The sequence below is a fragment of the Ailuropoda melanoleuca genome, chromosome 14 (assembly GCF_002007445.2).
Source record: "Ailuropoda melanoleuca isolate Jingjing chromosome 14, ASM200744v2, whole genome shotgun sequence".
NCBI lineage: Eukaryota > Metazoa > Chordata > Mammalia > Carnivora > Ursidae > Ailuropoda > Ailuropoda melanoleuca.
In genome coordinates this window covers 41266769-41334330 of record NC_048231.1, presented here as the reverse complement: position 1 = coordinate 41334330, position 67562 = coordinate 41266769, and the positions used below count along the sequence as shown (strand labels likewise).

Genomic DNA, 67562 nt, shown 5'->3' with positions numbered 1-67562 from the left:
AGTGCCAAGAGGACAGTCGAGGTTCTGCAAGGAGTGGCCGGGGACAGGACCTTGTGGGGTCCTTGTCTGGGCTTCACCTCCTGGTGGAAGGGCTGCCCTGGCACTGGTATTGGGGGGGGTGGGGGCCGGGGGCTCAGCCCCATTTGGCCAGGTCATGTCTCCTTTGTTTGGGGCCCCAGCCCCCGGCAGGGCTGCTGTGCTGAGTGGGGGTCAGACCACGGGCAGCCTGCATCAGGCTCTGCCCCGCCCCCCACCCCTGCACCTGTGTCTCCCGCCAAGGCCCTGCTGGACCCCCCCCAAAGTGGGGATGAGGACGGCCTCCCACAGGGCACTTGGCTGGGGGCCGCTGGAGGGGCAGCTCCCTCTCAGGCAGGCCTTACTCCCGGGCGGCTCCAGCCCCCAAGGGCTCCTCTGTGACACATCTCCTGAGAACGCCGTGCTTGGCCCTGGCCACCTCCCCAGCTGATTCACTATCAGCTGCCCTCGGCTCTGCCCAGCCCCGGCTGGCAGCTGCGCTCCCAGGCTGACTCTGAGGAGGAGCCCGGGGTGCCGGGGGCATCGGCGGGCACATGCTGGACGGCCTGGGGCTCAGGATCGTGGTGTGGCGGGTCAGCGGACACCCATCAGCTGGCCCAGCACCTGCCTGCCCACCCTGCCTGGCCACGTGGGGTCCTTGGGAACTGAGGCAAGTGGGCAAGGCCTTGCACCGGGGCCCTTACCTGCTGGAGAGCCGTGTATGACCCCTGGGGGACTGGACACCAGCTCAGGGCAAGGTATGAAAGGCGGCCCCCTGACTCTCACCCCTACAAGCTCACAGTGGTCTGGACCCAGAGCCCTGTGCCTCCAGCCTGACTCTCTGCCCAGTGCTCCTGGATGGCCTGCATGTCCGCCGGTCCTGCTAGCCCCCATCTCCCATCGGCAGGGGAGCCAGGGGTGCGCAGGGCTTGCCAAGGGCTCGGGCGCTAACTGCCATGGGGACACAGGGTCCGAGGTGGGAATGCACCCCACTGAGAGTCTGGAGGGGGTCTGTGTGGGCTGCAGAGCAGAGCAGGGTGTGGGCCAGGGCGGGGCCGGAGGACAGGCCCCAGCCTGCAGGCGGCACAGCGTGGGGAGCGCCTGGCTGCACCTCCCTCTTGCTACGTGAGCTGGGGGCCCAGCCCAGGCTACTGCAGTGCTCCAGGGCCACAGGGCCAGTGACAAGGGAGCTGGGGGTAGTGGGGTCCTGGAAGATGGGAAGGAGGGGTGGCCCAGCTCTGGACCAACAGCAGCCTCCCTTCCAGCTGGGCTCAGCCCTGCCCTGGGGGCGATGACAGACCTGTTGAGTGTCAGGCAGTAAACAGAGTTCCCAGGTGAGAACCATCTGGGGCTGTGGGAGGGGGTGAGGTCACTGGCCAGCAGGCCTGGCCAGCTTTCCTGTCTCACTGTAAATAGAGTCATTTGTGACCGTTAAATTTTTAGAGCGGGGGAGGCTGGGAGAGGCCTGGGTACCGTCCCTCCTTCCTGGACTGAGGACCCACCCTGGGGCCTCCGCCCCCGCTGGGCCAACAGCGCCCTCTGGCCCCGGGCTGGGCAGAGCCTTCTCCCTACCTGGGATCCCTCTGAGCGGCCAGGTGACTTCCCTTACTGTCCCCCCACCCCAGGCCGCTCCTGGCTTCTTGTGTCCTGGTGTGGGGCCTGCTGCCCTCAGAGGTCCCCAGAGCCCCCAGCCTGCGGCTGCCTCGCTGACCCTGGCCTGGTGTGGCAGGCAGGGCTGGGGGTGCAGCCGTCTCACCACCACCTCCCCAGGGCTGGGCCTGACCCATCACTGCCTGGAACCCCAGGCTGGGTTCCTCCGCTGTGTGGGCCTGCTCCAACCTGCTTGTGCGGTGCAGGTGCCAGCAGCCCCTGAGCCCCACCCCACGGGGAGCTTCGGAACCCAGCGAGAGATTGCTGATGGCGCAGCCTGTAGGGTCCTGCCCAGGCCTGCCGGGGCTCCTGGAGCTGGGAGGGGCCCAGGAGCCAGCACCTGCATCCTCCCCGCACCCCCCACCCCGTCTCCTTGGACCCAGGGTGGGGGCTGAGTCCTGGGGGTCAGCGGGGTGAGTGACAGGTGGTGATGGGCCAGGCAGGCGGCTCTGGGGAGTGGGTGGCTTGGGGTCTCAGCCAGCACTTATATCGGATGACCGGGGACGGGGTTAATAATGCAGGTTCCAGGGCCCCCCACACCCGGCTCATTGGAGGCCCTGGTGCTTTGGGAGGTGGTGGCTGCTGAGTTTGGGCTGAGGGGCTGGAAGGGCGGCTGGGGTCAGGCTGCCCCTGAGGAAGATGGGTGGACGAGCGGGGCTCCCCTGAGGTCATTCACTGGCCCAGGCCATGGGCAGCTCGGGCCGGCCCTGCTCTGGCCTTGGTGGTCTGTGCTGCGGCGGGGGCTGGCTGTGCCCTGGGAAGGGGTCTCCACACAGTCTGAGGGGCCCTGTCACCCTCAGGTCCCAGATGGAGCCGGCATTATTGCCCATCACAGGACTGTCTCGGAAGGGCCTGTCTACCCCTCGGGCTGTGCTTCCCTTTCCCTGCTCCCCCAGCCTGGCCAGCTCCGAGCCTCTGTTCCCGCATGTACAGGGAAACTGAGGCGCAGGGCCCATGAGCAGCCTGGCTGGGAGTGAGGGGGTCCTGTCTGACATCTGGGCCTGCCTACCTGTCTACACAGCTGGACTGGACTGGACTACACTGGCGGGTGATGGTGACTCAGACATCCCCAGGCGGGCGTTTCCTTTCCCAGTCAGCTGCTTGGGCCGGGTTGNACGGGTAAGCCACTGCGGCTATCCTCTGTACCTGCTCCTGCCTGCAGCCCCCTGCCCCCTGCCTCCAGCCCCCTGTGCCCTGCTCCCAGCCCCCTGCCCCCAGCCCCCAGCCGCCAGCCCCCTTCCCGGGTTCAGCCCTTGGGTGCCTGCCCACCTCACCACCCAGTAGGCCTGTGGGGGCCAGGTGGGGGGCTCAGGCTGGGGGTCAAGCAGGGCTGTCATCTCCCCGACCCTCTGCCCTGCCTCTGCCCGAGCCCGTGTTGGAGGGACAGGCCTTTCAGTTCATGGTGGTCAAGGCCACCAGCTCAGCCATTGCAGTCCCAGGGCAGGCAGATCCCTGAGGTTGGATTGTGTGGCTGGGCAGGTTTCCTCAGGGGATGCCCATGGTCCTTGTTTGGTGCATTGAGGGCCCTGGGAGTTTGGGGACGGCGCTTCCAGCAAGCCCAGGCTCACTGCAGGTGGCAGGTGACAGGTGACAGTTGGGCAGGACGTCTATGGTGCTGGCTTTTCAGTTCAGAGAAACAGGCTCAGGCCCCCTGGTGCCTCTGGGATGGGCGGGAGTGTGGGGACTTTCCTTTTGGCTGCTAGGCCCTCTGGAGTTGGTAGGCTGGCATGCCTGCCTCAGTTTCTCCAGGTACAGAAGGAGATGTGCTGGGTCCCCCACTGCCCTCCCGGTCCCACAGCTCGGTGGCACCCTCAGGCTGGGTGTGGCTTGCCCCTTTCCAGGAGATCTGCCCTGCTCCTTTGCTTCCTTTCCCTCTCTGCTCTCTGCACTAGCACTTACTATGCACCTACTGTGTGCCAGGCTCTGAGTGCTTGGGGCCAGAGAGGAAGCAACGGCAGGGTGGCCATGCTGGGTCTGTGAGTCAGCAAGGGAAGGTGCAGGTGAGAAGTGCCAGGGCTGGGGGGGGGCAGGAGCCTGGGCCCAGGCAGCTGTGGGCCAGCTGGGCATCTGGGAGTGATGCAGGGTGATGTGAACGTGTTCTGGTTGCAGGGAGTGGGTGTGTGTGTGGGGGTGACAACGCTCCCTCCAGGCCTAGGCAGCCAGGCTAGGGCCTCCAGGGCAGAGCAGGAGCCGCGCTGGCCTCCCCAGGCAGCAGAGTTACCTTGAGAAGCTGGGAAGAGGAGCGGGGAGGGGGGCAGGCCCTTGCTGCCTGTGGTTGTTGCTAAGTCTGAAGGTCTCATGATCCGTCACCAGAGCCCAGCGCTTTCCTCGTGAGGTTCCAGGATGGGGCGAGGTCTGAGCGTGCTGTGTGCCTGTGTGGGCACTGGGGGGCCTGCCTCAGGGGCTCCCATCCCCACAGCTCCCTGGGCGGCGGGGTGGGGGGGGCTCGCCCCGCACTGTGCGCTGGCGCTCCAGGGAGGGGCCCGGGCCCCCGTTTGCAGCTGTCTTCCCTGCCACCTCATAGTCCGCCAGGCCCACCATTGCCCTGGTGACATGCAAACGCGCCCACCATACCTGGCCCCCTTGGAGGGCAGCCTGTGTCCGTGCAAACTTGGGTTTTGTTTAAACAAACTTGCCCCACCCGCGGGTGGCCCTACTCTGGCCAGGGCCTGGTAGGTGAGTCCCCAGCTCGGTCTGGAGCCCCATAGGCGAGCTGAGTGTGGGGAAGGCATCCTGGGCAAGTGCCCCACTTTCTGCACCCCCCTCTACCTGGTTCCCCAGTCAGCATACCACCTTGCCTTGGCTCTGGCCTCTCTCCAGACACACCTCCTTGAGACCCTGCCCCAGAATATTCCAGTATTCTCGGGAGTGAAGCTGTTCCGCTGCCTGTGGAGCATGGACCCACACCCCTCACCCAAAGGGCTTGGGTGCGCCTCCCTGGAGTGTGTAGGGCCCGAGCCCTGGTGCCAGCCCTGGTGGAAGGCGGGTGCTGCCATGGTGTCTGCGGCCATGAGGGTTAGGGTTAGGGCTGACCCAGGGCGAGGAGTGGGAAGGGCATCTGTGGAGGCACAGGACCAGCAGCCAGAACCGTTGGGCCCGGCTCAACCTGTCACCTCCTTGCCCTCCCCTGTGAAGGGGGCCTTTGGTGACCTTATTGTTATCGGTCATTATTCTGCATGACTGCTGAGCTGGACTGCCTGGAGCCTGCCTGTGGGGCCGCAGTGGGCAGGGGGCCCGGTCGCCCCTGCACTCACGGCTGGGGGCCCTTGGGTCCTGGGGGCTGGTAGGACGATGCTCTGGGGGATGCCGGCGTGCAGGTCCGAGGCTGGCAGGCAGGCAGGATTTCCTCCTTCCTGTTTGCGCGTCCTGGGGCCAGGCGCTGGCCCTCCGGCGGTTCGGCCTGAGGGGGCGCAGAGGCACTGAGAGCTTAAAACCACAGCCTGGCACCGTCCTAGCGGTGCGGCCTCGGGGAACAGACAGTGGGGAGCAAGCCCGTGCCTCTGATTCGGCCCCCTCCTGGAGCCTGCTCTTGGCCCCGAGGTGGGTGTGGGCCCTGTAGCCACGCGTGGGGGCCGTGGTGGGGCTGGCCGGCTGGAGCAGGGCCCGCTGGGCTCGGCGGCTCAGGTTCCCAGCGCAGGGTGTGTCCCCGCCTCCACGCTGTCGACACCTTCGCTGTGGCCCTCGACGCCCACGAGACGCCCCTGGAGTAGACTTGGGGGTGCAGCTTCCCAGGGCCGGCGGTCCCTGTCCCGCTCCGGGAGCCTTCCACTGCGGTGCGCCCCCTCCCCAGCACGGGGCGCCCGGCTGGAGGCCCTGCCTGGGGTCCCCTTCCCCGGCCTGTCGGCTCCGCCCCGCAGCCTCTCCGGGGACACGCCTGCCTGCCGGGAGAGGGCGGTCACCGCTCTTGTTTTCTTGTCTGACTCACTGGAATGGCTGCGGCTGGCCGCGAGGCCAGGGCGGCTGGGTTTCTGGGCGGGCCGGGGGAGCTTGGCAGCCCTCCCCAAGCCCCTCTGCTGGGTGGGGCTCCTGAGCCCTCAGCCCCACCCCAGACCAGACCCTCCTCTGAGCCACCCCCACTGCTGTTCCTGGTGCAGGGCGGTCTGGGCACCACCTCTTTTGGACTCAGCCCATCCCCACACCCTGCCCCCCAAGGCGAGCCATCTTGGGCAAGTGGCTTCCCCTCCTCCAGCCCGGGCTCTCACTTCTCACTGCTGACACACAGCATACCCACCTTGGGCTGGCGGTATGGGCCTGGGCAGACTTGGAGGGAAACTGAGGAAGAGTGCAGTCAGCTGTCATTGCCTTTAGCTGCTATGCCGGGGAGCTGGCTCCGTGGAGAAGAGGTGAGGCCCGGAATCAGAGGCAGGGACTTGCTCCCCACTCTCTGGTTCCCACCTTGGCAATCTCCCTGCTTCCAGGGGGACACAACAGCCCTCAGACGTCCACGAGGAAATGGAGGCCCAGGAAGGGACGGGCTTGCTTGGGGTCACACAGCAACTTGGCCAGAGAGCAGCCGCCAAAGCCACACTAATGCAGGGACTGGGCCTCCCCCATCTGCTCCGCAGGGACAGGAACCTGCCCCATCCCCTGGGCTGGGTGCCCAGCCCGTGGGGCAGGGACTCACCCCTCCCACGCGGCACCCTGCTGGCTGTGGTGGGCGGGGCTTGTGTCCCCTCCTCACCAGCAGTGCGGGCCTCTGCAGAGAACTTGTCCCCAAGCTGGGCCTGCATGCCGGAGCTGGTGTCCATCCCTGCCGTGTCTTTGTGGAATGCATGGCTCCGTTCCAGGGGGTCGGGCTGGAGTCATGTTTGCGGAAAGGCGGTGAATGAGGATTTGGTTGTTAGATCAGGACAGAGCTATGGAGAGAGTCTGCTGCTCCTCGGACGGCCTTGGCCCCGTGCTTCCCTACAGGTCCGACCAGTCTGTCTGAATGCTCAGACTTACTGGCATGAAGTTTATCATTTCCTCATTTCTGTTCCATGGAGAATTTTTAAAAACTTTTTCTTGAAAAAGAGTATAAATTGCACAAATTTGACAGAGAGGGAGAGAGAGCGAGCAAGAGAGCACAAGCAGGGGAGCCGCAGAGGGAGAAGCAGGCTCCCCGCTGAGCAGGGAGCCCACTGTGGGGCTCGGTCCCAGGACCCCGGGATCATGACCGGAGCCGAAGGCAGACGCTTCACGACTGGGCCACCCAGGCCCCCCAAGGTGGGCATTTCTGCATGTGAATTTTGGGGAGTGCATTTTTGTGGGGCACACCTTGGACTCAGAGCTGCGGGCCGTAGAGTTAAGCACTTAGACTAGTAGATGCTGCCAGGCTCTTTTGCAAAGTGATCGTGCCAGGTCACCCCATACCTGTCTCAGGACGGCTGTTCCAGTCGCTGCCCAAGCTGGACAGCACGCCGGGAGGTCACTCCGTTCGTTTCTGCCATTCCTGTGGGAGTGGAGCGGTCTCTGCATGGGCTTCTCACTGGCCTTGTCCCGGTGACATTCGGACGTTAATGGACCGCTACGTGCCTTCTTTTGTGAGTTGCCTTTCCAAGGTTTTCTTGCCCATTTTTCTTTTCTTTTTAAAGATTTATTTATGAGAGAGCGAGAGCAAGAGAGAGCGTGCGAGTGGGGGGAAGGGCAGGGAGAGAGAGAGAGAGATCTTAAGCAGATTCCACACTGTTTTGCAGCCTGACACAGGGCTCGATCCCAGGACCCTGAGCCTAAAGAGCGCGACCTGAGCCTAAAGAAGTCGGAGGCTCCACCAACCTCCGCAGGCCCCTGTCTTGCCCATTTTTTTCTATTGGGTGGTTTGTCTTTTCCTTTTGGTTTGTAAGAATTCTTCGTACATTCCGGGTAGGAGATTTTGGTTTGGTAAGTGGGTTGCAAATCCCTGCCCAGCCCACGGCCTGACTGCTTGTCCCTCAACCCTGTCTTGATGGACGGAAGCACTTCATGAGCAAGTAGACCAGTTCTCCGCCATACCCTGTAGGCCCAGCACCTTCGGTTTGGGGCTGGGAATTGCTGCCCCACCCCAAAGTCATTTCTGTTTATCTTCGGGAAGCTTTGTTGTTAAACCTACAATCCACTTGAAGTTAATACTTTCTGTGGCTGGCATACGGTTGAGATCGATATTTTTCACATGGAAAGCCAACGGACCCACACAAGTAACTGAAAAGACCATCTATTTCCCGGCGAGAGTTTGGTTCTGGGATCTTTGTTCTGTTCTGTTGGTTTCGTCTGCATTTTCTGATGGCTGAGGAAGTTGTCCGTCTCTCCTTGTGGGCATCAGTGTATCTTCTGGACAGATATTCTTTCAAATCTTTTGCCCATATTTAATTAAGGTGGGTTTTGTTTTGTTTGGTTTGGTTTGGTTTGGTCTTTATCTTTTGTTTTTGTTTTTGTTTTTTTTGTTTTTTTGTTTTTTTAAAGATTTTATTTATTTATTGGACAGAGATAGAGACAGCCAGCGAGAGAGGGAACACAAGCAGGGGGAGTGGGAGAGGAAGAAGCAGGCTCATAGCGGAAGAGCCTGATGCGGGGCTCGATCCCATAACGCCGGGATCACGCCCTGAGCAGAAGGCAGACGCTTAAACGCTGTGCCACCCAGGCGCCCCATGGTCTTTATCTTTTGATTGTCAGAGTTGATCTGGATACAAACCCTTTGTCAGATCTATGCATTGCTTTTTCATTGTCTTAAGAATGCCTTTCAAGACCAGAAGTATTTAATTATGATGAAATGTAATTTATCGCATTTTCTTTTCTGAGTCAAACCTTTGGTGTCCTGTATGAGAAAACGTAGCTTCCCCAGGGTGGTACAGAATGTCCCGAGTGTTTCCTTCTGGAAGGTTGATAGTCTTAGGGTTTACATTTAGCTGTGTGATTCACTTTGAATCCCTCTTTCTGTGTGATGTGAGGTAAAGAGTCCAGGATTTTGTTTTGTTTTGTTTTTTGTTTTCCAAACACGTGGGCAGTTGTCCCAGCACCATTGTTGAAAAGACTATAATTTTTCTATTGAAATAACTTGGCTGCTTTGTCAAAAATCAATCGACCGCGCGAAGTGTGGGGCTATTCCGGACTTTCTATTCTGTTTCATTGATCTTTTGTATTTATATCATACTGTCTTGGTTCCGCTAGGCATCACAGAAAATACCTAGCATGATTTAAATTGTCTTAATCTCACTGAAACATTTTATTTATTTTATTCCTTTGAAAGATTCATTTACTTTCGAGAGAAAGAGAGAGAGTGCAAGAACGGGGGTGGGGGCAGAGGGAGAGAGAGAATCTTAAGCAGACTCCCCGCTGAGCACGGAGCTGAGCTCATGACCTGAGCTGAAACTGAGAGTCACACGCTCAGCTGACTGTGCCTCCCAGGTGCCCCCCTTTTTCCGAAACTCACTGAGACACGTAGTCTATCTTGGTGAATGTCCCATACGCACATAGGAGGAACGTGTGTTCTGCTGTCAGCAGGTGGAGGGCTCTCCAAGTGCCAGTTTGCTCTCACTGGTTCACAGGTGGCTCACCTGTTCTTACCTGTCCTATTTTGTGCCCAGAGGAGAGTTAAGATCTCCTGTCATAATTGTGGATTTAAGTGTCCTGTCAGTGAGACCACTTTTCTCTTCTGTGTTTGTAACCTCTGTTATCAGGTGTAGGCAGACATAAGTTTATTGTGTTTTTTTGATGAATTAGTGCCTTTTAAAAAAGAGTTATTTATTTATTTGGGATTGAAAGAGAGGGTGCACAGTGGGGAGGGGCACAGGAGAGGCACAGAGAGAAGCTCAAGGAGACTCTGTATTCCGTGCGGAGCCCGATGCGTTCCCCCATCCCCTTTATCATTATGAAATGTTAGGATAGTTGGTGCGTGCTGTATATTTTCTTTCCTTTCACTGTTAACCTATCTATATCTTTACATTTGTAGTCCATTTCTTGTAAACGGCGTATGGATAGGTCTTGCCTCTTTAAATCTCCTCTGAAATCTCTACCTTTTGATTGGAATTTTAAGTCCCTTTATAGTTAATGTAATTGTCAACGTGGTTGGTTGAAATCCCACCATCTTGCTAATGGCTCTCTGTTTTATCCTTGCCCCTCTCTCCCTCCTTCCTTACCACGTTTCAGGATTAGTTAACACATTTATACATATGTAATTACTCAGGAATATACATTTGATATATATGCACACACACACACGAATCGTATGTATCTCTAGATAATGTGTTTTCAGGGTTCCATCTCATTCACACTGTTGGCTTATTAGCTCTGCATCCTTCTGTGGCTGCTCTGTGGCTTATCCTCTGTGTCCGGTGCCCATCGCGGTTCACTGCCTCACGTAGAACAGAAGAACTTCAGCACTGTATGGTAACTTGCATTCTCGCAACCCCGCCCTCCATACTGTAGTCGTCCCGTGCTTTACTGCTACACATGGTAAACTTTACATTTTATTACTTTTGTTTTGTGCCATTAATTCCGTTTTTCTTTCACAGCTCGATGGAGGGATAATTTATATACCATAAAACCCACCCATCGTGAATGTCAAACTCAGTCATTTCGAGTAGCTTTATGGAGTTGTGCAGCCATCACCACGATCCAGTTCTGGGACATTTCCATCACCCCAGATATCCCTGAGCTTATGGTCCACACCTGTGCCCACTCGGGAACTTCCATCCGACGTATGTGCTCCCCCCACCCCCTGCCGCCACCGCGATCGTCACATACGGATCGCATCTCTGTATGTGCTAATCCCAGCGAGACCGCCCTGGGCTGACTTCCCTGTGGGTGGAAGGATGGGCCCGGGCACTGAACCCCACCCGCTGCTTGTTTTGGGAGTTAGAGCTGTTGCAACGGTCATGTGGCTCATTTGCGTGGCCGCGGCCGCTCCTCTGCCACAGCTCACGTGGCCTGCAAAGCCCAGACTATTCACTGTCTGGCCTCCTACAAGAAAAGTTTGCCAACCCCTGCTTCCTACAACCTCATGTCTTTCAAAGAAGTGAAGACATGGATGGAGGGAAAAAGTATATTTATAGCCTCTCATACTCGCCGCATATGTTGCATTTTCCGCATTCTCCGCTCCTCCCGCGGACTCGAGTTGGTGTCCTGCGTCCGTGCCTTTTCTCCCGCACCTGGGCTGGCGAGGCAGACATGCCAGCAGTGAATTCTCCCGGGCTTTGCTCATTTGCAGATGTCTTTGTCTGCCTTTATTTTTGAAGGATGCTTTGCCGGACGTGGAAGTCTAGCTTCCCGACGTTTCTCCGTCAGCACGAGAGCACGTCCGTGCACCCGCTCCTGGCTTCCAGGGCGCCAGGTGCTGACCGTGAGGTCCTGCCCTGTGCGGCTCAGAGTTCTCTTGTTGCTTTCAAAATGTTCCGTCTTCATTGTGTGGACGGTGATGTGTCGGGTCTGGACCTCTGTGTGTTTATCCCGCTGCGATGGCTGTGTCCTCGCAGGTTTACGGAGACTTCCAGCCGCCTTTCTCCTCTCTCTCTCTCTTTCTCTCTCTCTCTCTCCTTCTGAGACTCAGGCCGCTCACGTGCGGCCGGGCTGAACGTGGTCCCGCGCACCTCACAGGCACGGACACTTTCTTGAATCTTTTTTCCTCTGTTCTCCAAATTGGTCAATTTCTATTAATTTACAGGCTTCTCGATTCTTTCTCCTGGTGTGTCACTTCTGCTCGTGAGCCTCTGTAGTACGTTTTAAACAATTTCAATAGAAATTTTACAATTTCTGGTTCTCTAGAACACCGTCTCTTTGCTGAGCCATGGTATTTTCCGTGTGTAGTAGTTGTCTGTCTGTGCTCAGTCCCACGTCTGTGGACACTCAGACTTTCCGCGAGTTGCTTTGTTCCCTGGTATGGGCCAGATGCTCCTGTTTCTCTGGGTGTCATGGAACTTCAGCTGAATGCTGGACACTATGGGTCAGATACTGCAGCGATGCTGGATTCTGGCCCCCTCGGGGCTGTGGTTGGTGTTTCTCTGTGTGTTTGTTTAGTGACGTTCTTAGACGAAATCTGTGAAGGCTACTTGGCCTGAGTGCCCCTCGTTCGGGCTCACCGCGTCTGACCTGACGTCACCACCTCCCCCCCGCATGTGCTCTCAGACCCAGTGTCCAGGATGGGGTGATGCGGGCACCAACAGTGCACGGATTAGCCTGGGCACCCCCCCCAGGGCTGCCATCTGGTCTCCCCACCTGCAGGGCTGCACTGACTCAGCCTCTCTCTTCGCAGCGTCTGGCCGGCAGCTGCAGCCCGAGGAGCTGGATGCAGAAACGGAAGAGGACCACTCTGTAAGCGAGGCCCCGGGAAGGAGGCTTGCCCCCCTCACACGGCCCCCAGCCTTTCCTGGGCCTGCGCAGAGCCCAGCCGGCTGAGGGCTACCTGATTTTTCTCTCCTGCCAGGTGACCGAAGGGCCCGTGGACGAGATCATTCGGCCGCGGCCACAGGGGTCCTCGCCCGTGTATGAATACGCCGCCGAGGGTGCCGGCTTTGGAGTCCCGGTAAGCCTGCTGCACAGAGACCCACAGGCTGAGGGGAGGTGCAGGTGTGGGGCCACAGGTGGCTACGTCTCCTTCATCACCTTGCGCGGGCAACTCCCGCCCATTTGTGCAGCCATGCGGCCCTGCCCTGCTGCCCACTGGGCCGCAGTTACACCCATCCCGCCATCCTCTCGGAGTCCTCCTGCCCCCAGGACCCCCCTTCAGCAGTCCAGGTGCCGCAGGATGGCGTATGCCGGTGTGTGTGCAGAAAGAGCCCCCATGCTCTGGATGTGTGTGTCCCTGTGCTGTCTCTGGAGAGGGCCTGGGGGAGGGCCTGGCAGCTGGCGTATTTCCTAAAAGACTCGTTCTTGCTGTGCTTCCTTCTTACCCTCCACACAAAACCCCAGTTCCTGGGGGGTCTGCCCTGGGTGTGGGTGCTGGGGCCCGGGGCTGGGCCCTGTCAGGAAGCACCAGGGCCAACAGTCACCCCCTCCAGCCAGGACATCCGCTCTGACAGCACACAGAGCTGCTCTGGGGCCTCCCGGTCTCCTGAGTCCCTCCAGTGCCCGGGGCGGGGCAGATGCATGACCTCTGGCATCTGTGGCTGCAGGAGGACACACCGAGGCGGCGGGCTTCCTCAGGCTCTGGGGGACGGAGGTCCTGGTGGAAGCGAGATTCGGGGGACTCACAGACATTCTCCAGGATGAGTGGTCCTCAGGTAGGTGTGGCAGTGCCTGGGAGGTGGGCTGTCTGCAACGACCCCAGCTGGGGGGGAGGCGGGGCTGGGTTGGGGCGAGGAGAGGGGCAAGGAGGCTCGGGAAGGGCCTGCTTGTTGCCCTCATCAGGCCTGGTCCAGGAGGGGGCTCCTGAGGCTGGTCCGGGCTTCGCCTGAGACGTCGGAGCCCAGACGCCTGGCCAGGGAGACCCAGGCACACAGACCTCCGTGTTCTCGGCCCAGCCACGGGTGAAGCTGTTGCCTGCTTCGTGCACAAACCATGGAAGGTGCTGGATTCTGGGGGCGCCCAGTGAGGAGGGTGCACTGCCCCGAGGCAGCCTGTCTTCTCGCCAATGGCTCAGCTGGGCCCAAAGGATCTGAGTCAGGCTGGCCATACGTCTGCTGTGTTACCTTTGGCACTTACGACCCTCCTCCGTTTGAACACCCACCGCCCTTGGCAGCCACGGGTGCTTGGAGCGTGCGTGAAGAGTGAACAGGCTTCGGCCACCCCGTGGGCAGAAGCCCCTCCTCTTTGCCATCGGAGCCCATTGGGCTAGACAGCTGCTCGCGAGGGCTGGCAGGTGGGGGTGGGGATAAGAGGAGGCCGCTTCCCCAGGAGGTGGCTGGCGGCTGGCTTCCTCCGAAGCCTGGATTCTACAGCCCGGGCCCTGGCTTGGGGCTCCTAGGCTTGCCCCGTGTCTCCTGGCTAATGGGCGGGACTCTGGGGTCCCCATGCTCAGGGGAGGTAGGCCCCCAGCACTGATGCCCACCGGGGCATAGGCAGAAGCTCACCATGGCCCTGATGTGCTTCTGCTGTGGTCCCTGCAGGAGGCCACAGAGGTGACGCTGACGACCGAGGTGGAAACTGGAGCCAGCGGCTACAGCGTCACGGGTGGCGGGGACCAGGGCATCTTTGTGAAGCAAGTGCTGAAGAACTCCACAGCTGCCAAACTCTTCAGCCTGAGAGAAGGTGACATGACCGCCCTCCCTGGGGCCCCCGTGGCCTCCATCATGGAGGGTGGGGGGAGCCTGGAGGAAAACGGGCCCTAGTGCTCAGGACGCCTCTGCTGAGACTGCTCGGCCACTTCCAGGCTAGGACAGCGGCTGTGCTGGGCATTCTGGCCAGGGCAGCGGGGTGGCCTCCTTCCCACGTAGGGCTCCTGGGGGGTGGGGCTGGGCCCCCGGGCCGCGGGCCTCTCTCCTCCCCTGTAGTTGCATCTCTCCGAGTCCTGGCAAGACCAGGGGAACAAACGCTAAGGGCCCACTCTGTCTTTGTCTAGGGGATCAGCTGCTCAGTGCAACCATCTTCTTTGACAACATTAAATATGAAGACGTTCTCAAGATTCTTCAGTACTCAGAGCCTTACAAGGTTCAGTTTCAAGTCAAGCGGAAACGTCCTGCCCCAGAGGATGAGGAAGGGACCTCCAGCGGGGCTCGGCGTGGCCCGAAGGGCAGTGAGAAGCAGGTAAGGCGTCACAGCCAGGGAGGCTGGGCCCCGCTGACCTCCCCCCGCCCGGGGCTGAGGCTGAGGGGGGCTCCCACCACACGCTCTTCTGTCCCCGAGCCCCGGGCTCAGCTGTCGTACCAGCACCTGCAAGTTCACTCTCCTTGTACTTCAGGACGAAGATGGGGCTGATGGCTCCACGGAGATCCCCACACAGACCCGGGAAGGGAGCAGAGACCAGGAGAAACTGCTCGCCAAACCCAGGGAGGGCAGAGGCAGGCGGCCCCAGAAGGAGAGGCTGTCCTGGCCCAAATTCCAATCAATAACGAGCAAGCACAGGCCGGGACCGCGGCGGTCACACAGTTCCTCAGAGGCCTATGGGCGGGGAGATGGGCCCGACGTGTCCCCTGCAAGCACAGACACGGAGGCCCCACTCCCCGCACAGGAGCAGGACCAGAAGGCAGCGCTGGACAGCCGGCGAAGGACGAGGTACCTGAGCCTGGGATTCAGGGTGGGCTCAGGGAAGGGTCCGATGCAGGAGGGGCAACCAAGCAGAGGGGTCCAAGGTGGAGCACTCCAGGCCGGGGTCGTAGAGGAGGCCAGACCCTGGGAGGACACGCGAGAGGCCACCGAAGCCACCGTGCACAGCGGGACAGAAGACAGGATGGCAGCGGTGCAGGAGGGGACACCGGCTCTGAGGGCAGAGCAGCTCTTAGAGCCTGGTACCCCCAGCCTGGGAGCCCTGGGGGAAGGAGCCAGCATGGCGTCCGGATGCCAACAAAAAGCAAAGGAGGCTAAGGACCAGGAGGACACCAGGTCAAAATGGAAGCTCGGCATGGGCTCAGTCCCACAAGGTGTGGAGGGCCACAGACAGGTGGCCCAGGACGTAAAAATGGGGATTGCCAGATCGGCTCTGCAAGGCAAAGGAGATGCACAGGGCCACCAACCAGAATTCCAAATCCAAATCCCCAATTTAAAAACAACCAAGTTTAAAATTTCCAAAGAAACAAAGCAAGACACAGAAGGAGGCATAGCAGCGCTGGCACAGGGGGACAGGCATGGAGAGGCCACAGCCGAGGAGACCCACACTGCGGAGGAGGGGGAACAAGGGCCAGCAGGACCCAGGGGGCCCTCAGTACACCTCCCAGCATGGGAAGACGGGGGAGCAGAAGGAGCAGACACAGGTCACGGGGAAGGAGACAGGAAGGATGGGGACAAAGACAAAGGAGGGAGGGACGACAGGAGGACAATGCTTAAGTTCAACATTCCCTCATTCGGGTGGTCTCCCAAAAAGGACATAAAGGCACCTGGGGGAAAACACACCCAAGACCTGAAACAAAAAAAAGGAAGTGCAATAACAGTGTTAGACCAGCAGACGGAGGACAGACAACCAATAAGACAAGAGGAGAAAAGAAAAATTAGACACAACAGGGGGACATCCGCCTGAAACAGAGAAACAAACGCGGGAGACTCAGAGAAAGCAAGGAGACCTGCCCCTGGAAGACAAGGAGGTGGCCGCCAGAGAGAGCAAGTTCAAGATGCCCAAGTTCAAGATGCCATCCTTCGGCACGTCGATGCCGAGCAAGTCCTTGGAGGCCTCGGTGGACGCGTCCCTGCCCAAGGTACAGGCTGAGGTGTCCGTGCCCTCCATACCGGCCGAGGCCAAGACCAGTGACGTGACCATTGAGCTGCCACCTGCCGACCTAGAGGTCAAGACGGCCGCAGTGGGTCTGAAGCTCCCTGAAGGCCAAGTGCCCGAGGCGGAGCTCCAGGAGCCCTCAGCCAGTGCCGGACTCAAAGGGCACCTGCCCAAGGTGCAGATGCCCAGCATCAAGATGCCCAAGGTGGACATCAAGGCCCCCCAGGTGGACATCAAGGGGCCCGAACTGGACCTGAAGGGCGCCAAAGGGGAGGTGAGCGCCCCAGATGTGAAGGTGTCCCTGCCCAGTGTGGAGGTGGACGCCCAGGTACCCGATGCCAAACTGGAGGCTGACATGTCCCTGGAAGACAAGGAGGTGGCGGCCAGAGAGAGCAAGTTCAAGATGCCCAAGTTCAAGATGCCGTCCTTCGGCACGTCGGCGCCGAGCAAGGATGTGGGAGCATCCGTGGACGTGTCCCTGCCCAAGGTTACAGGCTGAGGTGTCCGTGCCCTCCATACCGGCCGAGGCCAAGACCAGTGACGTGACCATTGAGCTGCCACCTGCCGACCTAGAGGTCAAGACGGCCGCGGTGGGCCTGAAGCTCCCTGAAGGCCAAGTGCCCGAGGCGGAGCTCCAGGAGCCCTCAGCCAGTGCCGGACTCAAAGGGCACCTGCCCAAGGTGCAGATGCCCAGCATCAAAATGCCCAAGGTGGACTTCAAGGCTCCCCAGGTGGACATCAAGGGACCCAAACTGGACCTGAAGGGCGCCAAAGGGGAGGTGAGCGCCCCCGACCTGAAGGTGTCCCTGCCCAGAGTGGAGTTGGACGCCCAGGTGCCCGGTGCCAAACTGGAGGCTGACCTGTCCCTGGAAGACAAGGAGGTGGCCGCCAGAGAGAGCAAGTTCAAGATGCCCAAGTTCAAGATGCCATCCTTCGGCACGTCGGCGCCGAGCAAGTCCTTGGAGGCCTCGGTGGACGCGTCCCTGCCCAAGGTACAGGCTGAGGTGTCCGTGCCCTCCATACCGGCCGAGGCCAAGACCAGTGACGTGACCATTGAGCTGCCACCTGCCGACCTAGAGGTCAAGACGGCCGCGGTGGGCCTGAAGCTCCCTGAAGGCCAAGTGCCCGAGGCGGAGCTCCAGGAGCCCTCAGCCAGTGCCGGACTCAAAGGGCACCTGCCCAAGGTGCAGATGCCCAGCATCAAAATGCCCAAGGTGGACTTCAAGGCTCCCCAGGTGGACATCAAGGGACCCAAACTGGACCTGAAGGGCGCCAAAGGGGAGGTGAGCGCCCCCGACCTGAAGGTGTCCCTGCCCAGAGTGGAGTTGGACGCCCAGGTGCCCGGTGCCAAACTGGAGGCTGACCTGTCCCTGGAAGACAAGGAGGTGGCCGCCAGAGAGAGCAAGTTCAAGATGCCCAAGTTCAAGATGCCATCCTTCGGCACGTCGGCGCCGAGCAAGTCCTTGGAGGCCTCGGTGGACGCGTCCCTGCCCAAGGTACAGGCTGAGGTGTCCGTGCCCTCCATACCGGCCGAGGCCAAGACCAGTGACGTGACCATTGAGCTGCCACCTGCCGACCTAGAGGTCAAGACGGCCGCGGTGGGCCTGAAGCTCCCTGAAGGCCAAGTGCCCGAGGCGGAGCTCCAGGAGCCCTCAGCCAGTGCCGGACTCAAAGGGCACCTGCCCAAGGTGCAGATGCCCAGCATCAAAATGCCCAAGGTGGACTTCAAGGCTCCCCAGGTGGACATCAAGGGACCCAAACTGGACCTGAAGGGCGCCAAAGGGGAGGTGAGCGCCCCCGACCTGAAGGTGTCCCTGCCCAGAGTGGAGTTGGACGCCCAGGTGCCCGGTGCCAAACTGGAGGCTGACCTGTCCCTGGAAGACAAGGAGGTGGCCGCCAGAGAGAGCAAGTTCAAGATGCCCAAGTTCAAGATGCCATCCTTCGGCACGTCGGCGCCGAGCAAGTCCTTGGAGGCCTCGGTGGACGCGTCCCTGCCCAAGGTACAGGCTGAGGTGTCCGTGCCCTCCATACCGGCCGAGGCCAAGACCAGTGACGTGACCATTGAGCTGCCACCTGCCGACCTAGAGGTCAAGACGGCCGCAGTGGGTCTGAAGCTCCCTGAAGGCCAAGTGCCCGAGGCGGAGCTCCAGGAGCCCTCAGCCAGTGCCGGACTCAAAGGGCACCTGCCCAAGGTGCAGATGCCCAGCATCAAGATGCCCAAGGTGGACATCAAGGCCCCCCAGGTGGACATCAAGGGGCCCGAACTGGACCTGAAGGGCGCCAAAGGGGAGGTGAGCGCCCCCGACCTGAAGGTGTCCCTGCCCAGAGTGGAGTTGGACGCCCAGGTGCCCGGTGCCAAACTGGAGGCTGACCTGTCCCTGGAAGACAAGGAGGTGGCCGCCAGAGAGAGCAAGTTCAAGATGCCCAAGTTCAAGATGCCATCCTTCGGCACGTCGGCGCCGAGCAAGTCCTTGGAGGCCTCGGTGGACGCGTCCCTGCCCAAGGTACAGGCTGAGGTGTCCGTGCCCTCCATACCGGCCGAGGCCAAGACCAGTGACGTGACCATTGAGCTGCCACCTGCCGACCTAGAGGTCAAGACGGCCGCGGTGGGCCTGAAGCTCCCTGAAGGCCAAGTGCCCGAGGCGGAGCTCCAGGAGCCCTCAGCCAGTGCCGGACTCAAAGGGCACCTGCCCAAGGTGCAGATGCCCAGCATCAAAATGCCCAAGGTGGACTTCAAGGCTCCCCAGGTGGACATCAAGGGACCCAAACTGGACCTGAAGGGCGCCAAAGGGGAGGTGAGCGCCCCCGACCTGAAGGTGTCCCTGCCCAGAGTGGAGTTGGACGCCCAGGTGCCCGGTGCCAAACTGGAGGCTGACCTGTCCCTGGAAGACAAGGAGGTGGCCGCCAGAGAGAGCAAGTTCAAGATGCCCAAGTTCAAGATGCCATCCTTCGGCACGTCGGCGCCGAGCAAGTCCTTGGAGGCCTCGGTGGACGCGTCCCTGCCCAAGGTACAGGCTGAGGTGTCCGTGCCCTCCATACCGGCCGAGGCCAAGACCAGTGACGTGACCATTGAGCTGCCACCTGCCGACCTAGAGGTCAAGACGGCCGCGGTGGGCCTGAAGCTCCCTGAAGGCCAAGTGCCCGAGGCGGAGCTCCAGGAGCCCTCAGCCAGCGCCGGACTCAAAGGGCACCTGCCCAAGGTGCAGATGCCCAGCATCAAGATGCCCAAGGTGGACTTCAAGGCTCCCCAGGTGGACATCAAGGGACCCAAACTGGACCTGAAGGGCGCCAAAGGGGAGGTGAGCGCCCCCGACCTGAAGGTGTCCCTGCCCAGAGTGGAGTTGGACGCCCAGGTGCCCGGTGCCAAACTGGAGGCTGACCTGTCCCTGGAAGACAAGGAGGTGGCCGCCAGAGAGAGCAAGTTCAAGATGCCCAAGTTCAAGATGCCATCCTTCGGCACGTCGGCGCCGAGCAAGTCCTTGGAGGCCTCGGTGGACGCGTCCCTGCCCAAGGTACAGGCTGAGGTGTCCGTGCCCTCCATACCGGCCGAGGCCAAGACCAGTGACGTGACCATTGAGCTGCCAACTGCCGACCTAGAGGTCAAGACGGCCGCGGTGGGCCTGAAGCTCCCTGAAGGCCAAGTGCCCGAGGCGGAGCTCCAGGAGCCTTCAGCCAGCATCGGACTCAAAGGGCACATGTCCAAGGTGCAGATGCCCAGCATCAAAATGCCAAAGGTGGACTTCAAGGGGCCCCAGATGGACATCAAGGGACCCAAACTGGACCTGAAGGGCGCCAAAGGGGAGGTTAGCACCCCCGATGTGGAGGTGTCCCTCCCCGAGGGAGAGGTGGCTGTGCCCCGGCTGAAGGGCAAAGTAGAAGGGGTCAAGATCAAGGGCCAGCTGCCCAGAGTGCAGATGCCCAGCCTCAAGATGCCCAAGGTGGACATCAAGGCCCCCCAGGTGGACATCAAGGCCCCCCAGGTGGACATCAAGGGGCCCGAACTGGACCTGAAGGGCGCAAAAGGGGAGGTGAGCGCCCCTGACGTGAAGGTGTCCCTGCCCAGCGTGGAGGTGGACGCCCAGGTGCCCGGTGCCAAACTGGAGGCTGACCTGTCCCTGGAAGACAAAGAGGTGGCCGCCAGAGAGAGCAAGTTCAAGATGCCCAAGTTCAAGATACCATCCTTCGGCACGTCGATGCCGAGCAAGTCCTTGGAGGCCTCGGTGGACGCGTCCCTGCCGAAGATACAGGCTGAGGTATCCGTGCCCTCCATACCGGCCGAGGCCAAGACCAGTGGCATGACCATTGAGCTGCCAACTGCCGACCTAGAGGTCAAGATGGCCGCGGTGGACCTGAAGCTCCCTGAAGGCCAAGTGCCCGAGGCAGAGCTCCAGGAGCCCTCAGCCAGCGCCGGACTCAAAGGGCACCTGCCCAAGGTGCAGATGCCCAGCCTCAAGATGCCCAAGGTGGACTTCAAGGNCCTCAAGATGCCCAAGGTGGACATTAAGGCCCCCCAGGAGGACATCAAGGCCCCCCAGGTGGACATCAAGGCCCCCCACGTGGACATCAAGGGGCCCGAACTGGACCTGAAGGGCGCCAAAGTGGAGGTGAGCACCCCCGATGTGGAGGTGTCCCTCTCCGAGGGAGAGGTGGCTGTGCCCCGGCTGAAGGGCAAAGCAGAAGGGGTCAAGATCAAGGGCCAGCTGCCCAAAGTCCAGATGCCCAGCCTCAAGATGCCCAAGGTGGACTTCAAGGCCCCCCAGGTGGACATCAAGGCCCCCCAGGTGGACATCAAGGCCCCCCAGGTGGACATCAAGGGGCCCGAACTGGACCTGAAGGGCGCCAAAGGGGAGGTGAGCGCCCCCGACCTGAAGGTGTCCCTGCCCAGCGTGGAGTTGGACGCCCAGGTGCCCGGTGCCAAACTGGAGGCTGACCTGTCCCTGGAAGACAAGGAGGTGGCCGCCAGAGAGAGCAAGTTCAAGATGCCCAAGTTCAAGATGCCATCCTTCGGCACGTCGGCGCCGAGCAAGTCCTTGGAGGCCTCGGTGGACGCGTCCCTGCCCAAGGTACAGGCTGAGGTGTCCGTGCCCTCCATACCGGCCGAGGCCAAGACCAGTGACGTGACCATTGAGCTGCCACCTGCCGACCTAGAGGTCAAGACGGCCGCGGTGGGCCTGAAGCTCCCTGAAGGCCAAGTGCCCGAGGCGGAGCTCCAGGAGCCCTCAGCCAGTGCCGGACTCAAAGGGCACCTGCCCAAGGTGCAGATGCCCAGCATCAAAATGCCCAAGGTGGACTTCAAGGCTCCCCAGGTGGACATCAAGGGACCCAAACTGGACCTGAAGGGCGCCAAAGGGGAGGTGAGCGCCCCCGACCTGAAGGTGTCCCTGCCCAGAGTGGAGTTGGACGCCCAGGTGCCCGGTGCCAAACTGGAGGCTGACCTGTCCCTGGAAGACAAGGAGGTGGCCGCCAGAGAGAGCAAGTTCAAGATGCCCAAGTTCAAGATGCCATCCTTCGGCACGTCGGCGCCGAGCAAGGATGTGGGAGCATCCGTGGACGTGTCCCTGCCCAAGGTGGCAGCCGAGGCCACGCTTCCCTCCCTGGGAGGAGAGGTGCCAGCCCCAGAGGGCGCTGTCCAACTGCCCACTGCTGACGTTGACCTCCCCGGGGGAGAGCTGGAGGTGTCCCTCCCCGAGGGAGAGGTGGCTGTGCCCGGGCTGAAGGGCAAAGCAGAAGGGGTCAAGATCAAGGGCCAGCTGCCCAAAGTGCAGATGCCCAGCCTCAAGATGCCCAAGGTGGACATTAAGGCCCCCCAGGAGGACATCAAGGCCCCCCAGGTGGACATCAAGGCCCCCCACGTGGACATCAAGGGGCCCGAACTGGACCTGAAGGGCGCCAAAGGGGAGGTGAGCGCCCCCGACCTGAAGGTGTCCCTGCCCAGCGTGGAGGTGGACGCCCAGGTGCCCGGTGCCAAACTGGAGGCTGACCTGTCCCTGGAAGACAAGGAGGTGGCCGCCAGAGAGAGCAAGTTCAAGATGCCCAAGTTCAAGATGCCATCCTTCGGCACGTCGGCGCCGAGCAAGTCCTTGGAGGCCTCGGTGGACGCGTCCCTGCCCAAGGTACAGGCTGAGGTGTCCGTGCCCTCCATACCGGCCGAGGCCAAGACCAGTGACGTGACCATTGAGCTGCCACCTGCCGACCTAGAGGTCAAGACGGCCGCGGTGGGCCTGAAGCTCCCTGAAGGCCAAGTGCCCGAGGCGGAGCTCCAGGAGCCCTCAGCCAGTGCCGGACTCAAAGGGCACCTGCCCAAGGTGCAGATGCCCAGCATCAAAATGCCCAAGGTGGACTTCAAGGCTCCCCAGGTGGACATCAAGGGACCCAAACTGGACCTGAAGGGCGCCAAAGGGGAGGTGAGCGCCCCCGACCTGAAGGTGTCCCTGCCCAGAGTGGAGTTGGACGCCCAGGTGCCCGGTGCCAAACTGGAGGCTGACCTGTCCCTGGAAGACAAGGAGGTGGCCGCCAGAGAGAGCAAGTTCAAGATGCCCAAGTTCAAGATGCCATCCTTCGGCACGTCGGCGCCGAGCAAGTCCTTGGAGGCCTCGGTGGACGCGTCCCTGCCCAAGGTACAGGCTGAGGTGTCCGTGCCCTCCATACCGGCCGAGGCCAAGACCAGTGACGTGACCATTGAGCTGCCACCTGCCGACCTAGAGGTCAAGACGGCCGCGGTGGGCCTGAAGCTCCCTGAAGGCCAAGTGCCCGAGGCGGAGCTCCAGGAGCCCTCAGCCAGTGCCGGACTCAAAGGGCACCTGCCCAAGGTGCAGATGCCCAGCATCAAAATGCCCAAGGTGGACTTCAAGGCTCCCCAGGTGGACATCAAGGGACCCAAACTGGACCTGAAGGGCGCCAAAGGGGAGGTGAGCGCCCCCGACCTGAAGGTGTCCCTGCCCAGAGTGGAGTTGGACGCCCAGGTGCCCGGTGCCAAACTGGAGGCTGACCTGTCCCTGGAAGACAAGGAGGTGGCCGCCAGAGAGAGCAAGTTCAAGATGCCCAAGTTCAAGATGCCATCATTTGGCACGTCGGCGCCGAGCAACTCCTTGGAGGCCTCGGTGGACGCATCCCTGCCCAAGGTACAGGCTGAGGTGTCCGTGCCCTCCATACCGGCCGAGGCCAAGACCAGTGACGTGACCATTGAGCTGCCACCTGCCGACCTAGAGGTCAAGACGGCCGCGGTGGGCCTGAAGCTCCCTGAAGGCCAAGTGCCCGAGGCGGAGCTCCAGGAGCCCTCAGCCAGTGCCGGACTCAAAGGGCACCTGCCCAAGGTGCAGATGCCCAGCATCAAAATGCCCAAGGTGGACTTCAAGGCTCCCCAGGTGGACATCAAGGGACCCAAACTGGACCTGAAGGGCGCCAAAGGGGAGGTGAGCGCCCCCGACCTGAAGGTGTCCCTGCCCAGAGTGGAGTTGGACGCCCAGGTGCCCGGTGCCAAACTGGAGGCTGACCTGTCCCTGGAAGACAAGGAGGTGGCCGCCAGAGAGAGCAAGTTCAAGATGCCCAAGTTCAAGATGCCATCCTTCGGCACGTCGGCGCCGAGCAAGTCCTTGGAGGCCTCGGTGGACGCATCCCTGCCCAAGGTACAGGCTGAGGTGTCCGTGCCCTCCATACCGGCCGAGGCCAAGACCAGTGACGTGACCATTGAGCTGCCAACTGCCGACCTAGAGGTCAAGACGGCCACGGTGGGCCTGAAGCTCCCTGAAGGCCAAGTGCCCGAGGCGGAGCTCCAGGAGCCCTCAGCCAGTGCCGGACTCAAAGGGCACCTGCCCAAGGTGCAGATGCCCAGCATCAAAATGCCCAAGGTGGACTTCAAGGCTCCCCAGGTGGACATCAAGGGACCCAAACTGGACCTGAAGGGCGCCAAAGGGGAGGTGAGCGCCCCCGACCTGAAGGTGTCCCTGCCCAGAGTGGAGTTGGACGCCCAGGTGCCCGGTGCCAAACTGGAGGCTGACCTGTCCCTGGAAGACAAGGAGGTGGCGGCCAGAGAGAGCAAGTTCAAGATGCCCAAGTTCAAGATGCCGTCCTTCGGCACGTCGGCGCCGAGCAAGGATGTGGGAGCATCCGTGGACGTGTCCCTGCCCAAGGTGGCAGCCGAGGCCACGCTGCCCTCCCTGGGAGGAGAGGTGCCAGCCCCAGAGGGCGCCGTCCAACTGCCCACTGCTGACATTGACCTCCCCGGGAGAGAGCTGGAGGTGTCCCTCCCCGAGGGAGAGGTGGCTGTGCCCGGGCTGAAGGGCAAAGCGGAAGGGGTCAAGATCAAGGGCCAGCTGCCCAAAGTGCAGATGCCCAGCCTCAAGATGCCCAAGGTGGACATTAAGGCCCCCCAGGAGGACATCAAGGCCCCCCAGGTGGACATCAAGGCCCCCCACGTGGACATCAAGGGGCCCGAACTGGACCTGAAGGGCGCCAAAGGGGAGGTGAGCGCCCCCGACCTGAAGGTGTCCCTGCCCAGCGTGGAGTTGGACGCCCAGGTGCCCGGTGCCAAACTGGAGGCTGACCTGTCCCTGGAAGACAAGGAGGTGGCCGCCAGAGAGAGCAAGTTCAAGATGCCCAAGTTCAAGATGCCGTCCTTCGGCACGTCGGCGCCGAGCAAGGATGTGGGAGCATCCGTGGACGTGTCCCTGCCGAAGGTGGCAGCCGAGGTCACGCTGCCCTCCCTTGGAGGAGAGGTGCCAGCCCCAGAGGGTGCCGTCCAACTGCCCACTGCTGACGTTGACCTCCCCGGGGGAGAGCTGGAGGTGTCCCTCCCCGAAGGACAGGTGGCTGTGCCCGGGCTGAAGGGCAAAGCAGAAGGGGTCAAGATCAAGGGCCAGCTGCCCAAAGTGCAGATGCCCAGCCTCAAGATGCCCAAGGTGGACATTAAGGCCCCCCAGGAGGACATCAAGGCCCCCCAGGTGGACATCAAGGCCCCCCACGTGGACATCAAGGGGCCCGAACTGGACCTGAAGGGCGCCAAAGGGGAGGTGAGCGCCCCCGACCTGAAGGTGTCCCTGCCCAGCGGGGAGTTGGACGCCCAGGTACCCGGTGCCAAACTGGAGGCTGACCTGTCCCTGGAAGTCAAGGAGGTGGCCGCCAGAGAGAGCAAGTTCAAGATGCCCAAGTTCAAGATGCCATCCTTCGGCACGTCGGCGCCGAGCAAGTCCTTGGAGGCCTCGGTGGAGGCGTTCCTGCCCAAGGTACAGGCTGAGGTGTCCGTGCCCTCCATACTGGCCGAGGCCAAGACCAGTGACGTGACCATTGAGCTGCCAACTGCCGACCTAGAGGTCAAGACGGCCACGGTGGGCCTGAAGCTCCCTGAAGGCCAAGTGCCCGAGGCGGAGCTCCAGGAGCCCTCAGCCAGTGCCGGACTCAAAGGGCACCTGCCCAAGGTGCAGATGCCCAGCATCAAAATGCCCAAGGTGGACTTCAAGGCTCCCCAGGTGGACATCAAGGGACCCAAACTGGACCTGAAGGGCGCCAAAGGGGAGGTGAGCGCCCCCGACCTGAAGGTGTCCCTGCCCAGAGTGGAGTTGGACGCCCAGGTGCCCGGTGCCAAACTGGAGGCTGACCTGTCCCTGGAAGACAAGGAGGTGGCCGCCAGAGAGAGCAAGTTCAAGATGCCCAAGTTCAAGATGCCATCCTTCGGCACGTCGGCGCCGAGCAAGTCCTTGGAGGCCTCGGTGGACGCGTCCCTGCCCAAGGTACAGGCTGAGGTGTCCGTGCCCTCCATACCGGCCGAGGCCAAGACCAGTGACGTGACCATTGAGCTGCCAACTGCCGACCTAGAGGTCAAGACGGCCACGGTGGGCCTGAAGCTCCCTGAAGGCCAAGTGCCCGAGGTGGAGCTCCAGGAGCCCTCAGCCAGCGCCGGACTCAAAGGGCACCTGCCTAAGGTGCAGATGCCCAGCCTCAAGATGCCCAAGGTGGACTTCAAGGCCCCCCAGGTGGACATCAAGGCCCCCCACGTGGACATCAAGGGGCCCAAACTGGACCTGAAGGGCGCCAAAGGGGAGGTGAGCACCCCCGATGTGGAGGTGTCCCTGACCAGCGTGGAGTTGGACGCCCAGGTGCCCGGTGCCAAACTGGAGGCTGACCTGTCCCTGGAAGACAAGGAGGTGGCCGCCAGAGAGAGCAAGTTCAAGATGCCCAAGTTCAAGATGCCATCCTTCGGCACGTCGNAAAAAAAAAAAAAAAAAAAAAAAAAAAAAAAAAAAAAAAAGGGAGCATCCGTGGACGTGTCCCTGCCGAAGGTGGCAGCCGAGGTCACGCTGCCCTCCCTTGGAGGAGAGGTACCAGCCCCAGAGGGCGCCGTCCAACTGCCCACTGCTGACGTTGACCTCCCCGGGGTAGAGCTGGAGGTGTCCCTCCCCGAGGGAGAGGTGTCTGTGCCCGGGCTGAAGGGTAAAGCAGAAGGGGTCAAGATCAAGGGCCAGCTGCCCAAAGTGCAGATGCCCAGCCTCAAGATGCCCAAGGTGGACATTAAGGCCCCCCAGGAGGACATCAAGGCCCCCCAGGTGGACATCAAGGCCCCCCACGTGGACATCAAGGGGCCCGAACTGGACCTGAAGGGCGCCAAAGGGGAGGTGAGCGCCCCCGACCTGAAGGTGTCCCTGCCCAGCGTGGAGGTGGACGCCCAGTTGCCCGGTGCCAAACTGGAGGCTGACCTTTCCCTGGGAGAAAAGGAGGTGGCCGCCAGAGAGAGCAAGTTCAAGATGCCCAAGTTCAAGATGCCGTCCTTCGGCACGTCAGTGCCGAGAAAGTCCTTGGAGGCCTCGGTGGACGCGTCCTTGCCGAAGATACAGGCTGAGGTGTCCGTGCCCTCCATACCGGCCGAGGCCAAGACCAGTGACGTGACCATTGAGCTGCCACCTGCCGACCTAGAGGTCAAGACGGCCGCGGTGGGCCTGAAGCTCCCTGAAGGCCAAGTGCCCGAGGCGGAGCTCCAGGAGCCCTCAGCCAGTGCCGGACTCAAAGGGCACCTGCCCAAGGTGCAGATGCCCAGCATCAAAATGCCCAAGGTGGACTTCAAGGCTCCCCAGGTGGACATCAAGGGACCCAAACTGGACCTGAAGGGCGCCAAAGGGGAGGTGAGCGCCCCCGACCTGAAGGTGTCCCTGCCCAGAGTGGAGTTGGACGCCCAGGTGCCCGGTGCCAAACTGGAGGCTGACCTGTCCCTGGAAGACAAGGAGGTGGCCGCCAGAGAGAGCAAGTTCAAGATGCCCAAGTTCAAGATGCCATCCTTCGGCACGTCGGCGCCGAGCAAGTCCTTGGAGGCCTCGGTGGACGCGTCCCTGCCCAAGGTACAGGCTGAGGTGTCCGTGCCCTCCATACCGGCCGAGGCCAAGACCAGTGACGTGACCATTGAGCTGCCAACTGCCGACCTAGAGGTCAAGACGGCCGTGGTGAGCCTGAAGCTCCCTGAAGGCCAAGTGCCCGAGGCAGAGCTCCAGGAGCCCTCAGCCAGCGCTGAACTCAAAGGCCACCTGCCCAAGGTGCAGATGCCCAGCATCAAGATGCCCAAGGTGGACTTCAAGGGGCCCCAGGTGGACATCAAGGCCCCCCACGTGGACATCAAGGGGCCCGAACTGGACCTGAAGGGCGCCAAAGGGGAGGTGAGCGCCCCCGACCTGAAGGTGTCCCTGCCCAGCGTGGAGGTGGACGCCCAGGTGCCCGGTGCCAAACTGGAGGCTGACCTGTCCCTGGAAGACAAGGAGGTGGCCGCCAGAGAGAGCAAGTTCAAGATGCCCAAGTTCAAGATGCCATCCTTCGGCACGTCGGCGCCGAGCAAGTCCTTGGAGGCCTCGGTGGACGCGTCCCTGCCCAAGGTACAGGCTGAGGTGTCCGTGCCCTCCATACCGGCCGAGGCCAAGACCAGTGACGTGACCATTGAGCTGCCACCTGCCGACCTAGAGGTCAAGACGGCCGCGGTGGGCCTGAAGCTCCCTGAAGGCCAAGTGCCCGAGGCGGAGCTCCAGGAGCCCTCAGCCAGTGCCGGACTCAAAGGGCACCTGCCCAAGGTGCAGATGCCCAGCATCAAAATGCCCAAGGTGGACTTCAAGGCTCCCCAGGTGGACATCAAGGGACCCAAACTGGACCTGAAGGGCGCCAAAGGGGAGGTGAGCGCCCCCGACCTGAAGGTGTCCCTGCCCAGAGTGGAGTTGGACGCCCAGGTGCCCGGTGCCAAACTGGAGGCTGACCTGTCCCTGGAAGACAAGGAGGTGGCCGCCAGAGAGAGCAAGTTCAAGATGCCCAAGTTCAAGATGCCATCCTTCGGCACGTCGGCGCCGAGCAAGGTTTTGGGAGCATCCGTGGACGTGTCCCTGCCGAAGGTGGCAGCCGAGGTCACGCTGCCCTCCCTTGGAGGAGAGGTGCCAGCCCCAGAGGGTGCCGTCCAACTGCCCACTGCTGACGTTGACCTCCCCGGGGGAGAGCTGGAGGTGTCCCTCCCCGAAGGACAGGTGGCTGTGCCCGGGCTGAAGGGCAAAGCAGAAGGGGTCAAGATCAAGGGCCAGCTGCCCAAAGTCCAGATGCCCAGCCTCAGGATGCCCAAGGTGGACATCAAGGCCCCCCAGGTGGACATCAAGGCCCCCCACGTGGACATCAAGGGGCCCGAACTGGACCTGAAGGGCGCCAAAGGGGAGGTGAGCGCCCCCGACCTGAAGGTGTCCCTGCCCAGAGTGGAGTTGGACGCCCAGGTGCCCGGTGCCAAACTGGAGGCTGACCTGTCCCTGGAAGACAAGGAGGTGGCCGCCAGAGAGAGCAAGTTCAAGATGCCCAAGTTCAAGATGCCATCCTTCGGCACGTCGGCGCCGAGCAAGGTTTTGGGAGCATCCGTGGACGTGTCCCTGCCGAAGGTGGCAGCCGAGGTCACGCTGCCCTCCCTTGGAGGAGAGGTGCCAGCCCCAGAGGGTGCCGTCCAACTGCCCACTGCTGACGTTGACCTCCCCGGGGGAGAGCTGGAGGTGTCCCTCCCCGAAGGACAGGTGGCTGTGCCCGGGCTGAAGGGCAAAGCAGAAGGGGTCAAGATCAAGGGCCAGCTGCCCAAAGTGCAGATGCCCAGCCTCAAGATGCCCAAGGTGGACATTAAGGCCCCCCAGGAGGACATCAAGGCCCCCCAGGTGGACATCAAGGCCCCCCACGTGGACATCAAGGGGCCCGAACTGGACCTGAAGGGCGCCAAAGCGGAGGTGAGCGCCCCCGACGTGAAGGTGTCCCTGCCCAGAGTGGAGGTGGACGCCCAGGTACCCTGTGCCAAACTGGAGGCTGACCTGTCTCTGGAAGACAAGGAGGTGGCCGCCAGAGAGAGCAAGTTCAAGATGCCCAAGTTCAAGATGCCATCCTTCGGCACGTCGGCGCCGAGCAAGTCCTTGGAGGCCTCGGTGGACGCGTCCCTGCCCAAGGTACAGGCTGAGGTGTCCGTGCCCTCCATACCGGCCGAGGCCAAGACCAGTGACGTGACCATTGAGCTGCCACCTGCCGACCTAGAGGTCAAGACGGCCGCGGTGGGCCTGAAGCTCCCTGAAGGCCAAGTGCCCGAGGCGGAGCTCCAGGAGCCCTCAGCCAGTGCCGGACTCAAAGGGCACCTGCCCAAGGTGCAGATGCCCAGCATCAAAATGCCCAAGGTGGACTTCAAGGCTCCCCAGGTGGACATCAAGGGACCCAAACTGGACCTGAAGGGCGCCAAAGGGGAGGTGAGCGCCCCCGACCTGAAGGTGTCCCTGCCCAGAGTGGAGTTGGACGCCCAGGTGCCCGGTGCCAAACTGGAGGCTGACCTGTCCCTGGAAGACAAGGAGGTGGCGGCCAGAGAGAGCAAGTTCAAGATGCCCAAGTTCAAGATGCCGTCCTTCGGCACGTCGGCGCCGAGCAAGGATGTGGGAGCATCCGTGGACGTGTCCCTGCCGAAGGTGGCAGCCGAGGTCACGCTGCCCTCCCTTGGAGGAGAGGTGCCAGCCCCAGAGGGTGCCGTCCAACTGCCCACTGCTGACGTTGACCTCCCCGGGGGAGAGCTGGAGGTGTCCCTCCCCGAAGGACAGGTGGCTGTGCCCGGGCTGAAGGGCAAAGCAGAAGGGGTCAAGATCAAGGGCCAGCTGCCCAAAGTGCAGATGCCCAGCCTCAAGATGCCCAAGGTGGACATTAAGGCCCCCCAGGAGGACATCAAGGCCCCCCAGGTGGACATCAAGGCCCCCCACGTGGACATCAAGGGGCCCGAACTGGACCTGAAGGGCGCCAAAGGGGAGGTGAGCGCCCCCGACCTGAAGGTGTCCCTGCCCAGCGTGGAGTTGGACGCCCAGGTGCCCGGTGCCAAACTGGAGGCTGACCTGTCCCTGGAAGACAAGGAGGTGGCCGCCAGAGAGAGCAAGTTCAAGATGCCCAAGTTCAAGATGCCATCCTTCGGCACGTCGNGCTGCCCAAAGTGCAGATGCCCAGCCTCAGGATGCCCAAGGTGGACATCAAGGCCCCCCAGATGGACATCAAGGCCCCCCAGGTGGACATCAAGGCCCCCCACGTGGACATCAAGGGGCCCGAACTGGACCTGAAGGGCGCCAAAGGGGAGGTGAGCGCCCCCGACCTGAAGGTGTCCCTGCCCAGCGTGGAGTTGGACGCCCAGGTGCCCGGTGCCAAACTGGAGGCTGACCTGTCCCTGGAAGACAAGGAGGTGGCCGCCAGAGAGAGCAAGTTCAAGATGCCCAAGTTCAAGATGCCATCCTTCGGCACGTCGGCGCCGAGCAAGTCCTTGGAGGCCTCGGTGGACGCGTCCCTGCCCAAGGTACAGGCTGAGGTGTCCGTGCCCTCCATACCGGCCGAGGCCAAGACCAGTGACGTGACCATTGAGCTGCCACCTGCCGACCTAGAGGTCAAGACGGCCGCGGTGGGCCTGAAGCTCCCTGAAGGCCAAGTGCCCGAGGCGGAGCTCCAGGAGCCCTCAGCCAGTGCCGGACTCAAAGGGCACCTGCCCAAGGTGCAGATGCCCAGCATCAAAATGCCCAAGGTGGACTTCAAGGCTCCCCAGGTGGACATCAAGGGACCCAAACTGGACCTGAAGGGCGCCAAAGGGGAGGTGAGCGCCCCCGACCTGAAGGTGTCCCTGCCCAGAGTGGAGTTGGACGCCCAGGTGCCCGGTGCCAAACTGGAGGCTGACCTGTCCCTGGAAGACAAGGAGGTGGCCGCCAGAGAGAGCAAGTTCAAGATGCCCAAGTTCAAGATGCCATCCTTCGGCACGTCGGCGCCGAGCAAGTCCTTGGAGGCCTCGGTGGACGCGTCCCTGCCCAAGGTACAGGCTGAGGTGTCCGTGCCCTCCATACCGGCCGAGGCCAAGACCAGTGACGTGACCATTGAGCTGCCACCTGCCGACCTAGAGGTCAAGACGGCCGCGGTGGGCCTGAAGCTCCCTGAAGGCCAAGTGCCCGAGGCGGAGCTCCAGGAGCCCTCAGCCAGTGCCGGACTCAAAGGGCACCTGCCCAAGGTGCAGATGCCCAGCATCAAGGCCCCCCAGGTGGACATCAAGGCCCCCCACGTGGACATCAAGGGGCCCGAACTGGACCTGAAGGGCGTCAAAGGGGAGGTGAGCGCCCCCGACGTGAAGGTGTCCCTGCCCAGCGTGGAGGTGGACACCCAGGTGCCCTGTGCCAAACTGGAGGCTGAGCTGTCCCTGGAAGACAAGGAGGTGGCCGCCAGAGAGAGCAAGTTCAAGATGCCCAAGTTCAAGATGCCGTCCTTCGGCACGTCGATGCCGAGCAAGTCCTTGGAGGCCTCGGTGGACGCGTCCCTGCCCAAGGTACAGGCTGAGGTGTCCGTGCCCTCCATAGCAGCCGAGGCCAAGACCAGTGACGTGACCATTGAGCTGCCACCTGCCGACCTAGAGGTCAAGACGGCCGCGGTGGGCCTGAAGCTCCCTGAAGGCCAAGTGCCCGAGCCGGAGCTCCAGGAGCCCTCAGCCAGCGCCGGACTGAAAGGGCAGCTGCCCAAGGCGGATGCCCAGCCTCAAGATGCCCAAGGTGGACTTCAAGGGGCCCCAGGTGGACATCAAGGGGTCCGATCTGGTTACGTCCCTGCCCAGCGTGGAGGTCGACGCCCACGTCCAAGGCTCCCCGCTGGTTGGTGACTCGTGTGAGGAGGTTAAAGAATTTTCCAAAGGGAGGATATTCAAAATTTCTAAAATTAGCGTCTCTTCCTCTGGTCCTTCTGCTAGCCATCCTTCTGAGCTGTCCCCTCCGCCTGGTGGAGGTGATAATGATATTGATCTTACTTCACCCCCAGGCTCCAGACATCTAATCGTCCCTGGCAGTGAACAGCATGCCCTCCGTATGGCCGGTGATGTGGCTTTGTCAACTGGAAAAGGTGGAGAAAAAAGCAAAAGCAAGAAATCCCATTTTAAATTGCCCAAAGTCTTCTCTCCACCGGGGAAATCAGCTAAAGGCTTCTTATCTTCTGCAGAGGAACCCGACATCTCCTCACCTGCGAGGGCCTCCACCTCACCGTTAGAGTCAGGGCTTGGGCGACCCCAGGGGCCGCCTGTGGCTTCCGTGGAGCCTTCCATGCATGTGTCCAGGCTGGGCTGGCTCAGTGGTCCCCATGTGGAATCCTCCAGCCTCAGTCCCTGCGATGGTGTCACACTTACAAAATACCAAGTGACTGTCTCCAGAGGCCCCGTCCCCCCCGAGCTTCCTTGCGGAACCCCGTCTGGGCCCCGGGTCGATGCTCAGCTTCCCAGCACAGCAGGTGCAGACGACCTGCCCTCCAGTGAGAGCATTCCTCTGTCCCAGCCTGATGGTCACACAGGCCCCATGGACACTCTATTTCCCGAATCTTATGGCCGCGTGACTTTTCCTAAATTTCATCGACCAAAGTTCCAGCTGTCACTCCCCAAATCAGCCGCTGGAGTGATGGAGCCTGGAGCTGCCGAGTGTGCGCTCCCCACGTCTCCTCCGCTCGCTGCGCAGGGACCAGACCCCTCCGCGGAGGAAGCCGCGGTGTTCCCAGTGCTAGATGGTCAGCTGCCACCTGCACGTGTCTCTGTGTCCAAGGTGGCGGAGGCACAGGCATGTACCGCGGGGACGTCAGCAGGGCCTCCCGCAGAAGCCCCAGGTGAAGGTGTGGGCCACAAGGGGAAGGGCAGTCCAGTCAAAGCACCGAGGCTCAAGCTTCCGTCTTTCAGGTGGTCCCCGAGGAAGGGGGCAGAGTCCAAAGCAGATCCTGGACACAGCCAGGTTGTCGATGCAGGTGCTCTGGGCCCTCCTGGGGGTCACGTTCCACCAGCAGAAGCTGGTGGAGATGTGTCTCTTGAGAAGGATGGAGAGGCAGGAGCGGTCACATCGCCAGCCCTCGCCCTGCTGAAGGTCACACCTCCCGGAATGACAGCTTCCACAGGAGGGGCCTGCCTGCCACGGGGAGACCCAGGCCTGGCCCTCTCTGGCTCTACAGACATGGCCAGCGGTAAGGGCAGTGTTGGGGGTGCTGGCGCAGCAGCGGGCCCCCCAGAAGGAGCGGATGTGAACCTCTGCCTCCCAGAGGCCCCCATTCCCAGCTCGGGCTTTGTCAAACCTGACCTCAGTCCCGGGGATGTCGTGGTGGATGTGAGCCTGTCTGCAGGTGACCTTCCTCTTTCCAAACAAGGCCTGTCTCTCGGAGACGGCACCCAAGAGCACGGGCTAGGGGATGGCTCAACAAGCCAGCTTTGTGGGGAGGTGACGGCGCCCCCGGCAGAGGACCCCCTCCAGCCATCCCCGACGGTAGGGAGCCCAGGGCAGGATGCAGCCGCGGGAGCAGCGCCGGCGGGCTCCAGGGAGAGCTGGTTTCGGATGCCCTCACTCCGCCTGCCCAGCTTCAGACGCCCCCCCAAGGAGCGGGCGGGGTCTGCAGCGCCCGGGGCTCAGAGGCCCCCACTGGCCGCCGGTGTGCCAGGGGAAGGAGAGGCACCGGCGGTGGTGCAGAGTCCGGAGGCCCGCGCACCTGCGTCAGAGGGGGACGCTGCTAGGTCCCTGCAGCCCCCGGAGGCTGGTGCAGATGCGGCAGGCAGCCCGGCTTCTTCCTACGCGGATGTTCTTCAGAGGAATCTTGACCTTCACGTCCCTGCTGTGGGGCTATCGGCTTCCGAGGTCAGGGTCCGGCCGGGCGCAGGCTCCCTGCCCCTCCAGCTGCACGGGACACTTGCAGAGCCCTGCACCCCTCCCGGAGAAGCAGGCGAGCCCCCTTTTCCCGGACCAGCAGGCCAGGGCCTGGTCAGGGGGCCCGAGGGTGCAGAGGAGCCGCCCTCCCAGCCCGAGGGCCCTCTCAGATTGAGGGCTTCCAGTACGGATATGCCATCCCAGGTTTCCGTGGTCAATGTGGGTCAAGTCTGGGAAGACTCTGTGCTACGTGTCCAGTTCCCCAAGTTAAAGGTACCAAGGTTCAGCTTCCCGGCCTCTAGCTCGGAGGCTGACGTCTTCGTGCCCAGCGTGAGAGAGCTGTCCTGCCCGCAAAGCAGTCCTGACACAGCCCTGCTCGAACGAAGCCCTGGCGGACGGGGCGCCAGCATCCCGAAGGCCGCCGCGGCCCTCGGCCTCTTCTCAGAAGCTGCCCCCATTTGTAAGGTCAGGGTGCACATTCAGGGCGCAGAGGCAGCGAGCCGCCAGATGGCCGTGCACAGCACCTTGACAGCCGTGTATACCAAGCACTCAGGGCCCGAGGCGTTTCCCACCCAGATCGTGCGGGAGTCAGAGGTCCCCGTGTCAGAGACCCAAACACCTTCTTATGGGTTTTCCTTGCTAAAGGGGAGGGTCTCAGAGCCCCCCACTTGGGCACAGGTGCACGTGGTGACTGCAGACTGTGGGCCAGGGGGGCACCTCCGAGAGGCTCCGGAACCGGCCGTCCCAGGAGCCGACCCCGTTTCTGGAGACCCCCAGCCTGACACCGGCGAGCCTTTTGAAATTATCGGTCCCAGTGTCGACGTGCCGGGGCTGCCAGCGTGTTCACCTGAACTTGGCTCTCACCCTGGCCACGGGCGTGCGGATAGCTGTTCTGACGAGGAGCCCCCGGAAATTCTCGAATTTCCGCCGGAAGAGGGCCAGGAAGCAGGCGAGGACGGAGCTCCCAAAGCAAAACCGGAAGGTCAAAGGTCCTCTAGTCTGTTCCGGTTTTGGCTCCCGAGCATCGGGTTTTCTTCCTCGGTCTCCGAGACAGGCGCCGATTCCCAAGCCGATCCCCAGAGACCGGCTCCTGTGCAGACCCAGCCGGAGGTGCAGCCGCCTCCCTCGCAAGAGAAGGGGGGCTGGTTCCGATTTCCCAAGTTGGGGTTCTCCTCCTCGCCCGCCAAGAAAACCAAAAGTGCCGAAGAGGAGGCGGGTCAGGCCGAGCAAAACCTCCAAGACGAGGCAGGTACCTTCTATGATGCGCGAGAAAGCTTCTCCCCTGAAGAGACGGGAGCAGGGGAGGCAGCAGGGGCCGCCGGCTCCAGGCAGGGCTCTGGGAGCATGGTGGCCTCCGCGGCAAGAACCGAGCTGATCCTGCTGGAGCCGGATGGAGCGGGCAGCCAGCAGTGTGCGCCTGGGCCCGCCACCGAGTGAGGGCCAGGGAGGGATGAGGGCCGGGGAGGGATGACTGTTCCTCGGAGGACAGACGCCCATGCGAAGTCCTGCAGCAGAACCCCGGCCGCACGGAGCTCCCATCCCGACCACGCCAACCACGCCGGCATCCACGCGTCCACCCTGCTCCCAGGACTGGGCACATGCCACCAGCCGCCCCCCGCCGCGCGGCCCTTCCAAGGTGGGGCCAAGCTGCGGAAGCCAGGAGGAGCCCGACAGCCCAGGCGCCAGGGGCTGCCCAGGGCAGGGGTGCTGTACACGCTGCTGGGGTGAGGGCTCCAGAGACCCGCCCACAGTGCCCAGCGGAGCCCGGCCATGCCCTCAAGGAAGGGGTGTTAAGGACCGTGGGTATAGACGCAGTGTTTGCCATAGCCCCTGTCCCGTCCTGCTGCTTTGGGCCACATCGTTTCCCTAGATTCCAGGCAGAGTCCGGTGCATTGCCAGAAACCCCAACGCCGCTCACTTGTAAGGATCGCGCTCCTTTGTCAAATGTCTCTGCGAGACAAGCTTGGGGATGCTTGGTGTGGACGGGGCACACGCGACTGAGTGTGGCGGCGGACCCGGCTTGCCCTGTGGCAGCTGGCGGCGGGTGAGCCGGCAGAGGTCTGCACCGTCCCGTGCCCACACAGCCCCCCACGTGGCCCCCGTGCCCCCACTGTGCCCGCTGCAGCCAGACTGCCGGTGGAACTCCCCATGGACAATAAAGGACAAGCTGTCCCCCACGGCACCGGCTGCGAGGTCTTTTTCTTCCCGTTCGCGCTCCCCCCACGCACTCCCAGAACTAATCTCTCCCAGGTTGCCCTAGAGGAGAGGTCGGGGTGGATCTTAGTGTGGTCCCTCACCTGTCGTGGGTATGTCAGATGCTTCTCCAAGCCGGCAGCCAGAAGAAGGCTCAGGCCGGGAGCTCAGAGGGAGGCCACGCTGTCAGGGACACGCGGCACCGCCTGTCGTGCGTGTAGGAAGACCGTGCAGGGACAGAGCTGGGCAGACGTCCTTGGCCATGATGAGGACCCGCCTCAGGGGGCTTCCCTCCCCTCCTCCCAAGCAGCACCTGGGAGCAAATCCAGGTGGGGCGGCAGACTGAGGCTCCAGGGAGCCCTATCCCCTCCACCAGCCAGCACCCGGTGTCCCCCTCTCGGCTGCCCTGCGGCACTCCTCCTGGGCGTCCCCAGCGCAGCCTGCCTCACCCCTTCTGGCCCCGGGGGGCGGAGGGAGGGTCTCCTGGTGACCTGCTCCTTCTCCCTCTCAGGCTGTGGGTGCTGCAGTGAGAGCTGGGCCGTGAGCCCCCCAGCCGGTGCTGCCCCGGCAGGGAGAGTGGAGGGCTCCCTTCCCACCGTGCACACGCTGTGTGCCCTTCCCTGTGGCTGGCCAGAAAGGTCACCCACGTTAGGAGATGTGGGATCCTCTGAAAAACGGGCAGTTCATGAATGAGGAAGGGGAACCAGTCAGTGCTTGTCCCGAAGTCAAGGGAGACCATCGCACCCCCAGGCCGAGGCTCCCGGCCTGTCCTGTGCGTCAGGCAGACGCAGCGAGTGCCGTCCTCCTGGGAACACCGCTGTGGGGGTCTGCCTGGCTCCATGGGCTTCTTGCCTCATCTGAAGCTGGAGTCGAGGCCTGAGATACTGGGGCCTTGGTGCTGGAGGCGGGAGGGGTAGCAGAGTCTTCCCACGCGGTCTCCGTGCACGTGACGGCGTTGCCACAGGCCAGCAGCTGCAGACAGCACATATCTACGACCTCCCGGTTTCTATGGTTCCGGAGTCCAAGCTCCGCTTAGCTGGGTCCTGCACACGGGGTCCTGCAGGCTGCGGTCGGGGTGAGAGCTGGGGCTGGGCTCTCGTCCTCTATCCAAGTGGGGAAGGGGCTGCTAGCTGCCCTCAGCCCTTGCTGGCTGGATGACCGAGGGCTGCTGCGTCCTGCTGGCCGCCCTCGGTGCCCTGCCGTAGGGGCCTCCCCGAAGGACGGGTCACGAGCCAGGAGCTTGCCTCATCCGGCCAGCAAGGAGCAGACTCCCAGCAAGACACGGTTACAAACGTAGGTCACGTAATCACGGAAGTGACCGCCTGTCACCGTTGTGCATTCTACTGGTTGCAAGTAAAGACAGGCTGTGCCCACCCCCAAGGGGAGGGCGTCACACAGGACGTGGGTTCCGGGGGGCAGGGCCGCGAGGGCCATTTTAGAGTCTGTCCACCACAGGTAAGAAGGCACGGCATCAAGGCAGCCGGGGGGCCTCTCAAGCCTCATCCCGTGGGGTCTGCTTTGGAACAGGCCTTCGAGGCTGCCACCGGGCTGTGGCCACCGGCCCCTCCCACTGGCGATGGCCACTGGGCTGTTGGCTGTGGCTTTGTACCTCCCATCCCAGCACAGCCTGGAGCACGGAGCCCTGTTAGCTCACGGCTGACCAGCCTGGGGACAATGCGGCTGTGGGGCCTGGACCAGAGAGCAAACTCCCACAGCAGCCCTGGAGAGCAGGGCGGGTCTGGGACGGTGTCTGCTCCTGATGGCTGCTGCTGGGCAGTCCATGGGCAGGGGATGGGGGCCGTGGGGAGCCGCCACGGCGGCCCTGGGGCTTGGCTTAGCCCAGTGCAGCCTGCGCACAGACCAGCTCCCAGAGGCCATGGACACCACGCAGGGCTGCGTGCGTCCACGGCACCGTCTTCAGAACCTTGCAGGTCTGGGCCGGGACCTTCCTCACTAACGAGGATGCCGACGTGTGGGGGCCCGACGGCAGCCCATTGGCTCACTCTGGGGCAGAGAGGACTAGGGGGCAGGGAAGGGGCACCCAGGATGTGGGAGAGCAGGACCAGCATCCAGTGTCCCTGGGCCACTGAGCTAGCCCCAAGCTGCAGCCTCGGGTGTCCCCCACAGGCCGGGGGGCTCTGAAGCCTTGGTCAGAAACCAGGAGTCCAGAGAGGCCAGGGCGTGCTGAGATGGCTTCTGATCCAGCAGAAGGGCCAGAATCCAGGTGTCAAACAGGACCCACACCCTGCCTCTGCAGAGCAGGTACCCGGGCGCTTGCCGAGACAGGGGCAGCCCCAGCAGGTCTGTATCCAAGTCCCCACCACCAGCTTGGCACCAGCACCCCACCCCCCAACCTCTGGCTCAAAACCGGGTTCTCTGAACGCCTCCCCCAATGTGAACCCCACTATGGTCCGGGGGGCCACACAGCAGCCCTGCAGCCACCTCCCCTCTCCAGGACCCGTCCCCACAGTCCTGGGTCCCCCTGTCCTGGCACTTGCCCCGGCCCGACCCCCAGTTCCTGTGGGTGAGGACTGGGCACCGGCAGACAGAGCAGCCTTGCCTGGCAGCCCCACAGGGTCAGGGGGCAGAACTCCCACCCGGGGCCAGGAGGAGTGGCATGCTGGACTCACACAGACAGGGGGAGGTGCTCGTGTATTTTAAAGGTCCCCTTTGTGGGTAGGGATTGTGGCTCTGTGGGTCAGGGAGGAGCATCCCGGAAGGCTGTCTGGAGGAGGCGGGGTCTTAAGGGGCTGGTTCGGAGAGCCGAGGAGAGCAGTCTGCACCGGCCAGGAGCTGGGAGGTCCTGGCCCCGAGCAGGGCTTGTGAGGACAGGCTGCTTGGAGCCCGGACGGGGGGACAGGCGGGGAGGCGCTGTGGGAGGCGGCCCCCACCGGGAGCTGCGGGGCCGGGGGACGGGGCAGAGCAGCACCTCAGCCCTGCCAAGCGCAGTCCTGGCCCTGGGCTTGCCCGTCCAGGCCCACGGCGTAGCGGGAGTCCCAGTCTCGCTCGAACAGGCGACGCAGCTGCTCCTGCACGGTCGGCCCCGCCGGCCGGGTGCCGGGGGCCCTCTGGCTGACCACCAGGCCCACCCCCGAAGTGCTGCTGAAGTAATCCTCCGACCAGTTGGAGGTGCCTGGGGGGGGATGGGGAAGAGTCCCTGCATGACTGGGCTCACCCGGGCCCCTCCGAGGGCCCGGTCATGGGGCTCTGCCACGGCTCTGGGGACAGAGGGGCACAGCGGCCACTCCGCTACCAGAAACTCCAGCCAGGGCAGCCCCTCAGAGGCACAGGGGCCAACGAGCTGTCCGTGTGTGGGGGGCTCCATCCACATCCTCCTGGGACGGATGTCCTGACTCAGTGTCTGAAAACTCGATGCCCAGGACGTCCCGCCTGCCCTGTGTCCTGCGCCCGGTCCTTAGATCCCCGCTGGAGACACTCACGCCCCTCAGCAGCCCCTCTGCCCTGAGGGGCCCATGCCGGATAGAAGAGCAGTGTCCCCTTCAGCACCCAGGCCTGGCCACGGTTTGGAGGTCACGTCCCCCTTCTGTGGGTTTGTGTGGCCTCTGTGTGTCTTGTGCACATGCTCGGCAGGCCTCGAAGACCCAGGGGTCCTGGGGCTGCTGCACCTGGGCGCTCACCTATGTAGGCCGCCTTCTCTGTGACCATGAACTTGCTGTGGTTCACCCTGCTGAACGGGATGTTGGAGTGATTTCCCACCGGCACGATGAAGACTTTCTTCGGGGGGCAGAGAGGGAGTGTGTCAGGAAGGGGAGGAGGGCCACCTCCCCCAGCTCGGCCCCGGGGAGCAGGTCCTCACCACATCCACTGAGACACCGGCCACGGGGTTGCTGAAAGCCTGCAGGGACCGCAGTTCGGGGAACATGCTGGGGTCCGTGTGGGGCCAGCAGCTGACCAGCAGACGCACGCGCACACCCCTGTTGAAGGCCGCTGTCCTCAGTGCAGTGTCCAGCACTGGCCAGTACCTGTGAGAAGGCGGGTCAGGGTCCTCAGACCAACGGGAGCCCTGCCTGCCAGCCGTGGGTGAGTAGGGGTGTACCAGGAGCTGCCCATCCGCAGAGCGGGTCTCCACCCTCCGGGGCTGCCGGGCTCCGGCCCAGACCCACCTGGGGGGGTGGCTGAAGCGCGTGGTGGGGAAATACTCCATCACCGAGGCGTAGATGAACTCCCTGGCACCCCCCATCACTGCCAGCAAGGCTTCCAGGTCCCGGGTGCGGCCATGAGGACAGAGACTTGGTGGCGATGCCTGTCCAGGGAGAGAGGTCCCTGAGGACACTGAGCCACTTGCTTCCTGGACCTGTGACCCCAGCATGCACCCACCCTCCAGCACGTGGGAACTTGGAGGAAGACAAGAGGTGCTCTCTGGGGAGGTGGGAGAGAGCAGAGAGGGTCTACCCAGGGGCCTTGGGGCTGCCCTCAGTCTCAGCAGGAAAGCCTGGAAGCAGGCAGCACCCCAACCGGTCCGGGTCGGTCTGACTTCCTAGAACAAGGCAGCTCCCCCCAGAAGGCTTCTTGCCTGCTCAGGCAGGGCCCCGATGTCTAGAGGGCCTCCCCTGGCTCTGATGCTGGGTCTCCAAAGGCCAGCCATGGGGTAGCTGGAAGGCCATCCTCCCACTCGCCCCGATGGAGGACCAGGCCGCCCCACCGCCTTCCCGCCGCAGAGGGACAGAACCACTTGAGCTGGGCCTCCCTGGTCCCAAGCTGAAGCCCCTCGACCCCACCCACCAGTGTGCTTGGATCCCCCTCCCCGGATCACAGGACACCCTGCCCCCTCCCAGGGCGCCTGTCTCCCATGGACGGCACGGCCGGCGTCCTCTCCTGGAGCTGGGTCTGCCGACTCCAGCCTGCCACTGGCCAGGGGACCACAGCCGGTTCTGGGCGCTGGCTCCCCAGGCCGTGGCCCTGAGGCCCTGGTGGGCACTACGGTGGGGCGCGGTTCCCCGGGGGTCCGACAGGCCCCCTCAGCCCCTCTTACGGAGAAGTAGGCAGTGGTGGGCACCCCGTCAAAGCGGCCCCGGAGGGGCTGGAAGCGGTTGATGTGGGTTGAGAAGTTCTGAGGCCAGGTTCTGGGCAGCACCGCCCTTGGCGCCCCCAGCACCCAGTAGGTCTGGAAGATCTTCTCCAGGTCGAGGGCCAGGTGGCTACAGTTGTAGATGATGGCGCCCAGCTCCTTCACCTGCGGGAACAAAGCGGCGGCTGCAGGAGAAGGCCCAGAGGCAGAGCGCAGCCCCCCACGCTGGCAGCCGGCCCACAGTGTGCTTGCGGGAAGCTATGAGGTGGGGGTGCCCGGGGGGCCCTGCTTGTCATGAACATTGTGTTCCAATGATCAAAGTGATGCATGCTTGTTACCCCAAAACTAGAAAATGCTTAAAAGAAAAGTCACTCTTCGCGTCCCTGTCCCGCAACAGACGCAGCTAACTTCCCCGCCACTGTTCTTGGACTGGTGTTTAGTGCGTTGCTTTTCCTCAAAGGGACGGTGTTTGCAGTCTGCATGTTCCCTGGATAAAGTGACTGGAACATCTTTCCATGGGGTTAAATGACGTTCCACGGTGTGAGAGCGGTAGCGTGGCGGATTCCGTGACTTCCTGACCAGGCTCCGATTATTTGCACGAGGCTGATGTGACACCCATGTTACCCCCAGGGCTGCAGGGACATCAGGCCAAGCCCCCGGGAATGCAGGCAGTGGACGAGCTCCAGGTCGTCCCCCTCCCCTGGGCTCTACACTCACCTGCGTCAGGGCCCGCCAGTCCATGTTGGCACTGCCCAGGTAGATGTGCCGTCCGTCCACGACCCAGAATTTGGAGTGCAAAACGCCCCCGGTGAGCTTCCTCATGGGCACGAACCGCACCTGGGCCCCTGGCAGGGAGGTCAGGACCGTGTGGTGAGCTGGCTCTTGGTAGGTGCCCTCTTCTCAGGGAGCCTGATTCTCCGCTCTTTACAGTTGGGTTGGCTCGTTTACCCTCGGAGCAGTCGGCTGAGCCCATGCCATCATCGTCCCCACCTTCCAGGTGGGGCAACAGAGGCATTGACTGGCCCAGGATCCCTCAGGGCAGCCCCGCTCCGGAGCTCGGGGTTATAGGGGCTGCTCCCCAGCTGAGCTCCCAGCCCGAGCCCACCCACAGGTCAAAGCTGCTGGGCTCCGTGGGGCCCCGAGACCACCCGATGGTCTGCCCCATGGAGAATGGCACCCTGGCTCTTTGGAACCAGCCCCAGCCCCTGTGAAGCTGACTTCAGGCATGCCACCCAGGACCCCGCCCTCCTGGTGAACTAGGGGGCAGCGGTGGCCCTTCCCAGCCTCTCCCAGGCAGCTCCGCCCTCCTTCCTTGTCCCACGGTGCCAGCTGGTCAGGTGACATGCTTACCCCGGGGCCAGGGCCCAGGACGGACAGGCACCTACCTCGCGCCACCAGGACCCGCAGGTCTGTAGAGTTCTTGGTCAGGGATGGGCTGCTGGTAGCCACGGCCAGGGAAATGTTCTTGTCCAGGAGCTGTGCCAGCTTCTGCAGAAGGGCCTCCCCCTGCGAGGCAGACCAGCATGAGGGGTGACCCTCTACCACCTAGGAAGGACCCAGACCTCTCCCGGGAGGCCACCCTGCCCACCCACAGCTCAGAGTCAGAGAGATGTGCCCTGGCACCAGAGGGAGCAGATGGCCTGCAGCCTCCAGGTCGGGGTGGGGAGGGCCGGGCCATACCGGCTGGGAAGACGAGTCATTGACCCCGATGTCAGGCCCCGTGAGGGACCAGTAGAAGGAGGCCACATGGATGCTCTCCTGGGCGGCGTCCAGCAGCTGCAGCCAGGCCTGGGCCAGGGGCTGGGCAGATGGGCTGCCGGCTGCAGAGGGCAGGTCCTGGGGGATGCTCTCCACAAGGACAAGCCTGCAGGAAGAGCCCCTGGGGCTTGAGTGGAGCACAGGTGCCACCAGCCTGCCTCGCGTCCCCTGCTCCGTCCCCACCGGCCAGGCCAGAAGGGTCACTGCCAATGCGCGGCCTGAGCCCAGGCCCAGGATGCATGGAGGGAGGGCCGACTAGACTGGACAGGGCAGACGTGAGCCCAGCAAGCCTGCTGGGAACAGTGACACCCAGGGAAGAGCCAGGGGAAGAGCGGGGCAGATTAGGGGCCCAAACCCCGCAGGGCCGCTGGAGAGCCGTTGCTCTGAGCAGAGATTGGGTCTGGGCTGCCTATGGGTGGGGAGGCCTTTGGAGGCAGCCCACGCTGACCCCAAGGAAGGGCTGGACCGGGAGGTGGTGGGAGCCCATCTCGGGCTATGCGGGCTGGGTTATGTGCAGGTCTCCCACCCACAGCAGGAAGCGTGGGAAGGCAGGTGCGGAGCCGCTCGGAACAGTGACGCCACACCAGGGATGGGAGAGCGGAGAAGTTGCCTGCCTCAGCCCAGGCGGCACCGGGCTTCGCAGCCTTGGCAGAGCCCCCGGGTGGCAGCCTGTGTTTGCTGCAAAGAGCACCCCAAGTCCGCCTGATCCCCACCCTGCTCCAACCCATCCCCGCCCTGGGGCCAGCCTTCCTGGCTAGCTGCGCCTCCTGAGACATGGCACAGGGCCGTGCTTACTCCACGGGGCAGGTCCGATGGCCAGAAGCTCAGGAAGCTTGCGGAGGGCACAGCCCACCGCCCCGCAGACCTCGCAGGCTCACTCACCGGCAGGAGTCTTGAGGCTGCTGGCCGGCCTCCCCTCCTAGGGGCTCCCAGGCCAGGCTGGAGCTGTGGCCCCTGGACCCAGTGGGCCCTTCCTCGGGGTGCAGCTGGCCACAGGTGGGGGGAAGGCGCACTTGCCACAGGACGTAGGCAAGAGTCACGGCGCCAAGCCACAGCACAGCCAGCGTTCCCAGCACCTGCAACTGTAGAAAGGGTGTCACCACGGGTCCCCAGGTGGCATGGGCGTGCTCCACTTCCAGGTGGGCTGAGGCGGCCCGTCCGGGCTGACAGAGACTGTCCCTGGCTCCCAGAGAGGGCCAGGCCTGCAGGGCGTCGGGTGGGCAAGGAGAGATTAGCACTGACAGGACCCAAGCCCACTGTTGGGGGGGGGTCAGGTGGCCTGGGGCGGTCCCTCGGGGCCCCCCGAGACAGGGGTAGGGTAGGTGAGGGCAGCCCACTGGTCTGGCTGTTTTCGTCCTTGCCGCTCTGGCACGGGGTCCTGCGAGGCTGCACAGCCCCCCACCCCCAGGCCCCCCGTTCTGCCGTGCCAGCCTTTCTGTCCTGTGGGCGGTGGGGCCTGTGCAGCAGGGATGGATGGGGGCCACTGACGCTCTCTGCCGAGGTCTCAGCACCTGACAGGGTGACCCGGCGTCACCTGCAGCCCTGGGCCCAGCGCTGGGCTTCCCTCCGCTGCCCTCACCCTGGGCAGCCTGGCTTGCAGGTGGTGACTGTGTGTGTGTCTGTACCGGGGACCCGGCCCTCACACCGTTTTCCCTTCTCTCGGTCGCCCTCTCAGTGGGCATCAGGGTGTCTGAATCTCAGTTCCTTCTTTCAGCCACATGTGTGGCAAGGCCCGGAGCCATTTCTCCTTTCAGCCGGGCCCCCGTTATAGGCCTGTAAAAAGCTGCTTCCTTTCCCAGGGCTGGGGCTCCCGGCCTGGCCCCCTGCAGCCCCCTCCTGGGACTCGGGCAGCACCCCTCGTCCTGGCTGGGAGGCATGGTGGGGCTGAGTTGGGACCCTTCGCTGCCGTCCAGGGGGCTGCGGGCTGGGAGCCCGGGGTACTGTGGGGGGCCCCCCTCTGCAGGCAGATGCTGCCCCCTCAGGGCAGTTATCCCCAGAGAGATAGGAAAATAACCTGATTTCTTCTTCCCACATAAAGAGGCTGGGTGAGAATAAAGATCCGGTCTCATTGCCTAAGAGCTTCATATATTCTCTATTGATGAAATCACCCTGTGAAAGCACAGCATGAGAGAGAGCTGGAAGCCAGGCCGGCTGGGCTTCCCCACAGTGGCCTCACCTCAAATGCCACCGTGAGTCAAGGGCTCCCGAGTTCAGCATGGCCCCCGGGGGTGCAGGGAGGGACCTCCGAAGCCAGAACAAGCCCTCGGGCAGAGCCACACAGTCCCCCCAGAGGGAAGCCAGGATGCCCCCCACCTCCAGAGCTGGGCTCAGGTCTTCGGAAATGTTCCCTCAACCCCACCGCAGAGGGGAGCTCAGGGCCTCAAGCTGCTCCCCCCCACCCCGCCACCTGGCAGAGCCAAGCTCAGGGGGCCGCACCCCACGCACGCCCTGGGGGCTCATCAGGCCTCACTGACTCTCAGGAGAGGCAGTCCTTGTGAAGTCCCGGGCTGGGCACTGGGCGAAGGGGGCACCAGGGACATCCTTGGACTGGCTGCTCCCCTGTTGTACCACCGGGGAAAGAGCCTGTCCCCCGAGTGTCCCAGGCAGAGGACAGGTCCAGCCCCTCAGCCCCCATCTGGGACTTGGAGCTGTCCCAGGCACCTCCCCAACCCCTGAGGCCCAGAGCACATCCTCTCCTCCTCTTGGCCCCCGGAGCGGCCCTGGGAGAGTGGGGTGAAGCACCAGGCCCCAGTTGGGGGCGATGGCCCGCTCTCAGCTTGCCGGGAGCCCAGAGGCCCTGGTGGTCCCCACTGCCCAGACTGGAGGAGGAACGGGTGGTCTGCCAGCCCCATGGGAGGCTCTGTGATGCCCTGGGCCCAGGGTTGCTGGTAGCCGGCTTCCCTGGGCCTCCGGCCTGGCCCCTCCACCCAGCCCCGGGCTCCCTGCTCTCACCTCTGGGGGTCCTGCCTTGGCGTTCATCTTGCCCCAGACACAGACCGCAGGCCCTCAGCTCTCTGTGCGGCAGTAGGCTCCCGCGGCTCCCTCCACCCCCAGCCCACCTGCCTCCTCTCGGCAGCCTGCCGCTTCCCCTTCTGGCCACTTCCTCTTCGTCCTGAGTACCTCCCTCTGCACCCCCGACAGACAGACAGACAGACATCTGGAGCTGGGTGGGCCAGCCAGACGGTGGGGCTGGGAACTTTCTCCGCCTGGCCCCATCTCCCAAGGTGGAGGCATTCTCTAGCCACAGGCCTGGGCATCAGTTGGGCTCGATGCAAGCCACAGAAACCTGAGGAGCCCTGGCTCGAGCAAGATTGTTCATTTCTCTCTCACACTAACCAGGTTTAGGGGCTGGTGGCCTAGAGATGGTGTTGGCTCCATAACCATGGGGAGCAAGGCCCCTCCAGGCCCCTCCTCAGGATTCCTAGCTCCCGATCCCTAGGGTTGACTAGCAGCCTCGTGGCCCCACAATGGCTGCTGGAGTTCAGCCATCAGCTCCGTGTCCCCAGGAGCATAATTCCGGTTTCCCTTAGTCTGTTCAGGCTGCTATAACAAAACACCACAGACTGGGTGGCTCGTAAACAGCAGACATTTGCTTCTTACAGCTCTGGGGGCTGGGAGTGCAAGGTCAAGGTGCCGGCAGGTTGGGTGCCTGCTGAGGTCCTGTCCTGGTTCTCTCCTCACTGTGTCCTCCCGAGGAGAAAGGGCTGGGGGCTCCTTCATAAGGGCACTAAACCCATCACAAGAGCTCCCCCCTCCTGACCTGGCCAGGTCCATCTCCCCTCCCATGGAGTCTCTGCTTTCCCTGTTACCTGGGCACTGGGAGTGAGGCAGAGCTCACTCATCCTGGCAGGAATGCCATCCAGGGGCTGCGGGGCCCATGGGTCCCGCCAGCTCTCGGGTCCCCCATGCATGACGCTACATCTGACGGTTAGAAAAATGGGCTTCCTGCCTCGCTGCTGCCAAGCACCGGGGCTCATGCTCGGTGCCTGTGAATTCCCGCTTCCGTACCACCCTGGGCCCAGTGGACGCAGACCGCTGGCTTCCTGCGTGATTCCCTCTCTGCATTTGCGTGGCCGACAGCCTTCGGTGAGAAGTTTCCAACTCAGCCCAAACATTACGGTGGCTGTCTTTCTTGCTTTTTGATTTTATTATCCACCCTGCCCCGTTTTACTGAGATGTGACTGATGTATTACATACTGGTTTCCGGGGTACGGCATAATGATCGAGGTCTGTATATACTGCAAAGTGACCTCCACGAGGGCCTTGGTCAACACCCTCACCTCACAGAATCAGTGTTTTTCCTTGTGATGAGAACGTGTGAGATCTGCTCTCTTGGCAGCTTTCCAGGATACAGCACCACACTCACCGCACCACCCATCCCACCCAGGACCCCCGGACGACTGAAGATGCGTCCCCGAGACCCCTCCCCCGCCCCCCGCCCCCGGCATCTGCCAGTCGGGTCTCTGTATCCGTGAGCTCAGTTTTTATCAGATCCTATACCTGGAAGCGATCATATGGTATTTGTCTTTCTCTCACTCAGCTCATTTCAAAATGTGCCCTCCAGGTCCACCTACGTGACAGGATTTCCTCCTTTTTTATGGTTGAGTAGTATTCCACCATGTGTGTGAATACACAGCACACCTTCTTCATCCATCCATCCGCCAATGGACATGTCCATCATTGTCACGTCTCAGCCGTTGTGGACCACACTGCACTGGACATGGGGGTGCACGTCTCCCTCAGGGACCATGGCAAGCTTTTCTTCCCTGGTTTGGGTTTGTACTTGTATCTCTTCTCTCTTACGTGGAAACTTTTGGTTCCTAACGTTAATATAATTACTTATTAGCTTTGGCTTATAACATGTTTAACACAATTTCCAAGTAACAATTCTAATATCACAACAAACAATAATACTACTCACTGAAACTTGAGACTTCTCTGCGAGGTTTTTCTTGCTGTTATATCTGACCGAGGATGTGAAAAATCCAACACCTGTTCTAAAGTCAGTCTTTTAAAACCAAAGCTGGCGGCATCACGTTGCCTGATTTCAAGCTATACTACAAAGCTGTGATCACCAAGACAGCATGGTCCTGGCACAAAAACAGACACATAGATCAATGGAACAGAATAGAGACCCCAGAAATGGACCCTCAACTCTAGTCAACTCATCTTCGACAAAGCAGGAAAAAACCTCCAATGGAAAGAAGACAGCCTCTTCAATAAATGGTGCTGGGAAAGCTGGACAGCCACATACAGAAGAATGAAATTCAACCATTCTCTCACACCATACACAAAGATAAACTCCAAATAGATGAAAGACCTCGATGTGAGACAGGAATCCATCAAAATCCTAGAGAAGAACACAGGCAACAACCTCTGTGACCTCGGCCACAGCAACTTCTTGCTAGACAGGTCTTCAAAGGCAACGGAAACAAAGGCAAAAATGAACTAATGGGACTTCATCAAGATAAAAAGCTTTTGCACAGGAAAGGAAACAGTCAACAAAACTAAAAGACGACCGACAGGATGGGAGACGATATCTGCAAATGACACTGCAGATAAAGGGCTGGTATCCAAGACCTATAAAGAACTTCTCAAACTCAACACCCAAAGAGCAAAGAATCTAGTCAAGAAATGGGCAGCAGACATGAACAGGCACTTTGCCAACGAAGACACACAAAGGGCCAACAGACACATGAAAAGATGCTCAAAATCATTAGCCATCAGGAAAATACAAATCAAAAGCACAATGAGCTACCACCTCACACCAGTCAGAAGGGCTAAAACTAACAAGTCAGGAAACAACAAATTTTGGTGAGGCTGTGGAGAAAGGGGATCCCTCCTACATTGTTGGTGGGAATGCAAGCTGGTGCGGCCACTCTGGAAAACAGTGTGGAGGCTCCTCAAGACGTTAAAAACAGAGCTCCCCTACCACCCAGCCATGGCACTACTGGGTGTTTACCCCAAAGATACAGACGTAGTGAAAAGAAGGGGCACATGCACCCCAATGTTCATAGCAGCTCTGTCCACAATAGCCTAACCATGGAAGGAGCTGAGATGCCCTTCAACAGATGACTGGATAGAGAAGATGTGGTCCATATATACAATGGAATATTACTCAGCCATCAGAAAGGATTAATACCCACCATTTGCATCAATGTGGAGGGAACTGGAGGAGATTATGCTGAGTGAAATAAGTCAAGCAGAGAAAGACAGTTATCATATGATTTCACTTATATGTGGAATTTAAAAGACAAAACACATGAACAGAGGGAAGGGAAGGAAAAATAAAACAAGATGAAAACAGAGCGAGACAAACCATAAGAGACTCTTAATCACAGGAAACAAACTGAGCGTTGTTGGAGGGGAGGGGGGGTGGGGTAAGTGAGGGGTGGGCATTAAGGAGGGCACGTGATGGAATGAGCACTGGGTGTTATATACAACTGAAGAATCACTGAACTCTACCTGTGAAACTAATAATACACTCGTTAACTAACTTGAATTTAAATAAAATTTTAAAAGAAGGAAAAAAGGAAGTCAGTCTTCTTCCACAGTTGAGCATCTCACGCCTGGAACAGGTAAGACACGAGGCTTGTTTTCCTGGTGGATAATTAGGAGTCCTCTCGTGCTGCTGTGCTTGCTCTGTGTTTATCAAGTCTCCAGATGTGTGTGGGTCTTCCTTTTCTCTTCCACCAATGTGCTCATCCTGGCGCCCGTGGGGCACTGCCCGACCCCCGCAGCGCCATGCGAAGGCTCTCGGGTGGGTTAGGCTAGTCCTTCTCCCTCAGGAGGACCACCACATGCTTTGTATACATCCATCGAGATAACCGTGTATTTTTCTCCCTGAATCTGTTAATGAAGTAAATCAGAGACTTTCTCAAGGTAAATGAACGTCGGGGTCCCGGGACAGCCCCGTAAGAACCGTGACCTGCATTGCGTGTGGTTGGTTTGGCTACAGCAGTGAGGGATTTCCAGTTGTACGTCTGAGCTCACGACTATCGCTGGTGAGGCCCGTCCTCTTTCTCCTCATGCATCACCTGGTCTTTGTATTTAAATTATATTAGAGTCCTAGGGGCACCTGGATGGCTCAGTCGTTAAGCCTCCAACTCTTGATTTCTGCTCAGGTCGTGATCTCAGGGTCATGAGATCCAACCCGTGTTGGGCTCCACACTGGGCGTGGAGCCTTCTCAAGATTTTCTCTCTCCCTCTGTCCCTACCGCACCATTTGAGCTTTCTCTCTCTCAAAACAAAACATTACATGAGAGTCCCAGAATGAATTGGGTACGCACCCTTTCTCCCTCTATTTTGCAGTTTGTGTAAACAGCCTAAGACGCTCTTTCTGATTTTGGCGGAGCATGAAAATCTGTCTTAGATCGTTTACATCTCTGTGGGAAGATTGCAGATTATGAATTCAATTTCTTTAATAGTTACAGGACCGTTCAGGCTCTCTGTTTCTCTGAGTCAACTTTCGTAAATAACATTTTTCTAGAATGTGTCCTTTTGTTTAAGGTTGCGTTATTCATAATGCTGCCTTGCTAGCCGTTCACTTGGCCATGTCCACAGGGATACCCCCTTCGCATTCCTCAGACTGGCTTTGTGCCTCTTATCTTTCTTCCTCCCCCATGGGAGATCTTGCCAGAATTTTGGAGATTTTTTTTTTCAAGAAATCAACTTTTCTATTTTTTGTTTTCTCTCTATTATGGTTTCATTTTCAATTTGTTCCCGTTTTTCACCTTTATTACATCCATCCTGTACTTCCTGCCTTATGTTTCTGTGGTTATTTTTCTGCCTTAAGTTGGGTGTCTGGCTCTCATTTCCAGCCGTTCTTTGCTGCTGCACAGTGGCTGAGGGACCCATTTGCTGCAGACCTCTGCTTCCGCTGTGCCCCACGAGCTCCTGAGTGTCTCAGCCAGTATTTACGCCGAGTGTTTTACTCTTTTTTTTTTGTTTTTTTTTACTGTTTTTTATTTCACTCGTGAAAGATCTAGAAATCTGGTTTAGGGGCACCTGGCTGGCTCCATCGATGGAACATGTGACTCTTGATCTCGGGGTGGTGGTGATTTCAAGCCTCACATTGGATGTACAGGTTAGTTAAAATTAAATCTTAAAAAAAAAAAAAGAAATTTGGTTTAAGATTTCCAAGTGTAGGGGCGCCTGGGTGGCACAGCGGTTAAGCGTCTGCCTTCGGCTCAGGGCCTGATCCCGGTGTTATGGGATCGAGCCCCACATCAGGCTCCTCTGCTATGAAGCCTCCTTCTTCCTCTCCCACTCCCCCTGCTTGTGTTCTCTCTCGCTGGCTGTCTCTATCTCTGTCGAATAAATAAAAATAAAATCTTAAAAAAAAAAAAAGATTTCCAAGTGTATGTGAAGCTCTTTCTTCATGACTGATTGCTAATTTAATCGAGTTTGGGTTAGCAAGCAAGGCCTGCACGGCACTAGGTCCTTCACGTTGGTCAGGACAGGCCTCAGTGCACGTGAGGACTTAGAGTCTGTAAATGTGCTTGAGAAGAAGGCACAGACTCCACTGGGGGTGGGGGGAGTCTGGCATCTAGATTCCTCTCTAAGTCCAGCTCACGGATGTGCTTTCAAATCTTATGCATCATTTATTAATGTTTTTTCTCCTCGGCCCAGGAATCACTTGGAGAGCTATGCTGGTCTGTGGATTCCCACGTGGACTCTAGCTTCCTACAGTGAAGGCCACACTTCAGGTGTGTCTCTGTCCCCTAAGCCACCTGTTACTATGCACTGCTCTCACTTTCCCTAATAACAGCTTCTGTCTTAAAATCTGTGTTGTCCGGTCTTAATTTAGCTATGCCAGCTTTGTCTTAAATTTGTGTGGCTTTTTAAAAATATCCTTCTACCTTAGATTGCTGTGTCTTCTTGTATTTCAGATCTGTGTCTAATAAGTTGCAGAGCTGGATTTTTCTTTTAAGATTTTATCTATTTATATGAAAGAGAAAGAGAGAGAGCACAAGTCAGGGGAGAGGCAGAGGGAGAGGGAGAAGCAGACTCCCCGCTCAACAGGCAGTCCAACGCAGGGCTCGACCCCAGGACCCTGGGACCATGACCTGAGCCGAAGGCAGACGCGTGAATGATTGAGCCACCCAGGCTCCCCCAGAGCTGGAATTTAAAGCATCATCTCACCTGACCATCTCTATCTGTTCTGAGTTTAGTCTGTTTACGTTTATTGTGATTACCACATGTGTGTTTATTTTTTGTTCCTTATATTGTGTATTTGGACCACACCATACAGTTCTTTGTGCCTCTTCTTGCTCTTCTGGGTCGACTGATTTTTCTGTTTTCTCCTCCTGATCTAACTGTGTCCTCTCGGTGGTGGGCATTCCAGTGCCCACCCACACCACTCTTACCACTTCCACAAGTGGAGAGGATCATTCTTCCTGGCTGTCTGTGGTCCACGTGGTGGCCACAGGGCAGGTCCTGACCCACACACTGCAAATGGAGACATCTGGTAAAGGGGGCACCATCACTTCTTCCTGCCATGCCCTGTGTAAGGGATTTCTTTACCTGTGGTTGTTTTTAAAACATCCTCCTTGTCTGTGGTGTTCTTCAGTGTTACTAGGGTGTAGCTAGGTGGTTTCCCTTTCCTTTTTTTTTTTTTCCTCAAGTTTATTTATTTAAGTCAACTCTACACCCATTGCAGGACTCGAACTCATGACCCTGAGATCAAGAGTCGCAAGCTGTACCGAGCCAGCCAGGTGCCCCAGCAGTTCCCTTTTTTATCCTGTTTGGCACACACCGTGCATGCCTCCCATGTCTGCAGACACGTTTGCCAGCTTGCTGGGGCTGCTGCAGCAGAGAGCCACGGCTGGTGGCTCACACAGCAGGCATTTACTGTCCCCGCCCTGGAGGCTGGAAAGGCGGGTTCCCACCCCCCTCCCCGGGATCTGTATTCCTTCTTTCTAGGACTCAGAAGGATGCGGGCGCAAGGCTTCTGAGTTAGACTGGGGAAAGAACGAGCTGGGTCCCGAGACCCAGAAGGTCCCCTTTATGATGAGGCCATCACCCAGGTAAAATTGCAAGCTTACATTAGGCCCTAATAAGTGAAAGATAAATTTTATAATTGAATTTTATAGTTGTGAATTATTTTGTAATTGCCAGGAAGTAGTGAAAATAACAATTTAAATTAGACCATAATAAATGAAGGATGAATTTTATAATTGTTTGAGTACCCACTAAGAGTAAAATGAAAGTATTACTAACAAGCAAAGGGGGAAATGTGGGATGATAATAATAATAATGATAATAATAATAATGATAATACTTTATTAATCCTAAGGAAAAAAGGGAAGAAGAATAGAATAACAGACATAATACAGAAGATTCAAAGTTAAATACATTGATAATTGTAATAACTGTACTAAAAACACTCCAATTAAAAAACCCATATCATCAGACTGAATTTTATAAAACAAAATCTACAAAAGTTTAAGTAAAAGGATGAAAAGGATATTATGACAATGCTAACCAGAAAAAAGCTAGCATAGCTATACTAATATCATACAAAGTGGACTTTAAGACAAGAAAAATAACTAGGGATAAAGACTTCATGATGATAAAAGGGTCCATCAACCAGGAATATAACAATTCTAAATTGTATGCACCTAATAACAGCTTCAAAATACATAAAGAAAAACTGGAAGGAGAAATAGATAAATCCATAATCAGTGGCAGACTGTAACGTAGCCCTTGTAGCAACTGGTAGAACAAGCAAACAAAACATTGATGGATATATTTAAAAATCTGAACACAATAAAGCTGATCAAATAGACAAAAGAGAATATCTCTCAAAAAAATGGAAGTACATATTCTTTTCAAGGGCACATGAAGCATTTATTACAATTGTCCATATTTGGAGCACCTGGGTGGCTCAGTCTGTTAGGCGTCTGCCTTTGGCTCAGGTCATGATCCCCAAGTCCCAAGATCGAGTCCCACATTGAGCTCCCTGCTCAGTGGGGAGCCTGCTTCTCCATCTGCCTCTGCCCCTCCCCTTGTTTGTGCTCTCTTGCTCGTTCTGTCAAATGAATAAATAAAATATTTTTTAAAAATTGTCCATATCCTGGGTGAAAAAGCATACTCTATACCTTTCCAATGATTGAAATAATTTAAAGTATATATTCTGACCAAAGTGGAAATAGGCCAGAAATCAATTACAAAAGAATAACTGGAAAATCTTCAAATGTTTGGTAAATCAGCAACACATATCTAAATAGCTCATATCTAAATAACTCAAGGAAGAAATCATAATAAACACTAAAAATTTTTTCACCCAAATGATAATGAAAATACAATGTATCAAACTTTATGAGATCAGCTAAATTTATATTTAGAAGGAAATTTGTAGCCTTAAATCCATAGATCAGAAAAGAAGGAAAGCTGAAAATTAACAACTATCCATCTCACAAAATAAAGGAAGAAGGGAAGAAATAAACCTTAAAACAGGGAAGGGGGGAACTAACAAATAAACATAAAATGAAGAATAAGAGCAAATTAATGAAGCAGAAAACAAATGTATCGTGGAGAAAATCAGCAAAACCAAACAGTTGTATGGAAGGAATAATAGAACTGGTAGACCCCAGCAAGACTGAGCAAGAGAGAAGGAAGGTATGAACCACCACTAGTTAGGGTGAAAATGAGAGCACAGAAACAGGTCCTACAGGTGCTAAAAAGAAAGCAGGATATATTGTGAACAATTTTATGTTAATATATTCATTTTCCATTCCTTATTACTGTTTTGAATTCTCATTGGAGTATAACGTACACATGTTGGGGGGGTGCAGATTTTTGGGTATACAGAGCTGCTGTGGGGAACAGAGCTGAGGGGAGGAACAGAACTGGCATGGAGAACAGAGTTAGAGTGGAGAAGAGAGCCGGGATGGGGAACAGAGCCGGCGTGGGGAACAGAGCCGGCGTGGGGAACAGAGCTGAGGAGGGGAACAGAGCTGGCGTGGGGAACAGAACAGAGCTGGCGTGGGGAACAGAGCCGAGGAGGGGAACGGAGCCCGGATGGGGAACAGAGCTGTGGTGGGGAACAGAGCCAGCATGGGGAACAGAGCCGGCATGGGGAACAGCGCTGGTCCTAGTAAACACTGTGCGGCGGTCACGTGACCTGGAGGACAGGTTTCTGCGGCAGCCAGCCTACGGGCTGACAGCAGGCTGATCACTTTCTCCAGTCCTCTAGTCCAGCTCTCGGGGTCCTCCCTGCAGCCGGCGTTGGGGTATGACTCCCCCCACGGGGTCTGAAGACCCGGGGCTCTAGCCACTCGTCAGTGTGATGTCACCACAGCTCTGGTGATCACTTCTCTTGCTGAGGAGCGAACATCTGGGATTTCCCTGCTCTGACTTCTCGCTCCGCCGCCCCCTTGCGGCAAGGTCTGGGCATTGCAGCATCGCTGGTCTGGGGGACAATCCGGGTTTCCCAGCCAATGAAGGTCCCCCCACCCCGCCCCCCCACCGCGGCCAGGCATTCCCCACCCCAGACAGCGACGTGGAGAAAGGAGGCCAAGGCAACAGACGCCGGGATCTTGCCACGTGATAGAATGATTTATTAGAACAAATTCCATGACAACTCATATAAAATAACCGTTTTCTGAAAGACATCCATGAGCCCACCTGAGGACAGACATACAGAAGTACCTCGGAGAAGCCAGACAAATAAGTTACCGATCCCAAGTCGAAGGCTGGAAGGGAGAGGAACAGGGTTTGTGAATAAAAAAAGTGCACAGCGATCACTGAGGGTGGGTGTGGATGAGAATGGCCACTGTTTGTTTCCGGGGGACAGGCTCCAGGCAAGGGTGCGGGGCATGCAGGAGGCCGGAGGGGCCGGCGCCGCCTCCGTGTGGACACAGCAGGCTCGAGCGGCGGGGTCCTCGCAGGGAGCCCGCCACCACTCACACACACGTAAACATCACGGGGGGGAGGGGGGCACAGGACCCATGCACGCAACGCCACGTCGGCTAAACGTAAACACAGACACATCACCCGTGGCAGCCCGGACTCACACCCACTGGCCCCTGGGCCCCATCCCGCAGTTGCCAATCACACAGGTGCCAGGCACAGTGCAGAGCGACCCCCGCCCCCACCTGCCACAGCCCACGGGCTCTTTGGCTTAGAGGCTCCAGAAACAGCCCCCCTGCCCGGGAGGGTGGCGCTCTGCCCACCCGGCGTGTTCCCAGCTGAAAGAACCCTGAGAAGGCGAAACTGTCCCTGGGGGCCTCCCCCTGACCCCTGCCCCCCACGGGACCAGGAGCACAGCAGCCTGCAGACACCCCAGGAATGCCCACAGCATCAGGGAGGACGGGGTGAGGGCTGGGGGAGGGGGCGCAGCATAGGAGCTTCTGGGAGCCCGGTTTCCAGCCACCTCGGTCAAGTGCTCACCTCCCTCCCCCCGCCCCCAGCCTAGGACTGCGGGAAGCCAAGGGCAGAAGCCCAGCCTCCGTGGCTGGGAAGAGCAGCCCCGCAGTGAGGACACGTGCCTGGGCTAGCTGTGAGCGCAGACACACGTGTCTGGCCTGTGTGTGCCTGTGTGCATGGCCCGTGAGATGGCAGCGTGCACACTCGGCTTTGGCAGTTGCACTGGCACCAAAGGCTTGAAGCAGTGGGGTTCCTGCCCCAAACGTCTCCACAGGCCACATCCCCACCCCAGGCCACCCGACCCCGGGACAGCAGGGAGCCGCCCGGCCCGCAGCAGAGCTGGCTGCAAGTGCCCTGGCAGGGTGCACCCTGCCCTCAAGTCCTGGGGCATCAGGAGCCCCTCCTGGCTCCGTGTTTGGCACTGAATGATCCCTCCCCCCCCGGCCCAGCCCCTCTTCCTCTGCCGGGCCCCGGCCAGCACAGAGGGACGGCACAGGTAAGCCCACGGGAGCCCTCAGCAGAACAGCACTCCCAGCTCGAGAGGTGGGATGAGGGCTTCCGGGCCCAGGGGGGCTGCCGCGGTGGCACAGAACACGCTTTCCTTAAAAGCTAAAGACAAAAATAACAGCGGTGGAGAGGAGGTGGGTACACAGCTGGGACGCCAGCCCTTGGCGGCGGCCACAACAGGAGCTCGGCCAGGAGGCCAGCAGGGGCAGTCGCGGGGGCTGGACCATCCAGCTAGGGTACCGGCTGGGAGCTAGGGAGGGGGTCTGGGCACAGAGGCACCTGCCCACAGGGTTATGGCACGTGTGGGGGTCTGAGGCGAACAGTCCGCAGCCGGGAAGGGCCGTGGCGGCAGACAAAGGGCGCTGGAGGCGTTGGAGGCGCTGGACCCAGGCACGAGGATGCTGCCGCAGCCCCGGCCACCTAGATCAGGAACCTGTCTGCATCGGGGAGGAAGGCGGGGAGGAAGGCGGGGTCCGGGAGGCCAGGGGACCCGCAGTTCGCCCGCTGTGGGAAGCTCCTCAGAGGCAGGGCCGAGGGGGGCGAGGACGGGCTCTGGACGGCCGGCCGGCTTTTCCCAAGCTGGGCTGAGCCCGTGGAGCCCCGGTTCCCAGTCAGCAGGTCCAGGTTCCCGCTGGGGTCCACGATGGCGTTGATGACTATGGGGGTGGGGAGGCTCAGGCCGGCCGGCAGGTACTGCCCTGCCTCCCGTGCCCACCCCGGGCCTCCCCCTGCCTGCACCACGGGTAGCACCGCGAGGGCTCACCCACCCCATATCTGGGCCACACCCACCTTCCAGCTGCTTCTGCACGCGTCTCAGTTCTTTCAGGATGGAGCTGATCTCCTGGAAGGGGGTGGGAGGGGGGAGATGGAGCAGGACCACCAAGGGGGTCACTCCCCCACTCTGTGAGCCAGGCGGTGGGGGCGGGGCCAGCCCTCACCTTGTTGGACGTCTTCAGGATGGGCACCTCGTTCTCCGAGTTGATCCTGGCTTCCAGCTCCTCCCAGGCACGCCCTGTGTTCTGAAAGAGGATCCTGCCGCCGAGGGAGCAGGCAGAGGACAGCGGTGACAGAGCCCAGACCCGCGTGCGCCCACACCTCTCCCCCCACCGCTCCCCGCCTATGCCCAAAGGGAAACACGGGCCCAGAGCAGGAACGGGGCTGGCTGGAGCCAGCGTCCCGGCCTCCGGCCCTGACATGGGGAGGGCTGGGCTGGAGGCTGTGGGTCATTCTGGGGCTCTGGTTCCTGGAAGCCAGGAATGCGTGTGCACGCGAGCATGCCCTGGGCGGTGCACCCCCCACCCCACCGCAGCGGGTCCTGGCCGATGCGTGTGTGTTGGTGTCTATATCTGAGGGGAGTCTGGCGGGGGGGGGGGGCTCCCACTGGTCCGCAGAGCTCGCGGGCCCTACGTACTTCATCTTCTCGGCGAGGTGCTCCGTGTTCTCGCGGATGGCGTGGGACAGCTGGGACACGGGGTTCAGCATCAGGTTGTCAAAGATCACCTGTGAGGACCGGGTGTCAGCACGGCGCCCTCCCGAAGGCCCCGCTCCCGGGTGCACCACAGCACCCGCCGGGAGGGCCCCATGCACACGTGGCCTGGCCAGCTTTCTGAGGGGTGGGGGGTGGGGTGCCTGCCTCCTCACGGCTCCGAGGCCGCGTCTTGCCGGCGAGGGGGTCCTCACAGCGGTCATTCATGTTCTGATCCAAGTCTTGAGAGCTCAGGGAGCCAGGCGGCACCTTCTGGAAGTTGAGGCTGGCCTCGGGGATGCGCTGCACGAGCTGCAGACGGGCAGGAGATGTCCGCGTTCCTTGGGTGGGGGGCACCCGCCAGCAGGGCCAGACAGCGCTGCTACGACAGCAGGGGGACCAAGCAGACCCCACGCCCAGTCCCCTGGGGGCCCTGAGACGCCCCTACCCGTGCTTCAGGGCGGCCGTGTAGGGAGCCGAGCACAGGATGCATAGCCTCGGTGAGGGCTCACGGCTGAGACCGCCCATGCATGGGGGGGGGGGGCAGACGCAGCCAGGACCCAGGACCGAGGACCTGGCCAGAGCTCGGCAGGGCGGCGGCAGGGCTCACCTCCTCACGGGCGGAGATGGTTGAAGCCGGGGTGCTGGGCACATTGCTGAGGGAGGGGCTGCGGGCGGGCCCCGGCGAGCCCAGCGAGTCGCCATCCCCAGCCACGTCATGGATCTCCCGAGCCAGGATGGCCACGTCCTTCACTAGCGTCTGGCTCAGCCTGCAGCCCGCAGGAAAGAAGGTAGGTCCTGTAGGGTCCTCCCGGGCCGGGTGCCAGTGTTGGGGAGGTCGGGGAGGTCGGGGAGTGGCAGCCTGACAGAACCCTCCCCAGGCCGACCTCCCCTCTCAGGTGGAGGCAGGAGTCCCTCCCAAGAGGCAAGTGCTGGGTGAGGGGTAGGGACCAAATGTATGCAGCCCCCAGCCTGGCCCAGACTGTGCCCAGCCAGCCGCCGGCAGTGCCAAACGGACAGGGCCCCAACAGAGGCTCACGCGTCCGATGCCCCGAGAGGGGTGGCAGGGCTGGGGCCGGGTAGGAAGGGCAGGTGGAGGTGCCCACAGGCTCCAGAGCAGGCCATACCTTCCCCTCCGGCCACCAGGGCACACGTGGGGTCACCCAGGCCCTACTCTGCAGACAGGGACACTGGGATAGGAGACGGGTCACAGACAAGGGTCAGAGTCAGACAAAGGGTGAAACAGGCACAGGCAGACAGAGACCAGGAACCTCCCTGCAGGGGAGGGAGGGAGGCCAAGGGAGGCCAGGCTCCCAGCACCAGCCCAGCCCTGCTCACACCCCGCACAGTTATGCACACTTCTCCACAAGGCTCTCAGGCTAGCGGGGACCAGGAGCATCTTCTCCCCCTGCTGCCCACGTCCCCAGGCTGAGCCCTGTCCTCAAAGCACATCAGGTCCCACGGCCGGCCTGTGTCACTGGAGCCCTTGGCCCAGGCTGGGAGTACAGGAGTCCTCTGTCACCGTCCACACTGCTCCCTCCATTGAGGGCGCATGAGCAACACCGTCAGGCTTCCTCGGCCCATCAATGCCAGCAGGTGCCCAGGGACAGGGCCTCCAAGGCCCACCAAGGCCCAGGCCTCCACCCTTAGCTGTCCCAGCACTGCCCGCGGCACCTCCCAGCCGGCCCTCGGGTCCTGTCCACTCCCAACGCCACCTGCACCCCTGCCTGGCATGGCCACCCAAGCTCAGCCCCTCCCAGAAATGCTGAGCACAGCTGGAGAAAACTATCCCGGCTGGCCCCTACCTCCCCAGTGAGGCTGCGCTAGGCCCCCTCAAGATGGGGGTCCCCCAACAGGGTCCCACTCTCCCTACATCAAGAAAACACAGAAGGAATCCCTCAAACTCACAGATGCCAAATGGACGTGTGCTCCTGCCTCAGTGCCTCCCCCACGTCCTCTCCAGCCCCCAGCACATCGGGATCCCCGAGCCTGTCCGCTCTGGAGCAGAGGCCCCAGATGCCCACAGGGGCCCTCCACCCCCCCTCACCTCTGCACGCCCCTCGCCTCTCTCACCCACCGGCCTCCTTCCAGAACCCTCGCCCTGCCTCCTCCGCAGTCTAGCCCCTTGTCAGCCCTGTGCACGGCCCTGTGCACCGCCCCCTGCATCCTGACCCTCTTCACACCCTGCAGGTCCTCTCCGCTCAACCTCCAGGCACCGCGGCCTCTCTCACCATCTCTGTGCCTCCAGGCCGTTCTCCCAGATACCACCTGCCTCTGGTCACCTTTCTGGAGGCTCCCGGGCTCAAGACCAGCACCCTCAGCACCAAACACTAACCATTCACCCGGCCCCGGACCCCTCCTGTCCCTGCACGAGCCCCCCCAGAACCCAACCCCCGCAGCACTGACCACTGCTCAGCGCAAGACCGCTCCCCAGTCCCCACCACCTCTGCACCAGCCTCCCAGCTCCCAGCCTGGAACTGACCCAGGGAATGATACACGACAGAGTTCATCTTTAACATAAAGAGTACAGTCCTTCCTCATACCCGAGCCCCACAGGCTCCTGGACAGATCTGCATCCATCCACCCATCACCCACCTACCCAACCATCCATCCATCCACCCATCCATCCATCGACCAGCATCTGCTGAGCTCATTCGGGAAGACAGCCTCCAGCCCAGTCCCTGCCCTGGGAGTGCTCCTGGCCCCAAGGCGAGGCGCGCTCCAGATCGATGGCTCCTGCCGAGTTGGCGCTGCTCACCTGGCAATCTCTGCGATCTCCGCTGTCTGCACAATAAAACCGTAGGGGTCAGCATCTTCCTCCTCGTCGTCTGTGTCCCTGAGGCCGGGGGCCCTGGGGCGGGTCCGGCTGGAGCTGCCAGCCCGCGGGGTCTGCGTGGCTGTTGAGGCATGGGAGCGTGTGTGTTTGGGGGAGCTGTGGTGCGAGCCGTACTCCTCCTCGGATGTGGACGTGCAATCCGAGCCCTGCTGCCGACGCCGTGTGCCTTGGGTGTGCGAATCGTTTCCAGAAGCAAGAACAGAACAGAGCAGCGCTCAGCACCCTGCAGCAGCCCCAGGGTCCTTCCAGACGAGGGCCCAGCGCTTCAAGACAAGCCACGAGCCCAGAGGCATGGGCAGGGACAGCAGGGACGGGCAGCGTCGGGCAGGGACGGCAGGGATGGGCAACCTGACATTTGGCATGGGCCTGTGGCTGGTCACCCCGTGGGCAGAGGCCGCACCCTGCAGAGAGGGTCTGTGCCCATCAGATGGGAACAAGTGGCATTGGTGGCACGGGAAATGGAACCCCCACGTACCCCAAATCGAGGGAGACCTCCCCACGTCAACCAGCCCCACGCCTGGGTGGGACCACAGAGGCTTGGCCCTCGCAACCCCCTCCCTTGCCTGCCTGGTCTTCTGGGACCCCCTCCTCGCCCACCCTGCTCTGAGGCCCCATGGTGGCAGCAAATACATGCAGCCAAAAAGAAGGGGAGGGGCAGCGGGCTTGCGTGCAGCCGGGGTCCTCAGCCCTCCACCACCTGACCCTGCTCCATCCCTTCCTCCAGCCAACCGGTCCCTCAGTACTCCTGGCCCACAGCGGGCCCAGAAGGCAGGGAGGAGCCGTGTCTCTGCAGCCACGCGTCCGGGACAAGGCAAGCCGGCTATGTGCACAGAGCCATTCAGCCACTCCGGGTGAGAGACAAGCACCAGCGGCCACAGCACCGTCCCTCCACCCATGCGTGTGCGCAGACCGTAGGCTGCACAGGGCCTCTGCCTGGGGGTGTGTGGGAGCCGGACACACCTCCCCAGGCACCCCCGCCCCGGGACAGCGTCAGGGCAGAGTGGACAGCCCCAGCACCCAGGAGTCCACAGGAGCTCCTCCCTCCGGGCTCGCTGCAGGACGCAGGAACGCACACTTGGGGCACTCGTGTGTCTGTGGAGACAGGCCTGCCCGTGGGAACGGGGGCTCCTCTGGGGCCAGAACTGGGCTGACCCAGGACGCTCAGACCCACCGCCCTGGCTGACGGGGCCCGGGGACCCCGCCTGCTCCCGGCACTCACTGGGTGAGGAGTATCGGGCACTGCCCGGGCGGGCCCGGCTGAAGGGCTGGCGGGGCACTGTGGTGGTACTGGCGGCCTTCCTGGCGGCGGCCCGAGCCTCGGCCATGACGGGTTTGCGGCCGCTGCAGTACAACTCGACACTGCGGCCCGAGAAGCCCGCACGGGCGGGAGCCGCCTCGGAGTCGCTGGGCCCGGTGAAGGAGCCCGCCCGCTTCCGGGGCATGGCCAGGATGTCCAGGCGCGAAAGCTTCTTGGCCTGCTCAGGCGCTGGCCGCCCCGCCGGCTCAGGGTTGGCCGGGGGCCCCCGTTCTCCATCGGCAGCCTCCGTGTCCGAGGCATCCCCCAGCCGGGCCCGCCTCAGCCGGGAGGCCCGTGTGGGCCGAGGTGTGGACAGGCTGTTGGAGCGCGTCAGCACCTGCTGTCCCTTCTGGGCAGAGCCACGGCCCTGCTCTTCCCGCGGAGCCGGGGATGGTGCTGGCGGGGCGGGCTTCCGGTGAGGCCCCAGCCGCCCCGCCCCGGCGGCCACGGGAGTCTCACGGTCAGAGGTGACCGTGTCTGCGCCAGGCGGGTGGGCAAGGCTGGAGCCTCGCTCTTCGTCAGTCCAGTCCGAGGATACCCGGGGCCCAGCGCCATGCCGTGCAGCCAGGTGCCTCCCTGGCTCTGCACAGCCCGCGTCTGTGGGGCCCGGGGGGCGACGATGCTTATCTGAGAGCCGCTCTCGGGCACTGTTCAAGGAGACGCCCCCTGGGTCCTGTGCTGCTGGTGGGGATGGCGGCTTCTCCTTCTGCGGTCCCGTGGGCTGGGGGCTGGTTGGGCTGGGCCCGTTCTTACCACTGAGCAGGCTAACCGTGCTCGCCGTGTCCACGTCAGAGTCCCCGGACAGGGAGTCCTCTGGCGGCCCGGGGGCGCTGCCCAGTTGGCCCTCTGCCTCCTCCGTGGACTTGGAGAGCAGCCGGGCCTCCAGGGCTGCCAGGGCTGTCTCTGTCTCCTTCAGGATCAGGTGGGTGTCCTGGGGGTGGAGGTCCACGCGTGAGGCCCGGACGGCAGCCAGGTCCTGCAGGAGAGGGTGGCTGGAGATGTGTGGTAGCTGGCCGGGTGCTGGGGGGCCACCGGCTGGCTCCTTGTTGAAGCTATCCTGTCGCACCAAGGCCGGGGCAGGGCTCTCAGGCTCCGGGGACCGCTCTGTCCGCAGCTGGATAACCACCCTTCCACCGGTACTGACGTAGACGCTGTCTGTCGCCGCGGGGCTGGGCTGGGCCGCCCGCCCTGGGCCCTCCACCTCCCCGGGGGCCACAGATGGTTTCCTGGGGAAGGCCGTCTCCACGTTCTGGTCCCCAATGAAGAAAGAGGTGGGGGCTGGCTCTCCGGGGCCCCTGGGCAAACGCCGGCCCTTCGTCCATGCTAGTCCCTCCTGGGGGCTCCTGCGTCTCTCCTCCTGCGGGCCCCCACCCAGCTCGGAGCCCCGCCCACCGTCCGACCCACTGGCATCACTGAGGCTGTCAGGCTCCAAGTCCTCCTGGGCCAAGAGGCAGGCGGCCTGCTCACTGCCCAGCTCCGGAGGCCCAGGGCCGCTCCTCCTGGTGGCCTCAAGGCCCCCGGGGCTGTCTGCACGGTCGCTGGGCAGCTGTGGGAGTCGCCGTCGCTGGCGTACAGGCAGGGCCCCCTCGAGCTCCCTGGTTCTGCGCCCAGGGCTCTCCTCTGCAAAGACAAGTTCAGCCTGGTTGAAGCGGCCAGTGGCCTGCAGGCCGTCCGTGCATACCAGAAGCCTGACCCTCTTCCAGACGCGGCTGGCACGCACTCATGCTTGCATGTCCAGTAGAAGGCCTGAGCCCACCCCCTCCCCACTCCAAGCCTGAGCCACTTACCTGCCAGGCCTGGATCTGAGTAGCTGTCGGCCAGGCTGGCCCAGCGGGACACCCACTTCTGACCCCCAGGGGAGCCCGGCACTGTGAGGCCCTGCAGAGCAAAGGACAGTGTGTGTCTGCAGCAGGGAGAGGCGGGAGCCCCGTGGAGACCCTCGCCCTCACACCTGGCCCCAACACGCCATCTCTGCACCTGTGGCATACCCCTCCACAGACGCAGCCCGGGAAGCCCCGCCGTGCTCCTGAGCTCACAAAACCCCAGCGTCACTACCTCATCCGAGCCCGGTGCAGCGGCCCAGAGATCAGCAGCTGCGGCTCCGTCCTGCCTCTGAGACTCAGTCCAGCCCTGCCTGTGAGCACCCAGGGGCCCAACTTGACTTGGGGCCTCAAGGCCTGCCCTTGAGCCCGCCATACAGGGGCCCCAGCCCACAGGCCAGGTGAGCATAGCACTCAGGGAAGGCTGGGCCCAGCGTCGCACGGGGCCTGGAGTAACCTTTGAGCTCATAAGGACCCGATGATGGGGCCCCAGCCCCTCCCCGGGGCAGCGTGCCTCCCAGATACCTGAAGCTCCCCTTGAGGGGCTATACCCACCGTCCGGGAGGCAAACTCCTGCAGGAGGGCCATGCGCTGGGCGACCCCATCGCTGGCCTCGTCCCTGTCCCCTCTGATGACTGGACGGAAGGTGGCCGAGGACACCCTGGAGAGCTCAGGAGACTCAAGTACCCCAAAGACCTGCGAGGAGGGATGGCCAGGCCCTCAGGTCAGAGCCAGTCCAGCCTCGGCCAGGCCCCCAGCCCCCTGCCCCCCCTGCAGACCTGGTCGATCATCTGGCGGGCCGCCTCCACCTCCGGGTCCTGCCCCTCAGTCTCGATGGTGTAGGTCCCTGCGTCGCTCAGGCTGTCGTCCTCATCCTGTTGGCGAGCCTTGGTCAGCTGGGGGTCGGCGGGGGGTGGTGGTGGGGTCGCAGGGGCCACAGGGCTGGCCCCACGGGGTGTCTCGGGGGCCGGTGATGCTGGGGATGCCTTGTCAGGGCCGGGCCGGGCGGCTGGGGAGCCCTCCCGCAGGCACTGGGCCATGAAGTCCTGGGCCAGACGGGAGCGGCGCCCCACGCTGCCGAAGGGTCGTGCGGAGTCCCGGGAGGCGGGTGAGGGCCCCCCCAGGCGCTCCTCTGTCCTCTCCCGCTTGAGCGAGCTGGCCCGCTGTGGCCCCGAGCTGCCGCCTGTGCCCCGCGCGGAGGCGGAGATGCCTGTGCGCTCTCTGTCCGCCGGCCCGGGGCCTCGGCGCTTGTCGGCCTTGGGGTCCCCGGGAGGGGTGTGCGTGAAGGACTGTGAGCGCTTCTTGCGGGGCGTGTCCTGGTCGAAGAACTCGATGACAAAGGCCTGCTGGTTGTGCAGCAGCTCTCGGGGGTCCCGTTTCATCTGCCTCTGTAGCCGCACCTGCGCCCCGCCGCCCTCCGCGGGGACCCCGGCCGCCGCCGCCGCCGCCGCCGCCATGGGATCCTCCGAGTCGCTCTGCGTGCCGTCCTCGTGCTTGTGGCCTGGGGGTGGGGGAGCCCCGACACATCAGGCCGAAGGAAAGCGGGCAGCGATGGGGGGGCCCTGCACGCCATGCCCAAGCTACCACGCATGGCTGGGGACGCAGTGCCCACACCTCACGGAACCCGCCACACGTGGCCGAGACGAGCAACGGGAACACGCCGGACTGCCCCCACTGGGGGTGAAGTCCCTACAACTAACTGCAGGTGGGAAACCAATCAAGCTGGTGAGGGCGCCCCACTGGGAGCAAAGGCACTGCGGGGAGGTCACAAGCCTCATGCGGGGCCAGCCTGGCCAGCACTCACCCTTCAGGGTGCGGGTGTGGATGGGCAGGTCGCTCTTGGTGCTGTGCCGGTCGTCACCGGGGCCGGCCCGGCACAGCAGGCTCGGGTCATTCTGCACCAGCCAGTCGGCCACCTTGGTCTCCGCAGACACGGCTTCCACCGGTGTGGCCTCCTTGCCCGGCGGCCGCCTCTGGCGCAGTGAGAACTTGGTGACGTGGTCCTTGATCTTCACCTTGCCGGGGCTACAGTCGTCAAACTCGATGGTGAAGGAGGCGTGGCTCTGCACCACGGGGGCCGCCCCGCCCCCGCCTGGCTCTACATCCTTGGTGGGGGCCTCCTGGGCCGGCACCTCGGGGGGCCGCGGTGGGGGCGGTGGCGGCGGGGCCTCCTTCGTGGGGATCTCAAAGTAACTGGGCTCCCGCCTGAATGAGTAGCCCTGAGGCTCCACCGTGGCCCGGAAGCTGGCCATCGTCCCAGGGAACTCGCCATCCTGCTGCACCAGCTCCTTGGGCCGCTCTGGGTGGGCGGAGAGAAAACATGTCCTCGGGGGCTGCGGGGTGGCGACCTCAGCCCACCCATCTCTGCCAGGACCATCAGCTGTCGTGTCCCCCCCCCCAAATGGGCATTTCCAGACCCGCCACCCTTCGGAAGCTCCAGGGGCCTCCGGGACTGACCTGCGTAGGGCTCCTCCTGGCGCCGGTCCTCTGGCGGGCTGCCGCCGTCATCCTCTCCCCACCAGGAGGGCTGCCCGTACAGGGGTGTGCGGTAGGCTGCCGCCTCTGCACAAGGAGAGGGAGTTCGATCCTGGGTCCCTGTGGCCCCAGCGCAGACAAGGAGGGGAGACCTGGGGCTGGGAAGGCACTGGGCTCAGGGGGGGCCCTGGGGTCACCTCCCATCTCAGCCCAGGACCCTGCCCGAAGCACTCCAACTTCGTCACTCTAAGGCCCGTTTCTACATCCACGACGGGTGACGCTCGCTGCCCCCAGCCCTGCCCGGGCCTCCCTGTGCAGGAGGCTCACCTGGGGCAGCACAGTCCTAGCACCCCTGTCCTGGGGCAGGCAACCCCTCCAGCCCTGTCCCAGCCCTCTGTCCCCAGAGTCTGCCTGCCAGAAGGGCAGGAGGACAGCAGGAGTCCAAAGCCAGGGTGGGTCTCTCTCCAAGGTCTGTAAACAGCTCGGGCCACAGAGGGGCAACCCTGACGGCCGGGCCCCACCGCAGGCTGACCGAGCACACAGGGCACACGGGGGCAATGCACGCGGGCGGGCGTGTTTCAGGCTGTGTGGCTATGGGGTGTGTGGATGCCTGAGCTCACAGGACAGCAGGTGCGTGCTGTGGCTGTGGGGTGCCGTGAGCCCAGGAGGCTGACAGGCAGCTCAAGGGAAGCCGTGGGGGGCCCGTGGGGGGCAGGCCTTGTGCACATCCCTCCCAGGCCCCACTGCAACACTGCCCTTACCTGTTCCCG

At 61.5% G+C, this 67562-nt stretch overlaps 3 protein-coding genes across 4 annotated transcripts in view; 1 reads left to right on the top strand and 2 right to left on the bottom strand.

Annotated features, from left to right (window-relative positions):
* Positions 1-10085: 10085 nt before the first annotated feature.
* AHNAK2 (AHNAK nucleoprotein 2) lies at positions 10086-36219 on the top strand. Its single transcript, XM_034643204.1, is given in 16 exon segments — positions 10086-10316; positions 11867-11925; positions 12038-12136; positions 12726-12833; positions 13659-13800; positions 14111-14295; positions 14450-15645; positions 15683-16403; positions 16405-19785; positions 19996-20376; positions 20695-21702; positions 21745-26024; positions 26580-29013; positions 29056-29702; positions 30551-31946; positions 31948-36219. Coding segments are annotated over 16 exon segments (19608 nt in total). The 5' UTR covers positions 10086-10276; the 3' UTR covers positions 35479-36219.
* Positions 36220-38867: 2648 nt separating this feature from the next.
* PLD4 (phospholipase D family member 4) lies at positions 38868-45344 on the bottom strand. The gene is given in 11 exon segments (XM_034643205.1): positions 38868-39367; positions 39873-39969; positions 40052-40217; positions 40359-40498; positions 41228-41428; positions 41981-42108; positions 42649-42769; positions 42944-43127; positions 43904-44103; positions 44444-44478; positions 44481-45344. Coding segments are annotated over 11 exon segments (1698 nt in total). The 5' UTR covers positions 44704-45344; the 3' UTR covers positions 38868-39164.
* A 10217-nt stretch (positions 45345-55561) lies between these two features.
* Positions 55562-67562, bottom strand: part of CEP170B (centrosomal protein 170B) — a 17054-nt gene continuing 5053 nt past the window's right edge. Inside the window, exons 4-17 of one of the 2 annotated variants that reach the window (XM_034642566.1) lie at positions 67554-67562; positions 66775-66879; positions 66122-66616; positions 65097-65818; positions 64873-65013; positions 64285-64375; positions 62420-64117; positions 61123-61261; positions 58975-59134; positions 58533-58676; positions 58311-58399; positions 57838-57931; positions 57689-57740; positions 55562-57555 (exon numbers count right to left, since the gene is read on the bottom strand). The exon at positions 67554-67562 is cut by the window's right edge and continues 130 nt beyond it. In XM_034642566.1, the coding sequence (XP_034498457.1) occupies positions 57320-57555; positions 57689-57740; positions 57838-57931; positions 58311-58399; positions 58533-58676; positions 58975-59134; positions 61123-61261; positions 62420-64117; positions 64285-64375; positions 64873-65013; positions 65097-65818; positions 66122-66616; positions 66775-66879; positions 67554-67562 (4175 nt within the window). In that variant the 3' untranslated portion in view covers positions 55562-57319. Of the gene's footprint in view, positions 57556-57688; positions 57741-57837; positions 57932-58310; positions 58400-58532; positions 58677-58974; positions 59135-61122; positions 61367-62419; positions 64118-64284; positions 64376-64872; positions 65014-65096; positions 65819-66121; positions 66617-66774; positions 66880-67553 lie in introns of both variants that reach the window. The other variant, XM_034642564.1, reaches the window with a different exon arrangement.